Source organism: Scyliorhinus canicula, chromosome 15, assembly GCF_902713615.1.
Source record: "Scyliorhinus canicula chromosome 15, sScyCan1.1, whole genome shotgun sequence".
Lineage (NCBI taxonomy): Eukaryota > Metazoa > Chordata > Chondrichthyes > Carcharhiniformes > Scyliorhinidae > Scyliorhinus > Scyliorhinus canicula.
The window spans coordinates 8,108,499-8,180,587 of record NC_052160.1 but is presented as its reverse complement, the minus strand read 5'-3'; the positions used below and the strand labels follow the sequence as shown (position 1 = coordinate 8,180,587).

The window sequence follows — 72,089 nt, the reverse complement described above, 5'->3', positions numbered from 1 at the left end:
AGAGAAAAGAGCAAACGTTTCAAGTCCAGATGACCCTTTGACAAAATCTCTTTGAGATGTTCCAGCATTTTCCCTCTCAAATTTAATACCACCCCCCCCCCCCCACCCCCCCCCCCCCCCCCCCCCCCCCCCCCCCCCCCCCCCCGTGTCCCCCCCCGGAGCAGGTTTGGTTGTGGGACACCCCCCCCCCCCGGAGCAGGTTTGGTGGTGGGAGGGCCCCGGAGCAGGTTTGGTGGTGGGACCCCCCGGGGGCAGGTTTGGTGGTGGGACCCCACCCGGGGGCAGGTTTGGTGGTGGGAAGGTCCCGGAGCAGGTTTGGTGGTGGGAACCCCCGGGGGCAGGTTTGGTGGTGGGACCCCCCCCCCCCCCGGAGCAGGTTTGGTGGTGGGACCCCCCCCCCCCCCCCCCCCCGGAGCAGGTTTGGTGGTGGGAGGGCCCCGGGGGGCAGGTTTGGTGGTGGGAGGGCCCCGGGGGCAGGTTTGGTGGTGGGACCCCCCGGGGGCAGGTTTGGTGGTGGGAGGGCCCCGGGGGCAGGTTTGGTGGTGGGAGGGCCCCGGGGAGCAGGTTTGGTGGTGGGACCCCCCCCGGAGCAGGTTTGGTGGTGGGACCCCCCGGGGGCAGGTTTGGTGGTGGGACCCCCCGGGGGCAGGTTTGGTGGTGGGAGGGCCCCGGAGCAGGTTTGGTGGTGGGAGGGCCCCGGGGGCAGGTTTGGTGGTGGGACCCCCCCCGCCCCCCCCATGTGGTGGGAGGGCCCCGGGGGCAGGTTTGGTGGTGGGAGGGCCCCGGGGGCAGGTTTGGTGGTGGGACCCCCCCCCCCCGGAGCAGGTTTGGTGGTGGGACCCCCCCCGGGGGCACGTTTGGTGGTGGGACCCCCCGGGGGCACGTTTGGTGGTGGGACCCCCCCGGGGCAGGTTTGGTGGTGGGACCCCCCCCCCCCCCCATGTGGTGGGAATGCCCCGGGGGCAGGTTTGGTGGTGGGAGACCTCCCCAGTACAATTGACCCCCACACGCTCCTCAATCACCTTCCCTATCTTGTCACAAAAGCTCTAATCCGCCAACAACCCCACATCCATTCTCCACCCCGGCCTCTGCCCTGTCCCCTTCTCCAAAGCCCCATCCGTCCAATATGCAGTGTGATCCGAGATCACAATTGCCAATTACTCCCACCCCTTAACCCCACCACAAAAAAGTCAATTCTTGAAAACACCTTGTGCACTAGGGAGAAAAACAAATACATGCAGAATAAAGCGGAGGTACAGGCACTGTACTTAGTGATTCTGTGCTTCTCTATGGTGCATGGAAAGACAGTCAGAAATCAGTACAAAATGTTATGAATTAATGAGAACTTTATGCTGCCTTGTGATACCTTTCTATGGAGGAAGGACGCAAATGCCAGAACTTTCCAGCCCATGGCTCATACCAGAGGAATTTCCAGCCTTCAGCCAATCCAGCCAAGTCTCACTATCTTTAAATCAGGTACTAATACTCCTTCCTTGAACTGTCAAAGCTTCTTGGCATTTCTTAAAAAGAATTCTGGCCACCACAGATGCTGTGTCTCCAAGGGCAAAGATTGTCGTTTGTGACTCCTACTGTCTAATGTGGTGTTAATGTCCCGACCATTACCTGCTCCAAAACACAATGGGTTTCAGCAAAGGGCCTTTTGAAGCCACACTGTCACATGGACAAGACATGAGCTGTCTGAATTCCTTTCATGAATGAGCTGTTGAATCTTATCTTCAGTCACTGTTTGATCTCCGCAGAAAGGTCTACTATCTAATTATTGAATAGGGAGCAGCAGAAAAAGCGCTGCCCAGGTACAATTTCCTGGTCTTCATCTATGCTATGAACTACTGGAACATTGAAAGTTGTGCCCTCAAGACTAATTCAACTCTGTGAGTCTTCTCCCCTCTCGGACGTCTCACTTCTGGAAAGACGGATCACCCTGTGACAGTCAACCGACCAACCTACCCTCTGAAGAAGCACTCCATTGGGCTTTTGTATTCTGGATTCTAAACACATGTAAAATTCTAATGTATATTTTTGTTGTGGTCTGGCCCTGTACCCCTTCCGTTCCCCTTATCCCTCTTTTATTGTATGAGTCCAAAAATGGGCAGACGTTGTGAAACCTGTTTCCTGCGTTTTGTGTGGGCGTTAAATAAACCAATTCTTTAATTTTATCTTATCTGGACCTTGTTGTTCATTGAGGATCAGAACTCGCCAAGTTTAAAGGTTGGGGAAAATACGCCACCATCTATAAAGGGGGAAATCAAAAATAACATTTTAAAAACCTTTCTTTTCACAGACAGGTAGTGAGAGGAGTAATCAATGGTGTTTAAATAAACCCCCCTCCTGGCCATAACTGAAATCCGGAGCCCACATCTGAGAAATTGAATTTGAATTTGATCTAAATCCTGGCATTGGTAAAACAGCTGGATCCAGGTGAATGAGTCTGAACCCCCTCCGCTGGCCAATTGTGAGCTGGAGAAGCTGAAATTGCAGCTAGAATTTGAGAGAGGGAAAGAGAGCGGTAGAGAGAGAGAGAGAAGCTCAACAGGAGGAAAGAGAATTCCAACTCGCAAAATTGGAAATGGAGCTAGCAGCTAAAAGGGAGAGAGAGGTCAGATGGACGCAGCAAGGGAAAATATATCTCTGCCCAGTAGCATCCCTTATTCCCCCTAATCTAGAACCACTCCCGCAACCCCTCATGGACGCGAGATTCCTGCCCAAATTCGAAGAGAGTGATATGCAGTCATTCTTTACCCCCTCTCCCTCAATGCCAGCAAAACTAAAGAGCTGGTCATTGACTTCAGGAAGCAAAGTACTGTACACACCCCTGTCAGCATCAACGGGGCCGAGGTGGAGATGGTTAGCAGTTTCAAATTCATAGGGGTGCACATCTCCAAATATCTGTCCTGGTCCACCCACGTCGACGCTACCACCAAGGAAGCACAACAGCACCCATACATCCTCAGGAAACTAAGGAAATTTGGCATTTCCACATTAACCCTTACCAACTTTTACAGATACACCATAGAGAGCATCCTATCGGGCTGCATCACAGCCTGGTATGGCAACTGCTCAGCCCAGGACCGCAAGAAACTTCAGAGAGTCGTGAACACTGCCCAGTCCATCACACAAACCCACCTCCCATCCATTGACTCCATCTACACCTCCCGCTGCCTGGGGAAAGTGGGCAGCATAATCAAAGACCCCTCCCACCCGGCTTACTCGCTCTTCCAACTTCTTCCATTGGGCAGGAGATACAAAAGTCTGAGAACACGCACAAACTGACTTAAAAGCAGCTTCTTCCCCACTGTCACCAGACTCCTAAATGACCCTCTTATGGACTGACCTTATTAACGCTACACCCTGTATGCTTCATCCGATGCCGGTGCTTATGTAGTTACATTGTATATCTTGTGTTGCCCTACTATGTATTTTATTATATTCCCTTTTCTTCCCTTGTACTTAATGATCTGTTGAGCTGCTCGCATAAAAATACTTTTCACTGTATCTCGGTACACGTGACAATAAACAAATCCAATCCAATCGAATCCTTTGGGAAGAGAGCAGGACATCTGAAAGGGCCCTCAGAGCTCTGGACGTTTTTAATACAAGGGCAGCTGTGTGGGAGAGCCCCAGAGTCTACTCCATGCTGCCTTCTGAGGTGTCCCGAGATTACGAGCAGTCTGAATACCTGTGAGTTAGTCCTAGAGGCACATTGTCAGCAATTCAGGAATGTTGAATTCCTGATGCTGCAGCTGTACATAACTCTGGTGCGGCCACACCTGGAGTACTGCGTGCAGTTCTGGTCACCACATTATAGGAAGGATGTGGAAGCTTTGGAAAGGGTTCAGAGGAGATTTACTAGGATGTTGCCTGGTATGGAGGGAAGGTCTTACGAGGAAAGGCTCAGGGAATTGAGGTTGTTTTCGTTAGAGAGGAGAAGGCTGAGAGGTGACTTAATAGAGACATATAAGATAGTCAGAGGGTTAGATAGGGTGGACAGTGAGAGTCTTTTTCCTCGGATGGTGATGACCAACACGAGGGGACATAGCTTTAAATTGAGGGGTGAGAGATATAGGACAGATGTCAGAGGCAGTTTCTTTACTCAGAGAGTAGTAGGGGTGTGGAACGCCCTGCCTGCAACAGTAGTAGACTCGCCAACTTTAAGGGCATTTAAGTGGTCACTGGATAGACATATGGATGAAAATGGAATAGTGTAGGTCAGATAGGCTTCAGATGGTTTCACAGATCGGCGCAACATCGAGGGCCGAAGGGCCCGTACTGCGCTGTAGTGTTCTATGTTCTATGTTCTATGTTCTATGTTTGCAAGAAACTAACCCAAACGCGCATCGGGTTTGAATGGCTGAAACAAATTGCATTCCATGCGATGGAGATGATCCCTAAAAATCCCAAGCAGTATTGTAATAATAATAATAATCATTATTATTGTCACAAGCAGGCTTACATTAGTACTGCAATGAAGTTATTGTGGAAATCCCCGAGTCGCCACATTCCGGCGCCTGTTCGGGTACACGGAGAGAGAATTCAGAATGTTCAATTCACCTAACAAGCACGTCTTTTGGGACTTGTGGGAGGAAACCGGAGCACCCGGAGGAAACCCACCCAGACACGGGGAGAACGTGCAGACTCCCCACAGACAGTGACCCAAGCCCGGGAATTGAACCCAGGTCTCTGGCGCTGTGAAGCAACAGTGCTAACCACCGTTATACCGTGCCACCCAAGGGTGTTGGACTTTGGTCACGCACCATAGCTGATACAGGCTCTGGGGGGGGAACGGCATTTTTCATTGTTCTTTGTGCATACACTCTGGATGGGAGAGGGGTACCTTTGTTAGCTGTAAAGTGTGAGCTCGTGAACGGGAGTAAGGTGGGGGGGAGGGACTGCGGGCTTAGAGCTGCTTGAGCCAGATTCAGTGAGCCTGGCTTATTTGCCTGGTGGGGGAGAGGAGGGAGTAGTTTTTTGGGGGAAAGCTTTTTCCAGGGTTATGTGGGGCAGGGGGGATGCTGGGGGGGGGAGCGGGGGGGGACCCGACTAAGGGTTTTGTAAGTGTCTTGCCCTAGGCGGGGGTTGGTGTCTGTGTTAAGTGGGTCCTGGCCCTCGGCCAGCCGGAGGTGGAGAGCTTTGACTTTCATCTTTGGGAATTGGTCACAGCCAGTGGGTCAGTGGGGGGGGGGGGGGGGGGGGGGGGGGATTTGTGGTTTGTTTATTTAAGGGTAACGGTTTGTAAATGACATTTCGTTTGAAGGGGTTTGTTTATTTTGTGTTTTATAAAATTAAAAATTCAATAAAAATATTTTCCAAAAAAAAAATCCCCCACACCTATGAGGTTGTGTGAGCTGGTACTGGAATTCAAAAATTGCCTTACCTCCAACCTGGGATAACATTAGGAGGGGACAGAGAATCCACACAGACAGGGGTATAGCAATAGCCACACTCACAGGCCTGTAAACCCCGGCAAGACCTTTCCAAACTATCCTCATGAACATTAGAACACTAAGCCGGGCAGTCCGGATGGAAAGGGGCCGGCACCCAGGAAAGACAACGCAAGAGGGTCCAGGAATCTGTTCTTGAAAATACAGAAAAATGTGTCATTTGAAACATGGAAGTCTGGCAATATCTGGTTTGAGAGGGTACAGGGAAAGATCCCACAAAAGGTTAATAGCAGCTGCAAAGAGCAGGGTTGTAAAATGCAGACAAACAGGCTTAGCAAACACACAGGTTTCATGTGGTAAGCTAAAACAATGGCTCACACCTTCATGGAATGTAACTATCTCAGGAAGCATCTGAAAAAGCATGGATGAGAGTTTCAATTGCATTAAGTGATGAATGTTTAAAACAGGCAAGTCTTTCAAGTCATAACCAAGTTAAATTTTAGCATACAGCTAAAAGCAAAGTTTCACACCTTAATTGAAATAAACTCTCTTAGTAAACAGCTGGAAAGGATGGAAGATGCCCAGTCGAATTTGGTGTCAATTCTAAAGTGTAAAATTCTATGAACATCAAGTCAATTAAAAGAAAATTGGAGACGACCTGTCTACGAGAAACATCATTTAAGTCAAAATCAAAGGCAAAGTTATGAGCTGGGGACAATTGGAAAATTAAACGATTCGAAATCACAGAAATAAAAGTTAACTATTGAAACCAAAGCATTTTTTAATCAGATCTGAGAGGAGACGATATGCCCAAAATGAATAATTAGTTGTAGTAAGATGTTTACATCAAAGATACTTTTAAACTATCAAAGTGAAACAAGCCCATTTACAATAAAGTCGTTAAAACTTAATAACTCTCAGAAAGAGAATATAAACCCAGGGACAGAGGACAGGACAGCAACCAGCAACAGGAGAGAAGGGGAGGAGAACTCAGAGAGAGAGAGAGAGAGAGCTCGGTCATGGGAAAGACAAGGCAAGCAGCCGAGTTTAAACAGTTATACATCTAAGGAAGACTAGAATTTAAACAGGAGTTAGAGTCAGCTTAGAGATAGCTAGCAGAGCCAGCTCTCACAGCTCGGTGCATGGGAAGAACGGGACACAGCAACCGAGTTCACCAGCGAATACAACTCAAGAAGACCAGATTTTAAGAAGATCGATTGCCAAGGTGGGCCTGAAGCAACCAGCAGCCAGAAGCAAGATCTTTTTACCTTTCTGTAAAGAAAGTGTTTGCAGCTTTTAAAAGAAAAAATAATAATAATAAAATAACTTAACTTAACCTGAAAAAGTGGTTATTAGCTTACTTCACTTCCTTAATAACGCAGGACCCAGGACATCGATGCTATTAAGGGGTAAGTAGGTAAAATTCTTCGGTGAAGGTATGGGTTATACCGGGGGATAACTTGAAAAGATAGTTTGACCTGAATAGCACCCACAGAAGCCTGCATTCACCATTTAGAATATCAACCTTTTTTTTGGTATAGGGGGAATTCTAAGAATAGTGGTGAGTTTTAACTCCTGCAGGCTGGAGTGTTCTCATTGCAGTAGAATAGGCCATTCCAGACCTGAATGCTGGAGATTGCCAGGCAAGCCAGTTGGCCTGGTAGTAATCGCCCAAAGAACGGCCCAGAGGGTAGTACAGCAAGCTTTTCAAAACCTACCCGTTGGAGAGCATGGGAGAGTGTGTGCCTGAGTCGGACAAACTCTCGAAGGGCTCCAGGAGTTTGGTCGGGTCAGGAACCTTGTCCCTCTACTGAAATGTGAGCAAGTCTGTGGTACTGCTCCGGGACACAGGGGCACCCAGTCCTTAATGTAACAGGGAAACCAGGGCAGCACGGTGGCGCAGTGGGTTAGCCCTGCAGCCTCATGGCGCCGAGGTCCCAGGTTCGATCCCGGCTCTGGGTCACTGTCCGTGTGGAGTTTGCACATTCTCCCCGTGTCTGCGTGGGTTTCGCCCCCACAACCCAAAGATGTGCAGGCTAGGTGGATTGGCCACACTAAATTGCCCCTTAATTGGAAAAAATGAATTGGATACACTAAATTTTTTTTAAAAATGTAACAGGGAAACCTAAACCTACTCATTCCCCATTCCTGCAAACACCCTCCCCACAACCCCCCTTCGTCTCCACAACCCCCAACCCACCCGCAATCACCCACCCACAGGTCCCCCCTGAAGGCTGAAACCCCGATCAGTGGAGTGGGAGGAGGATTTGTGTTTGCAGGAGATGGCCCATGTAGAATATGATCTTGTTCTAGTTCCCGTCACAGCAGGTATTGTTCGTGAGCTGCCAGTAGCAGGGACCATTTCCTCCTTGGAAACAGTTTGGCTGGTAGCCAGATATTAGCCAGCAAAAGACTCAAGGCCAAGACCAAGCAGAAGAAATCTGTGGAAGGGCAGAAAGCTGGAGAAGGTCAAGGTGTCCAAAAGGATGGGACAGACCTCAGGTGAGAGCTGCTGAAAGATAGTGATGATGTGGAGATGCCGGCGTTGGACTGGGGTGAGCACAGTAAGAAGTCACACAAAACCAGGTTAAAGCCCAACAGGTTTGTTTCGAATCACTAGCTTTCGGAGCACTGCTCCTTCCTCAGGTGAATGAAGAGGTATGTTCCAGAAACATATATATATAGACAAAGTCAAAGATGCAAGACAATGCGAGCATTTGCAGGTAATTAAGTCTTTACAGATCCAGAGATAGGGGTAACCCCAGGTTAAAGAGGTGGGCAGCACGGTAGCATTGTGGATAGCACAATCGCTTCACAGCTCCAGGGCCCCAGGTTCGATTCCGGCTTGGGTCACTGTCTGTGCGGAGTCTGCACATCCTCCCCGTGTGTGCGTGGGTTGCCTCCGGGTGCTCCGGTTTCCTCCCACAGTCACAAAGATGTGCAGGTTAGGTGGATTGGCCATGATAAATTGCCCTTAGTGTCCAAAATTGCCCTTAGTGTTGGGTGGGGTTACTGGGTTATGGGGTTATGGGGATAGGGTGGAGGTGTTGACTTTGGGTAGGGTGCTCTTTACAAGAGCCGGTGCAGACTCGATGGGCCGAATGGCCTCCTTCTGCACTGTGAATTCTATGAATTGTCTAAAGCCAGGACAGTTGGTAGGATCTCACAAGCCCAGGCCACATGGTGGGGGATGAATGTAATGCAACATGAATCCCAGGTCCCGGTTGAGGCCACACTCATGTGTGCGGAACTTGGCTATAAGTTTCTGCTCGGCGATTCTGCGTTGTCGTGCGTCCTGAAGGCCGCCTTGGAGAATGCTTACCCGGAGATCAGAGGCTGAATGCCCTTGACTGCTGAATGTTCCCCAACTGGAAGGGAACATTCCTGCCTGGTGATTGTCGCGCGAAGTCCGTTCATCCGCTGTTGCAGCGTCTGCATGATCTCGCCAATGTACCACGCTTAGTAAGGCAAGATAGTAAGGCCAAAGCGAGGCCAGGAAAAAAAAAATTCTCTTTTAAATTTAGAGTACCCAATTATTTTTTTCGAATGAAGGGGCAATTTAGCGTGGCCAATCCACCTACCCTGCACCTTTGGGTTGTGGGGGTGAAACCTACGCAGACACGGGGAGAATGTGCAAACTCCACACGGACAGTGACCCAGGGCCGGGATCAAACTCAGGTCCTCAGAGCCGAGAGGTTTATAAGATGATTAGGGGAATAGACAGAGTAGACAGTCAGAGACTTTTTCCCCGGGTGGAACACACCATTACAAGGGGACATAAATTTAAGGTGAATGGTGGAAGATATAGGGGGATGTCAGAGGTAGGTTCTTTACCCAGAGAGTAGTGGGGGCATGGAATGTACTGCCTGTGGAAGTAGTTGAGTCGGAAACATTAGGGACCTTGAAGCGGCTATTGGATAGGTACATGGATTATGGTAGAATGATGGGGTGTAGATTAATCTGTTCTTAATCTAGGACAAAAGTTCGGCACAACATCGTGGGCCGAAGGGCCTGTTCTGTGCTGTATTTTCTATGTTCTATAGGCAGCTGTGCAGAGAAAATGAAGTCTGAATTTTAGCACTGAATAGACTTCCTCAGGCAGGTGAATTTCAAATCCTCCGAATTCACCCGAAACCATCCCAAATCCCAGGACCAGGCCAGGTGTTGCTGATACCTAATCCATAGTTTAAACCTAAATAAAGAGAAAATGAGCAGGAAACCATTTCTCATGCTAACTGCGTGTTTGATTGGCCAGCACAAATGAAACAATGATTGTAGACTTCCACACTTCCTATCCTTCCTTCCCAAGGCCAAATCAGAATAAAAATTTAATGAAATGGACTTAATATCATTTTCTCTGATGGGGGAGGCCTTTACTGATTGAGAAGCAGAGGAAAACATAAATACATATCTATGTCAATCGGGCTACTCTGTAAAATTATTATTTTTAGTTTTACAAAATGGATCAGGCTAGCCAAGACTCATATCAGAGGAATTTCTAACCTTCAGACAAACCAGCAGAGTCTCGATACCTTTAAACCAGGTGCTAATGCACATTCTTGGAGCTGCACAAAGCTTCTTTGCATCTCTAAAGAAGAATTCTGGTCGCTAGAGATGTTCTGTCTTCAAGGACAAAAGCAGCTATTTGTGACTTCTAATAATCAATGTGATTTTAATGGCCGGACCGTTACCTGCTCCAAAACACAATGGGTTTCAAGTCAACCTGAAACCACTGTCACATGACTGAGACTTTGATTTCTTTCAACTAATAAGTGGTTGTGTCTCCTCTTCAGTCACCGTTTGACCTCCAAAGTGAACAGGACTCCAGTCAGCAATCTGTGCCTGTCTACCATCTTACCATCGACTGGGTAGCAGCAACAGGAGCTCTGTCCAGTTACAATCACCTGGTCCTCACCTGCACTGTGAACTACTGGCACACTGAAATTGGTGCTTTCAAGACTAATGCAACTCTACGAGCCTTCTCCCCTTGTGAAAGCCACAAACCCACCACCTGAGGAAACTTGATTCTGGACTAGTGTAAAACCATAACTTATATTGGTATTGTGGTCTGAAACTGTACCTCTTTCCTTAACGCTCTTTTATTGCAAAAGGGGCAGATATTGCAAAACCCCTTTCCCTTGTTTATTGTGTATGTGAAATCTTTGATCTGATCTCACGTTTGCTGTGCGAGTTATTCACAGAGGACTGGAACACTCAAATTGAAGCATTGGAGAAAATACACCAGCACTTATAAAGGGGCAATCAAAAAAAATTAAAAAGCATCTGTTTACAGGTGCATGGTTAAAAGAGAAAAATCAAGGTTGTTTATATTAATCCCCCTCCTCTCCACAACAGCTGGATAGCCAACATGGATTAAATTGGAGGTTACAATAGTTAAACTTGGAGGCCAACAGCACAGGGTTCAATCCCCATATGGCTTGGGTAGATTTGGGACCTTCCGCCTTGTCCTACCTGTGGGTTGGACCTGCTCTCAGCCAGAGAACTGAAGAATATACTCTGGTTTAGCTGAAACCTGGTTCATGGGTGGCAATTCCTTGCTCCTGACAGATTCACACCCTGGTCGTTCCCCTTATTCCTCTTCAATTATTCTATGTTGTTTACAACTTACAATGTTCAGACTTCCGGTTGCGGCTATGCGGAGCTAAGCCGCACGTTCGGCAGCTCCCGCTATTTAAGGACTTTTGGGCCAATTTGAGGGCCCCAAACGGCGCTGTTTCGACGAATCCCGGTGGGGGAAAGTGTCTAGAGGAGCATTCCCCATAATTTATGGTGCTCACCAGGAGTGGGGCAAAGGAAAAAGCTGCAGCAGCTCCCCAAGAAAAGACACAATGGCGGCCTGCGGAACACCCGAGGACTGGTGGAAGTGGGCGCAGGAGCAGCAGGCCTCTCTTCTGCGCTGTTTTGCGGTGCTGAAGGCTGAGCTGCTGGACTCCATGAATGCGACTACCAACAAGCTGCTTGGGACCCAGGCGGCCCAGGAGGCGTCCAATCGGGAGTTGCAGCAGCAGGCCGCTGAGAGGGAGGAGGAGGCCGTGGTCCTCGTGGGGAAAGTGGAGTTGCACGAGGCACTTCACAAAAAGTGGCAAGACCACTTGGAGGAGCTGGACGGTCGCACGAGGCGAAGGAATTTGAGGATCCTGGGTTGGCGGAGGGGCTGGAGGGGTCGGATCTCCCGGCGTATGTGACCACGATGTTGAGCTCGTTGATGGGGGCGGGGTCCTTCCATTTGCCCCTGGAGCTTGAGGGAGCTCACAGAGTGCTGGCCAGGAGGCCTAAGGCAAATGAGCCCCCGAGGGCGGTGCTGGTGCGGTTCCATCGATTCAGCGACCGGGAGTGTGTGCTGCACTGGGCCAAGAAAGAGAGGAGCAGCAAGTGGGAGAATTCGGTAGTGCGAATCTACCAGGACTGGATTGCGGAGGTGGCTAAGCGGCGGGCCGGGTTCAACCGGACGAAGGCGGTGCTGCATGCCAAGCAGGTCAGATTTGGAATGCTGCAGCCTGCGCGTCTGTGGGTGACATATAAGGACCGGCACCACTACTTCGAGTCCCCGGAGGAGGCGTGGGCCTTTGTACAGGCGGAGAAGCTGGACTCGAACTAGGGTCTGGGGACACAATATGGCCGTTGCTGTTTTCGCTGTTGCTGTTCTTTAACTTTGACATGTGTGTTTTTTATGCTGGTTTTCTTTTTGCTCTGTTTCCGGGTGGGTCTGTTTGTTGGGTATGGGTGTGGGGTATGTGGGGAATGTTGGGGGTTTGTATTTTATATGTTCTCTTCTGTACGGGGCTGGGGGTTGGGGTGAAACTGGATTTTGGGGAGCTGCGTCAGAAGGGTGGGGTGTGGCAGTGTGAAAGCGCGGGCTTTCCTCTGGTTTCCCGCGCCACGGGGCTGGGGGGGCGGGGCTGGCGGTGGGGGCGTGGCCTCTACTGGTTTTCTTTCCCGCGCTGAAGCGGTGCCAAGGAGCTGTGGCAAGAGGGGGATGACTCCCATGCCGGGAGGGGATGGGTTTTGGCAGGAGCAGCCGGGTCAGCAGAAGTCAGCTGACTCACGGAAGTCCCATGGAGGGTGCGTCGCGGCTAGGAGTGGTCCTAGCCTGGGGGGGGGGGGGGGGGGGGGGGGGGGATACCGGGTTGCTGCTGGAATGGCCAGGAAGGAGCTGGTGTGGGCCGGGGGGGTAGGGGAGAGGCGTTATCGCCATGGGGGACGGGTTGGGCGGGGTGAGCAGGCCTGGGGCGAGCAGTCGATAAGCTATGGCTAGCCGGCGGGGGAGGGGGGCGGGTTGCCCTCTGATCCGGCTGATTACCTGGAACGTGAGGGGGCTGAATGGGCCGGTTAAGAGAACCAGGGTATTTTCTCATCTGAAGGGGTTGAAGGCGGACGTGGCTATGCTCCAGAAGACCCACTTGAAGGTGGCGGACCAGGTTCGTCTGAGGAAGGGGTGGGTGGGGCAGGTTTTTCACTCAGGATTGGACGCGAAGAACCGGGGGATGCGATTCTGGTGGGGAAGAGGGTGGCGTTCGAGGCGGCTGAGGTGGTGTCGGACAAGGAGGGCAGATATATTATCGTGAAGGGTAGGCTGCAGGGAGAGAAGGTGGTGCTGGTTAATGTATATGCCCCGAATTGGGATGATGCTGGCTTTATGAGGCGCTTGTTGGGCCGCATTCCGGACCTGGAGGCAGGAGGCCTGATCATGGGGGGAGACTTTAACACAGTGCTGGATCCCCCACTGGACCGGTCCAGTTCAAGGACGGGTAGGAGACCGGCGGCGGCCAGAGTGCTGAGGGGATTCATGGACCAGATGGGAGGGGTGGATCCCTGGAGGTTTGGGAAACCAAGAGCGCGGGAGTATTCCTTTTTCTCCCATGTCCATAGGGTCTATTCCCGAATAGATTTTTTCGTCCTGAGCAGGGGATTGACCCCAAGGGTGCAGGATGCCGAGTATTCGGCCATAGCGATTTCAGACCATGCTCCGCACTGGGTTGATCTGGAGATGGGGGAGGCGCGGGACCAGCGCCCGCTCTGGCGCCTGGATGTGGGGATGCTGGCTGATGAGGAGATGTGTAGGAGGGCCCGGAGAAGTATTGAGGGGTACCTTGATACCAATGACACGGGAGGTTCGGATGGGGATGGTCTGGGAGGCTCTGAAAGCAGTGATCAGGGGGGAGCTCTTTGCACTGGCGATTGAACCTCTGGCTATGGCGTTGAGGGAGTCAGGGAGATGGAGGGGTCTGGTGCGGGGTGGGGTGGAACATCGGGTATCGCTGTATGCGGACGACCTGCTGTTGTATGTGGCGGATCCAGAAGGGGGAATGCCGGGGGTGATGGAGCTGTTAGCAGAATTTGGGGGCTTCTCGGGCTATAAGTTAAATTTAGGTAAGAGCGAGATATTTGTAGTACACCCGGGAGATCAGAAGGGAATTGGGAGGCTCCCGTTTAAGAGGGCAGTGAAGAGTTTCAGATATCTGGAGGTGCAGGTGGCCAGGAGTTGGGGGACTCTCCATAAGCTTAATTTTACCAGGCTGGTGGAGCAGATGGAGGAGGAATTTAAAAGGTGGGACATGGTGCCGCTATCGCTGGTGGGTAAAGTGCAGTCCGTCAAAATGACGGCTCTCCCGAGGTTCTTGTTCCTCTTCCAGTGTTTGCCCATCTTTATCCCTAGGGCCTTTTTTAGAAGGGTGACCAGCAGCATCATGATCTTTGTTTGGGCGCATGGGACCCCAAGGGTGAAGAGGGTCTTCTTGGAGCGGGGTAGAGATGGGGGGGGGGGGGGGGCTGGCGTTACCCAATCTCTCGGGGTACTACTGGGCAGCCAATGTGTCGATGGTGTGCAAGTGGGTGATGGAGGGGGAGGGGGCAGCATGAAAACGGATGGAGAGGGCGTCCTGTGGAGATACAAGCCTGGGGGCCCTGGTAATGGCGCCGTGGCCGCTCCCTCCTACGAGGTATACCACGAGTCCGGTGGGGGGGAACATTGATGGGGGATTTCAGGGTTGGCACAGAGCGGGCATCAGACAGCTGAGGGACCTGTTTATTGATGGGAGGTTTGCGAGCCTGGGGGAGTTGGAGGAGAAATTTGGGCCCCCCCGGGAAACATGTTCAGGTCTCTGCAGGTAAAGGCATTTGCTAGACGGCAGGTGGAGAGATTCCCTTCGCTTCCCACGAGGGGGATGAATGACAGGGTGCTTTCGGGGGTCTGGGTCGGAGAGGGGAAGATATCTGATATCTACAAGGCTATGCAGGAGGTGGAGGAGGCGTCAGTAGAGGAGCTGAAAACTAAGTGGGAGGGGGAACTGGGGGAACAGATCGAAGACGGGACATGGGCTGATGCCCTGGAGAGGGTTAATTCTTCCTCCTCGTGTGCGCGGCTTAGCCTCATCCAATTCAAGGTGCTGCACCGGGCCCACATGACCGGGGCGAGGATGAGTAGGTTCTTTGGGGGTGAAGACAGGTGTGTCAGGTGCTCGGGGAGTCCAGCGAACAATGCCCATATGTTCTGGGCATGCTCGGCACTGGAGGAGTTCTGGAAGGGGGTGGCGAGGGTGGTGGGGTCCAGGGTCAAGCCAGGCTGGGGACTCGCGATTTTTGGGGTTGGGATGGAGCCGGGAGTGCAGGAGGCGAAAGAGGCCGGTGTGCTGGCCTTTGCGTCCCTAGCAGCCGGGTGAAGGATTTTGCTACAATGGAAGGATGCGAGGCCCCCAAGCGTGGAGACCTGGATCAATGACATGGCTGGTTTTATTAAGCTAGAGAAGGTCAAATTCGCCCTGAGGGGGTCGGTACAAGGGTTCTTTAGGCGGTGGCAACCTTTTCTCGACTTTCTGGCTCAACGATAGGGTACAGGGACAGCAGCAGCAGCAACCCGGGGGGGGGGGGGGGGGGGGGGGGGGAACGATGATGACTATGTTTGTTTAATTTTAATTTATTTTTAAGTTCTTTTGTTGGGGTTGGGGGGGATATGATACATGCGTTGAGGCGGTCTGGGGGGTGTTACAGTTGTTATGGGTTATTTTGTTGCATTTCATTGTTTGTTGTTATATTTTATATTTTCTGTAAAAAATCCCAATAAAAATTATTTTTTAAAAAACTTACAATGTTCATTCCCCATCACTGTCTTTCCTCTGTATTATTGACTCATCATCATCTCCAATTTCAGTCTTCATGTTTCTTAATCCTCACTCAATTCACTGACCTCACTCCAACTCTCCTATCCATATAATTTGACTTCCATTGTCCCATGATCTTGGTGATTGACAAAGTGTTGGTTTGGAAGATCTGGGAGAGTGGGTGGTGGTGCAAACACGAACACTTCCTTCAACATCCACTTCCAAGAATTAACTTATCCCAAGTTGCTTACAGCTGAGTGTTCGTCAGTAAGCCTTTTCCCACACCATAGAACATAGAACAGTACAGCACAGAACAGGCCCTTCGGCCCTCGATGTTGTGCCGAGCAATGATCACCCTACTCAAACCCACGTATCCATCCTATACCCATAACCCAACAACCCCCCCTTAACCTTACTTTTTTAGGACACTACGGGCAATTTAGCATGGCCAATCCACCTAACCCGCACATCTTTGGACTGTGGGAGGAAACCGGAGCACCCGGAGGAAACCCACGCACACACGGGGAGGACGTGCAGACTCCACACAGACAGTGACCCAGCCAGGAACCGAACCTCGGACCCTGGAGCTGTGAAGCATTTATGCTAACCACCATGCTACCCTGCTGTCCTAAGGCATGTTCTCATTTATTATACCACTGCATTGCGAATGTGCTCAACTGTCTTTCTCAATCATATCTGCCTTCTTTTCCTCAAATTCAGTTTCCTCCAATTAAACATTGGGAAGACCAAAGCCAAACTTCAAGTCTTCTACCCAACTCTACCCTTCCCAGACTCCATCCCTCTCTGCCACTAGACTAAACAACAGTTTACAACCGCAGTCCCCGTTTCAACCCCCCCCCAAATGGGCTTCCAACCCAAAGTCCACCTCTCTGTCGCAAAGACCAGCCAATACCACTTCCCAAACATTACCTTCTACCTCATCTCCAGGTTTAACGATCGTAATGTTCTCCAACCAGCCTCATGTTTGCCTTCTGGCCATGTGTCAATGTATTTTGTAATCCCAAGAGCAATGCAGGGGGCAATGAAGACTTTTGTGGCGTGGGGAGAAAGATGCTTTAAATCTCAAAATGGCACCTGTACACTCAGAAAAGAAAAGTTTGTGAGAATCTTACTCCAGCTCATTGAAACACATTGGCAACAAATTTGATTAGCACAATGCCATTCGAAATGCCAGCAACATTTCAGACATCTGCCACATCTGTTCCATCGATACTTCCTTTGCAAGTTTGTTCTCGCGTCTTAACTTGAATTAAGGTCCTACTTATGAGATCTCAAGGCTGTCTCAAGCACTGGCTGTCTCAAGTGCTTCAAATGAGCAAGAAATGGTTATTTGTTACAACTGCCCGTCTATCCCTGCAGATCCCGACCACTTATTTACATAGGATTACATGAACAGTTCAGCCCAGTCACTGCCGGTGTGTATGCCCCACTGGAACCTTCTCTCATCTCAATCCATCATTGCAACCCTTTATTCCCTTCTCCTTCAATAACTACTCACTTCAGCCACCTGCTGTGGTAGCAAATTCAATTCTCACCACTCTTTGGGTGAAGGTTTCTTTGGAATTCTTAGTGGCTATCTTATATCAACAGCTGCCAGTTGAGCCCTTCCCCATAAGTGGAAATATCTTCGCTCTGCATCCACTCTTATCAAAGTCTTTCATAAATTTAAATACATTCCGTATTGCCTTTGTGGAGTTTGCACATGCACCCAGTGTCATCCCCACAACCCAAAAGATGTGCAGGTTTTAAAAAAATTATATAAAAATAAAATAAATTTAAAGACCTCTATTAGGTCACCCCTCGACCTTTTCCCCCCAAAAGCAATGAGACCTAGCCTGTCAATTTTGCATTTCTCTTGGAAACCTTCTAAGCACCATCTCCAAGTTCTTTGTATATTTTTTTAATAACAGCCAGAACTCAGTGTGGTCTAACCAAGGTTCAATACGGGTTTGGCACGACTGCTCTCTTTTTTCATTTCTATGCCTCTCAAAATAAAGCCTAGCGCTTGGTTTTCTTTCTTAAGACCTTGCTAACCTGCAGTGCAGTGCTTGATTGCTTATTTGCCAATGTTTGATAGCTTGAGCAGAAGAGCAAATGAAAAACCTCATTTTTTATGGTGCCTTTCAGATCAAGATCTTCAAAAGCACACAGTCAATGAGCTGTTTCTGAAGTTCAAACACTCCTGTAGGCGAATGTAACAACCAAGTTGTACAGAAGATAGTATTTTCATCATCTTACCGTAATTCAGGATTTTTCTTCAACCTTTCTTCAAGGGGATGATTTTGGGATTGCTTAACATGCTACATTTTTCAAGCAAAGTAAATTTACACGTCTTAAAGAAAAATAGTCACGGGCTACAGGCATCGAAGAAGGCAGATGAGCGGATTTATTTCAAAGCCGATACAAGTATCTGATCCCAATTTCATTAGGCAGGATCACCAGGAACATTAAGCAATTCTTTATCTCAAAACACACAGCCTACAATCGCCATATCCCCAAGTTTCTTTAAGTGTGCACCATGTCTAGTTCCATAGGTGCCAGACCATCAGGAACGACCTGTGGTGTCCTTTTCATATCTTCCCTAACCTCTAACTGCTTATGGAAACAGACAGTACTACTGCGCTCAAGTGAATATCCAAGGCAGACATGAAGCTTTTAACACTGGGGTTTTTCCCCCCCAGATGTTTTATTACATTAAAGACATGGTTGCATACATTAACAATGACACATTGCCCAAAAGCAAAATCTGAACTGGTATTGGACTTTTGTTTTATTACACAACTTTCATACCAAGAAAAACTTTACAAACTATCCTTGCCAATATTGGAAGGGTCTCATATCAATTATTAGCAGACAATGCAGCAACTGAAGTCAGGTTTGTTCAGCGTAGGTTTCTTCTTCTGCAGAAGTGTGTAGTTCAGTACTTGGATTTAGGCCTCTGCAGCCCCCCCACCCTCCCACCCCAGTCCCCATTTAGACTATAGAAGCTATAGGTCTCACCCCCAAAATGCTTTCATTCAGGATTGCTCAAATTACAGCCTGTGAGTCACATGCAATTGTTCATCCTTGGCAAAGGCGGAGATACCGCATTTTCCATGTATAATTCCTATTTGCTGATTTGTACTACTGTAGTAAGCTTTGAAGGTTCAGGATTCAGAACAGGCCATTTTAAGCCATATTGCCTCCAAATCAAAATCAGCTAATATCAATATTGTAATGACGTACACAATAGCACTGATTTAAACTCTGCTCCTTAACTGTCATAGCTTTTACTCATGAATACAGAATGCACAATATGGGCCATACAATTAGCCTCAGTACCATTAACCGCCGAAGACAGCCGTATGTGTGCACAGCAAGGACAGGATCAGGAAGATAGTATAGTCCAACAATGCACAATGTTTACTGTATGGTACTAGAGGCTAACCAGTGACAATTGCAATTGCATTAAGGGTTCATTGCAATGTAAAATCAGTAGTTTACTTCATTTCTTTCAGTAATATAACCCGAAACACACATAACCAAACACTGTACATACAAGATCAACTTTATTGGGATTAATCCAAAATACAAAGAAAATTCCCTGTATCCAGAAAGTAAACAATGCAAAAAAAAAAGAAGCAATTTATTGCAGAGATGTCACAGAGCTCGTTACCCCTCCCTCTAACATTTTTATAACAGCGATCGCTCCAAATGTTGCAGATTGTTCAAAATAGAGTAAAATACAGCGTGTTGCAAGAACATGTACATTGTGTGGAACGTTATTTACATTAAATTACTGTCATGAGGTTAGCAAGATCCTCCCGTCTGCTGCTGGAATACATCAATGGTGTCTTCGTCTTCCATTTCCAACTGCAGAATGGTTGGGGAGGAGATTAGAAAATATAAAGATTATTTTCTTATCCAAACGGCTCAATAGAACAAATAAATCAACATTTAAGTGGCTCTTAACATTGTAGGTGCTCAAAATAACCCATCTTCTACATCCACCCACATCCCATAACCAGTCACTTTATTACGACAATTTTCTGCCCCACTCTGACCTGTTTACCTTGAATTTGCAACAATGAAACTCCCATGCCAGCTCAAAGATTCCAACATATCTCTCTATCATGCATCGTACTGCACACTGGCTTCATTTTTTGTTTTAAAAAATATAATTTTTATTGGAATTTTTTACAGAAAATATAAAACATAACGACAAACAATGAAATGCAACAAAATAACCCATAATAACTGTAACACCCCCAGACCGTATCGACGCATGTATCACATCCCCCCAACCCCAATGAACAACAAAAGAACTTAAAAATAAATTAAAATTAAATAAACAAACATAGTCATCTGACACACCTGACTTCACCCTCAAAGAACCTACTCATCCTCGTCCCAGTCATGTGGGCCCGGTGCAGCACCTTGAATTGGATGAGGCTAAGCCGCGCACACGAGGAGGAAGAATTAACCCTCTCCAGGGCATCAGCCCATGTCCCGTCTTCGATCTGTTCCCCCAGTTCCCCCTCCCACTTAGCTTTCAGCTCCTCTACTGACGCCTCCTCCGCCTCCTGCATAGCCTTGTAGATATCAGATATCTTCCCCTCTCCGACCCAGACCCCCGAAAGCACCGTCACTCACCCCCTCGCGGGAAGCGAAGGGAATCCCTCCACCTGCCGCCTATCAAATGCCTTTACCTGCAGATACCTGAACATGTTCCCCGGGGGGAGCCCAAATTTCTCCTCCCAACTCCCCCAGGCTCTCAAACCTCCCATCAATAAACAGGTCCCTCAGCTGTCTGATGCCCGCTCTATGCCAACCCTGAAATCCCCCATCAATGTTCCCCGGGACGAACCTATGGTTCCCCCTTAACGGAGCCTCCATCGAGTCCCCCACCTCTCCCCTATGTCGCCTCCGCTGCCCCCAAATCTTGAGGGTAGCCACCACCACCGGACTCGTGGTATACCTCGTAGGAGGGAGCGGCCACGGCGCCGTTACCAGGGCCCCCAGGCTTATACCTCCACAGGACGCCCTCTCCATCCGTTTCCATGCTGCCCCCTCCATTACCCACTTGCGCACCATCGACACATTGGCCGCCCAATAATACCCCGAGAGATTGGGTAACGCCAGCCCCCCCCCCCCCCCCCCCCCATCTCTACCCCGCTCCAAGAAGACCCTCTTCACCCTCGGGGTCCCATGCGCCCAAACAAAGCTCATGATGCTGCTAGTCACCCTTCTAAAAAAGGCCCTGGGGATAAAGATGGGCAAACACTGAAAAGGAACAAGAACCTTGGGAGAACCGTCATTTTGACGGACTGCACTCTACCCGCCAACGATAGCGGCACCATGTCCCACCTTTTAAATTCCTCCTCCATCTGCTCCACCAGCCTGGTAAAATTAAGCTTATGGAGAGTACCCCAACTCCTGGCCACCTGCACCCCAGGTATCTGAAACTCTTCACTGCCCTCTTAAATGGGAGTCTCCCAATTCCCTCCTCCTGATCACCCGGGTGTACTACAAATACCTCACTCTTTGCCTGAATTTAACTTAGGCCCGAGAAGCCCCCAAATTCGCTAACAGCTCCATCACGTCCGGCATTCCCCTTCTGGATCCGCCACATACAACAGCAGGTCGTCTGCATGCAGCGACACACGATGTTCCTCCCCACCCCGCACCAGACCCCTCCCATCTCCCTGACTCTCTCCACGCCATAGCCAAAGGTTCAATCGCCAGTGCAAAGAGCAGGGGGACAGGGGCACCCCTGCCTGGTCCCACGGTAGAGCCTAAAGTACTCCGATCTCCTTCCATTGGTAACTACACTTGCCATCGGAGCCGCGTAGAGCAGCCTCACCCATTTGATGAATCCCTCCCCGAATCCGAACAGCTCCAGCACCTCCCACAGGTACCCCCACTCAACTCTATCAAACGCTTTCTCCGCATCCAGCGCCACTACTATCTCCGCCTTCCCCTCCACTGCCGGCATCATAATAACATTTAGCAGTCTCCGCACATTCGTGTTGAGCTGCCGTCCCTTGACAAATCCTGTCTGATCCTCGTGTATTACCCCTGGCACACAGTCCTCTATCCTGGTGGCCAGGATCTTCGCCAGCAACTTAGCATCAACATTGAGGAGCGAGATAGGCCTGTATGATCCACACTGCAAGGGGTCCTTATCCCGCTTCAGGATCAGAGAGATCAGTGCCCCCTCCCATGCCTCATTGAAGGCTCGCACCAACAGGGGGCCCACCAGATCCGCATACGTTTTATAAAATTCCACCGGGAAACCTGTCCGGCCCCGGCGCCTTACCTGACTGCATTTGTCCAATCCCCTGACTAGCTCCTCCAACTCTATCGGCGCCCCCAGCCCCTCTTACCAGCTCCTCTTGAACCCTTGGGAAACATAGCCTGCTCATGAAGCTCTCCATCCCCCCTCTCCCCATCGGAGGTTCTGACCGGTACAGTTCCTCGCAGAAGTCCCTAAAGACCCCATTTACTTCTGTCCCCTTCTGCACTACATTCCCACCCCCATCCGTCACTCCACCAATTTCCCTAGCCGCATCTCGCCTGCGGAGCTGATGCGCCAACATCCTGCTCGCCTTCTCCCCATACTCATGTACCGCGCCCTGCGACCTCCTCCACTGTGTCTCCGCCTTTCTGGTGGTCAACAAGTCAAATTTGGCCTGCAAACTACGCCGTTCCCCCAGCAACCCCTCCTCCGGTGCCTCCGCGTATCTCCTGTCCACATCCAGGAGCTCCCCCACCAGTCTCTCCCTCTCTTTCCTCTCCCGCCTTTCCCTATGGGCCCGGATGGAGATCAGCTCCCACCGGATCACTGCTTTCAGAGCCTCCCAAACCATCCCCACCTGGACCTCCCCCGTGTCGTTGGTATCAAGATACCCCTCAATACTTCCCCGGACCCTCCTACACACCTCCTCATCAGCCAGCATCCCCACATCCAGGCGCCAGAGCGGGCGCTGGTCCCACGCCTCCCCCATCTCCAGATCAACCCAGTGCGGAGTATGGTCTGAAATCGCTATGGCCGAATACTCTGCATCCTGCACCTTCGGGGTCAATCCCCTGCTCAGGACGAAAAAAATCTATTCGGGAATAGACCCTATGGACATGGGAGAAAAAGGAATACTCCGCGCTCTCGGCCTCCCAAACCTCCAGGGATCCACCCCTCCCATCTGGTTCATAAACCCCCTCAGCACTTTGGCCACCGCCGGTCTCCTACCCGTCCTTGAACTGGACCGGTCCAGTGGGGGATCCAGCACTGTGTTAAAGTCTCCCCCATGATCAGGCCCCCCGCCTCCAGGTCCGGAATGCGGCCCAACAAGCGCCTCATGAAGCCGGCATCATCCCAATTCGGGGCATATACATTAACCAGCACCACCTTCTCTCCCTGCAGCCTACCCTTCACCATAATATATCTGCCCTCCTTGTCCGACACCACCTCAGCCGCCTCGAACGCCACCCTCTTCCCCACCAGAATCGCCACCCCCCCCGGTTCTTCGCGTCCAATCCTGAGTGAAAAACCTGCCCCACCCACCCTTTCCTCAGACGAACCTGGTCCGCCACCTTCAAATGGGTCTCCTGGAGCATAGCCACGTCCGCCTTCAGCCCCTTCAGATGAGAAAATACCCTAGTTCTCTTAACCGGCCCATTCAGCCCCCTCACGTTCCAGGTAATCAGCCGGATCAGAGGCAACCCGCCCCCCTCCCCCACCGGCTAGCCATAGCTTATTGACCACACTGGCTTCATTAATGGCATCACAAACCTCAACGGCAGCTGCCACATTATCTATGGCTGGCAATCTGGAAGTAGTGTGCCAGTTTTCCCAGGAAATTGATACATTCAAGGCTGACACACATGTCTTAACTACAGGAGAGTCAAGACGTACGGGAACAGACAAGAAAAGGGAGTCGAGGCCATGATCATGAGCAGCTATGATCCGGCTGAATGGTGAAGCAGACTCGAGCGACCATATTCTCTTCTCATTCTCTTATGAATATTTAGGTGGGTGGGAATCGATCAAAACACACGTTGGTGAGCGAGACAGGAGAGTTTAGACTGTCAGCATTTCACTAAAGACAGGAGTTACAAGTTTATTACTGACGTTCGAGAATTAAATCTGAATGACCCTCCATCACCTGGTGCACTGCTGTTTCCAATCCGCGGAGAGTTACTCACCATAGCCGGTGTATCAGTTTCATTAATTGGCTGCCCATCGAAACGAAACCTTATCTGTCTGATCTGCAACCCCTGCAGGCAGAAAGATATTCAGGATGAGAAATTACAATAGGCAGGCATTTCTGTCATTGTAAATTGGCAACAAGGTATTGTCCTTTCATTTTATAACCTGGGTCTGAGCCACCTCAGATCGATGGCATGAAACTTTCCCCTCTATGAAAGCAGTAGAGGTCTGTGTGGAGTTTGCACATCCCCCCCATATCTGTGTGGGTCTCACCCCCACAACCTAAAGATGTGCAGGGTAGGTGGATTGGCCATGCTAAATTGCCCCTTCATTGGAAAATAGAATTGGATATTTAATTTTTTTTTTTAAACCTTTCTCTTGAGCTAGGTCAAAACAATTAGTAACTGGGCATCTTGTGTCAGATCCTAAAAGGAGGCGCATGCGAGAGAGACGGGCAGCATGTGTGTGCGGGAGAGTGAGAGAGAGAAAAGAGAGGGAGGGTGCGAGCCAGCTGGAGGTGGGCATGCACGTGCGAGAGAGAGACGGGCACGCACCAGGGAGAGAGTAACAGGCATGTTAATGTGAGTTGAGAATCCAGCTCTCCCGCTATTTCTTACTTCTTTTACAAACGATAAAGTATTTTGTATTCGCAGCCTTCACTCTTCCAATTTTCTCTTTTCCTCCAAGTACTTTTGGTGTTATAATACTGATAAATGTCATATAACTATGCTCACCTTCAGAACCATTTTGCACCTCAAGGTATATATATATATGGAGTGCCATGTACATTCCTAATGTTCAGCCTTTTGCCTCTTCCTATGATTCATCCGAATTTCAATTTTCTTTCATCCACTGCTTGGGTGTTTAGTTCAATAGTGTCTTAGATGTATATTCATCCAAGATTCAATATATTTTAAACCATTTAATCGCTCTTAAACTGAAGGAATAGTTGCATTTAATACTTTGTCCATTCCTTTGTCATTTGTTTACTGATTTATTATCTCGAGACTGAATCAACTTTGGTGACTAATTCCCATCTACCCAATCATTAAATTCTGTTATGAATCAGATGAAGGTGCGTTTGCAAAGACACCATGCGTGATCAGAATAGCAATCACATATTGCATTGGCTAACTGCTTTTAAGTATCACAGTTTATGTTACGACCTTAAGAAATAAGAACAGGAGTAGTCTGTTCAGCCCCTCGATCCTGCCCCACCATTCAATAGGATCATGGTTAATCCGACATTCTTCGTGTTCACTTTCCTGCCCTTTCCTCGTAACCCTCGATTTCTTTACTGAGCAAGAATCTGTCTCAACCGTAACAAGGTCTCTGCCCCAACAGCTCTCGGTGACAAGGAGTTCTAAAGATTCGCAACTCTCAATGAAGAAATTCCTCCTCATCTCAGTCTTAAACTGGCACCCCTTTATTCTGAGATTATGCCCTCTGGTCCTAGACTCCCCCACGAGGGGAAACATCCTCTCAGCATTTACCCTGTGAAGCCCCTGAAGAATCCTGTTTGTTTCAATGAGATCACCTTATTCTTCCAAATTCCAATGAGTAGAGTCCCAACCTGTTTACCTTTGCTCATAAAACAATCGCTCCATATCGGTGATCATCCTAGTGAACTTTCTCTGAACCGCCTCCAATTAAATAATATCTTTCCTTAAATAAGGGGACCAAAACTGCTCACAATGCAGTGTGTACGGTTGCAGCAAGACTTCCCGACCCTTATACACCAACCCCATTGAAATAAGGACCAATATTTCATTAGCCTTCCTCATTACCTGCTGCACCTGTGTGCTAGCTTTCTGTGTTTCGTGCACAAGTCCCAAGTCCCTTTCTGTTTCAGCTTTTCTCCATTTCAATAACATTGTTATTTTGTTCTCCCTTCCAAAATCAACATAACACTTTCCCACATTATACTCCATCCACCAACTTTCTGCCCACTTAACCTCTCAATATCTCTTGCAAACTGTTTGTATCCGTTTCGCAACTTGCCATTCCACCTTTTTATGTCTTCTGCAAATTTGGCTACAATATATTTGCTTCCTTCCTCCAAGTTATTAAAATATATTGTAAACAGTTGCAGTCCCAGCACTGGTCCCCATGGAGCCTGACTGGTCGCAAGTCACCAACGCAAAAAAGAATCCCTTCTCCCCACTCGTTTCCTGCCCATTAGCCAATTCTCTATCCATGCCAATATACTACCTCCAACACCATAGGCTCTTATCTTATGGCTTAAGCTTTTGGGAGGTACCTTGTCAAACACCTTCTGGAAATCCAAATACAATACATCTACTAGTTCCTCTATCCAATCTGGTTGAGGCTGCCTCGAAAAACTCTAATAAATTAGTCAGACACGATTTCCCTTCCATGAAGCCATTCTGACTACTTGACTAATTATGATTTTCCAAATGTGCTGCTATTACTTCCTTAATAATTGATTCCAACATTTTTCCAACAATAGATATTAGGCTAATTAGCCTATAGTTGTCTGATTTTTGACTCCCTCCCTTTTTGAAAAGAGGTGGCACATTGGCAGTTTTCCACTCCTTTAGTACTTCGAGAATCCATGGATGTTTGTAAAATTACAACCAACGACGGCACGGTGACACAGTGGTTAGCACTGCTACTTCGCAGCTCCAGGGTCCCGGGTTCAATTCCGGCCTCGGGTGACTGTGTATGGAGTTTCCACTTTCTTTTTTTAAAATTAGTTTTTATTAAAGCTTTCTCAAACAGAATTTTTACATAACAGAAAAATAAACGAAAAATATTTAACAAAACTAGGTGTCTGTTATCATTATACAAAAGAAAATATACATTAAATAGTCAGTTCCCCCACCCGAGCCCCCCCCCCCCCCCCCCCCCCCCCCCCCCCCCCCCCCCCCATTGCTGCTGCTGCTGGCATTTTACCGCACACCTAGAAAGTCAAGGAATGGTTGCCACGGCCGGGAGAACCCCAGCAAGGACCCTCTCAAGGCAAACTTTATTCGCCCCATGCTGAGGAACCCAGCCACATCACAAACCCAGGTCTCCACACTCGGGGGTTTCGAGTCTCTCCACATTAAGTTAGGATGGCCGAGTGGTCTAAGGCGCCAGACTCAAGGAGTGTGTTTCTTTGCCTCGTTTAAGCCTGGGGATTTCTGGTCCCTTTCTAGGGGCATGGGTTCAAATCCCACTCTTGACATTGCCCTTTTAGGTTTAGCACAGTGGGCTTATAATGCAGAATAAGACCTGCAGCGCGGGTTCAATTCACATAACGGCCCCCACGAACAGGCGCTGGAATGTGGCGACTAGGGGCTTTTCACAGTAACTTCATTGAAGCCTTCTTGTGACAATACGTGATTATTATTATCCATCTTCGGGCTACCAGGGAGGCAAACGCCAACACCTCGGCCTTTTTCGTTTCCTGCACTCCCGGATCCATTGACATCCCAAAGATCGCTATTGTTGGACTCGACTTCACCTGCGTGTCCAAAATCCTGGACATAGCCCTCGCAAAGCCCTGCCAGAATTCTTTAAGCGCCGGGCATACCCAGAACATACGGACATGGTTCGTCGGACTCCTTGAACACCTCGCACAGCTGTCCTCCACCCCAAAGAACTTGCTTATTCTCGCCGTCGTCATGTGAGCCTGGTGTACCACCTTAAACTGAATTCAGCTGAGCCTGGCACATGATGAGAAGAATTCACCTTGCCCAGGGCATCCGTCCACAGGCCCTTATCTAGCTCCTCCGCCCACTTGCCCTTCAGCTCCTCCACTGAGGCTTCCTCCGCCTCCTGCAGCTCTTGGTAGATGTCTGACACCTTCCCCTCTCCTACCCAGATGCCAGACACCAACCTGTCCTTCATCCTTCAAGAGGGTAGCAACGGAAATGTCCCGATCTGTATTTTGAGCAAGTCACGGACTTGGAGGTATCTGAAGGCATTTCCCGGGGGCAGGACGAACTTCTCCTCTAGAGCCTTCAAGCTAGGGAAAGTCCCATCTATAAACAGGTCTCCCATCCTTCTAATGCCTGCCCTATGCCAGCCTTGAAAACCACCGTCTATCCTGCCCGGGGCAAATCTATGGTTGTTCTGTATCGGGGTCCAAACGGAGGCACCCTCCTCCTTCCTGTGCCTTCTCCAGTGACCCCAGACCCTCAGTGGCGCCGTCACCACCGGAAACGAACAGGAATCTGGGGAGGATCGTCATTTTCACGGTTTGCACCCTTCCCGCCAGGGAAAGCGGGAGCATGTCCCACCTTTTAAAGTCTCCCTCCATCTGCTCTACAAGCCAAGACAGATTGAGCCTGTGTAGGGCATCCCAGTTCCTAGCCACCTGTATACCTAGGTAACAAAAACTTCTCTCCACCATTTTGAGTGGGAGCTCCCCCAGTCTCGCCTCCTGGCCCCTAGCGTGGATTACAAACAGCTCACTTTTCCCCACGTTCAACTTGCATCTCGAGAAGCTCCCAAAGTCCCTTCGGATCCGCATGACCCCCCCCCATCCCCTCTATCGGTTCCGCAATATACAATAGCAGGTCGTCTGCGAAGAGGGAAACCCGGTGCTCTCCCCCCCCCCCCCCCCCCCGACCAACCCCCTCCAGTTCCTTGAAGTCCTCAGTGCTATGGCCAACGACTCAATGCCAGGGCAAATAGTAGCAGGGATAGAGGGCACCCCTGCCTCATCTCTCGATACAGTCCAAAATACTCTGACCTCAGCCGGTTCGTGGATACACATGCTATGGGGGCCTGATACAGTAGTTTGACCCACCTTATGAATCCCTCACCAAATCCAAACCTACCTAACACTTCCCACAGGTACTCCCATTCCACCTGGTCAAAGCCTTTCTCTGCATCCATTGCAGCCACTACTTCTGCGTCCCCTCCTTCTGAGGGCATCATGATAATATTCAGGAGCCTCCTCACATTTGTGTTCAATTGCCTGCCCTTGACAAAACCCGTCTGGTCTTCCTCAATCACTCCCGGGGCGCAGTCCTCTATTCTGGTAGCCAAAATTTTTTTATTTAAAAGAAATTTTTTTTTAGAGTACCCAATTCATTTTTTCCAATTATGGGGCAATTTAGCGTGGCCAATCCACATAGCTGGCACATTTTTGGGTTGTGGGGGCGAAACCCACGCAAACACGGGGAGAACGTGCAAACTCCACACGGACAGGTAGCCAAAATTTTAGCCAGCAGTTTGGCATCCACGTTCAGGAGCGATATTGGCCTGTAGGATCCACAGTGAAGCGGACCCTCTGCCCTCTTCAAAATCAGTGAGATCAATGCCTGTGACATCGTTGGGGGGAGGGTTCCTCTCTCCTTTGCCTCGTTAAAGATTCTTACCAGGAGTGGGCTCAGTAGCTCCGAGAACTTCTTATAAAATTCTACAGGGAAGCCGTCCGGACCCGGGGCCTTGCCCGACTGTATACTTGCTAGGCCCTTAACTATCTCCTCCTACTCAATCGGGGCCCCCAGTCCCTCCACCAGATCTTCATCCACCCTTGGGAACCGCAGTTGATCCATAAATTGCTTCATCCCTTCCCCTCCCCTCGGGGGCTCTGACTCGTACAGTTTACAATAAAACTCCTTGAAGACTTTATTGATCCTCTCTGGGCCCAAGACCGTGTTACCTGCCTTATCCCTCACTCACGCAATCTCCCTGGCTGCCTCTCTCCTTTTCATGTTTAATAAATGTCCACGCCTGGTCCGGCGTATCAAAAGTAGTGGCGCCTGTCCTGGTACGTTACCCAGAGCCTCGCCAGATGCAGGAGCCCGAATTTCACCCCTTAGCAGTGGAGGACCGCCTTTGCCCGGTTGAATCCCGCACGTCTCTTCGCCAGTTCAGCTCCCAAGTACTGGTATATGCGAATCTTGCTGTTCTCCCACTTACTGCTCCGCTCCTTCTTTGCCCAATGCTAGACATGCTCCCTGTCTGTGAAGCGGTGGAACCTTATCACCATCGCCCTCGGTGGTTTGTTCGCCCTAGGCTTCCTCGCGAGGACTCTGTGCGCCCCGTCCAGCTCCAACGGCCGCGGGAGGGCCCCGCGCCCATCAGTGTCCCCAGCATTGTAGTCACAGACGTGCTCGTGTCCATCCCTCCCGCACCTTCAGGGAGGCCCAGAATCCGCAGGTTGCGACTCCTGGACCTATACTCAAGGTCATCCAGTCTCTCCTGCCATCTCTTGTGTAGGGCCTCGTGCGCCTCCACTCTGACCGCCAGGCCGAGGATCTCATCCTCATTATCAGATACCTTCCTCTCCACCTCTTTAATCTCCTTCTCCTGGACCGTCTGAGTCCCATCATCTTTTCCATGGAGGCCTTCATAGGGGCCAGCATCTCCATCTTCAGCTCTGCGAAGCTGCTTCTCAAAAACTCTTGCTGCTCTCTCAACCACTGGGCTCACGCTGCTGGGTCCGCATCGGCCGCCATTTTGTCCTCCCGGACCCGCTCCGCTCTCTTCCCCGCAATCGCTCTTTTAACGGCCCCACTCCTGGCTCCCTCCATGCATAAGTGGGGCAACCGCTCCTGCGTCCTTTGCCACGCCGGGAATCACCGCCGAAGTGCCGTTGCCACTCAGTTTAAAGGCCCGCAACTCCGATCCCGGAGGGAGCAGCCGTGTGCGCAACCTATTTGGACATGGCCGCTCCCCGAAGTCCCGAGTTTCCACTTTCTCATCGTGTCTGTGTGGGTTTCCTCCGGGTGCTCCGGTTTCTCCCACAGTCCAAAGATGTGGTTAGGTGGATTGGCCATGATAAATTGCCCCTTAGTGTCCAAAAGGTTTAATGTGGTTACTGGGTTACAGGAATAGAATGGAGGTGTGGGATACTCTTAAGTAGGGTGTTCTCTCCAAGGGCCAATAGGGCTTGATGGGCTGAATGGCCTCCTTCTGCACTGTAGGGATTCTATTCCATCTCTGTAGCTATTTTTTTTTAAAAACAAGAATGTTGGGAGTTGATTGAAGCCACCCAGGATTATTTCACCACTATTAACATTACCCCTCTTATTTAATTAAACCTTTATTAAATCTTGTTGGCCTGTAATTGATCACCAGGGTAAACCCAATTCTATGCATGCTCTATAGTGCAATTTTAGATCCCAGGATATCAATCCAGGTCTCCTTGCTTCTAAGATATTAACATTTTTATATTTTCTAGTATCCTGCATTATACTTGTTATATTCATATTTGAAGTCAACTAAACTCTAGTGACATGAGCAGTATTCAGACTCAAGCACCCATTTTGAATGCTTCAAGCATTCAGGCACAGATGTCAGCTTGGCCCTACTGGTAACTTCAGCCTCTAGCGGTTTTAGGTGCTAAGCTTTGCCAGGAGTTGAGCATATAACTTAGGCCCATATAGAAGCAGTGCTACACAAGAGGTCCTGCTTTTCAAATGTGATATGAACCAAGTTAACAATATACTCGTGTCATGTGAGAGTGCCTTTAAGAATTGGATGTTTAAGAAATGTACCTTTAAGAAATTACGCTGATCATATCACTGAAGTGATGTCACGGGGGGTGGGGGGGGGGGAGCTGAGCTCACTTCTGCTTTTTGGGAGTTTTAGTTTCAGTTTGAAGAAAGCTTGGGTGTGGCTGTGAGCTGCATTGCTGGTGATCTCTGCCATGAAGGACTATCTCTTAATCCTTTGGTGAAATCGGAATTGTAAAAAGGTCTCAGTATTGAATATAAATCTAACGTGTTTCTGTTTAATGGATTTGTTAAGTCTTTTGGATGTGTAAAGGAACAGTTTGCAGGATTGGGAGTGTTGTATTATTTTCGGGGTTATCTTTGAAGTAAGGGGTGTTAAGAGATCCAATGTTTATTTAGAAGGTTAATTTGAGTTCATGGAATAAACATTGTTTTGTTTTAAAAACCACGTGTCCATAATTGTAATACTACACCTGGGGAACAAGCCGTGTGCTTCAAAAGCAACAGTCCATTAAAGGTGGGGGTTGGTTGAACTCCATGATATATTTTAGGGTTCTGAAAACACCTCTCCCATAACACTCGTTCAATGGCCATTAAAGATCCTCTAAGAGAGGGTTTTCCCAGAACTCGTCAACCAAAAAAAACCCAATTACATGGATATTTAACTTGTTCAGAGTTTAAATCAGTGTTTTTCAAACTTTTTTCCAGGGACCCATTTTAACCAACCAGCCAACCTTCGAGACCCACGCCGGCTGACCTTCGCGACCCACGCCGGCCGACCTGCGCGACCCACCATTTTCTTTTACTTTGTTTGTTACTGACAAAAATGGAGGAAATGGTTTGGGGTCCCTTTGGCCCCAATGGTCCCTTTGGCCCCCTGAACTTGAAAAAAAAGGCTGCGACCATATAAAAACAAATGCGGCCGCACTGCGCACGTACCCGATCATCAGTGCGGATTTGCGCGATCGGGAGCGCCACGACAGATGGCTCCACAACCCTCCCGACACCCGCCCGCGAACCACCTGCATGTCGCGCCCCGTGTTTGATGGTGCAGTGATTAGCACTGCTGCCTCACGGCGCCGAGGTCCCAGGTTCGATCCCGGCTCTGGGTCACTGTCCGTGTGGAGTTTGCACATTCTCCCCATGTTTGCGTGGGTTTCACCCCCACAACCCAAAGATGTGCAGGCTAGGTGGATTGGCCAAGCTAAATTGCCCCTTAATTGGAAAATATGAATTAGATACTCTTAATTTATTTTTAAAACAAGATTTCTCTTGGGGAGAGTCCTTTGGTCTGGTACATTCAACGCGGAGTGATACTACAGATGGAAAATCAGTTTGGGTCACTATGTGGCTATAGGCACAGACTAATGTCTCAACCTTACCATATAGACCAACACAGCATGCTCTTCACTGCTGGCCTGCACTCTTAGCATTGTCCAAGATGGCATCAGACTGGCAGAGATAGGAGCTTTTTGAAAAAACCCAGAGCACAAAAAAATATATGACGGCATTTGGTAACACACCAGAATTTCAATAGGTAAATATACCATTCAGTATGGTCCAGAGCCTTACAGGAACACAATCAACCCAAAAGTTAACTTACTGATGCATACATTTATCAGACCTCAGCTTGGACCATGCCTATTCATAGTTAGTACAACAGTCACATTTAAGTCAGATGTATGAGGAGAGATTGAGTCGATTAGGTTTATATTCGCTGAAGTTTAAAAGAATGAGGTGGAATCTAATAGAAACCTACAAATTTCTAACAGGACGAGTCAGGATAGATGCAGGAAGGATGTTCCAGGTGGTGGGGGAGTCCAGAACCAGGGGTCACAGTCTGAGGATTCAGGGTAGGCCATTTAGAACGGAGATGAGGAGAAATTTCTTCACTTAGAAAGCAGTGAGCCTGTGGAATTCATTACCACAGAAAGCAGTTGAGACCAAAACGTATGTTTTCAAGGAGTTAGATATGGCTCTTGGGGCTTATGGGATCAAAGGATATGGGAGGGGGGGGGGGGGGGGGGGGGGGGGGGGAAGAGAGAGAGAGAGAGAGAGAGAGAGAGAGAGAGAGAGAAAGCAGCAGGGACAGGTTACTGAGTTGGGCATAATGAGTGGTTGAGCACCCTCAAAAGGTCCAAATTGCATACTCCTGCTCCCAATTTCTATCTTTTTTTTACCACTTGCAAAGCCATCTAAGATTAAAAGCTATTGTGTAAATATTCAGTTACTGCTATTTACCTTATCTAATGCCATTTAAATTTGTTTGGCAGTTGAAACCCAAGTCATAGTGCTATTCTGCCACCATAAATTTTCTTATTCAGGCAAGTGAGAACATTCTGGAACATGGAATTAGAACATGCCAACAATATGTTGAAACCAAAACACATCTGGATTTTAAAAAACCATACAGTTTCCATCATGCCAAAGTCAACTCTAAAACAATCCTATGTTTTGAAGCTGCCCGTAAAAGCAGAACTAGGGGGCATAGCCTCAAAATAAGGGGAAGTAGATTTAGGACTGAGTTTAGGAGGAACTTCTTCACCCAAAGGGTTGTGAATCTATGGAATTCCTTGCCCAGTGAAGCAGTTGAGGCTCCTTCATTAAATGCTTTTAAGATAGAGATAGATAGTTTTTTGAAGAATAAAGGGATTAAGGGTTATGGTGTTTGGGCCGGAAAGTGGAGCTGAGTCCACAACAGCCATGATCTCATTGAATGGTGGAGCAGGCTCGAGGGGCCAGATGGCCTACTCCCGCTCCTAGTTCTTATATATTTGAATGGAAAATTGATTTGCATTGGAGTCCAAAATGTAAACAGACAGACAGTCCCCTCCCCCTCCAAAGGGAAGCACACAATTTATGTTGAACACTTATATTGCCGACTTCTTGCAGGCTGCGAGCAAACTTAATGAATAGAAAAATGACCTCAAATCACTACTTTTAACAATATGGTTTAAATGAACTCATGCCTTGGATGACTGTCATTGTGAGCGCTGAAGCTGATAAGCACCCACTCTCAGGGGAGTAGGGCAGAAAGAAAGAGGAAACACGTTACTTTAGCCTTAAATGAAAACAGAAAAGGCTGGAAATATTCAGCATTGAATGGAGGGATGAATTAATGGTTCAGGGTTGATGATCTTTCGTGTTTGAATTGTTCAGCAGTTTGGATGAAAGGTCAGTGGCCTCAAACAAATTCTGTTTCCATCTCAAAAAAGCGCTGCTGGACTTCCGGTTGGTGATGCAGGGGAAGATCACGACGCGTTTCTCCTGACAATCCTTTTTACAAGTTCTTTCTTATTTATCCCGTATATTATTTGCCACCGCAAAAATTATTTTAAACACTCAAGAACAAGCTTTTTAAAAAAATGTGCGCCCAAGAATTTAAAACATACAGGCTGCAAAATATTAAATGATAAAAAGATGTCCCTTTCGAGACAGCTACAGCTAAGGTGGCGACCGACTTCCCCACGCTTCTAACAACCGAAACTCAGCAACATTCTGGTCACTGAGCTCAACAATCGTTGAGCACAGAAGCACTGCGTACCATGGCCACTCATGAATCAGGATCTATCGAGACATGGGTGCAGACCTGACAAGGATGCATGCAGCATTCAACAACATCAGGTTCATGCTGTACAAGACGTCTCCGTATCACATTTAACGGACAGGATCAGTTCTTTGACACATCAGACACGGTAGATCCTTTCCTTCTTGGAACAAGCAACTTTCCACTGGCACATTATATAACATAGCCCATATGTGGGGAGTATACTCCATTAACAAGGCTGGTTAGTCAACGGATTTCATACAAGACGCAATAGCTGCTGCTCGTTCTTGATTATAATGGCAAACTTAGGATTTGAGTCACGGTTTTACTGAATTGAAGGTTTATCACTGTTTGGTTTTTGTTCCTAGTGGTCTGGGAGTGTGATGATTGTTCTGGGGATGTGGGAGAGATTTCCTGCATTGACAATATTAAAAGACCGTTTTGTATTTGGCCGTTTTCATCATGTAATGGACCCTCTTGGCTTTCCTTTATGTTGTATAGTGTTTTCACATCTCAAGGGCTTAACTCTGATGTTGCATTCCTTCAAGAAACACATCTTGGTGTTGGAGATTATCTAAAGCATGGGTTGGCCCTGCAACATTAATGGCAGAGCTAGGGGGATGGCAATTTTGAATAACAAAAGGGATATACTTCCCCCTCTTAAATCCTGGTGAACGTTATACAATAGTTAGTGGCATACTTTTGCAAACCCTTTGGTGAATATCTATGCTTCTACTTGATACGGTGCACAATTTATCACATCGCTTCTATCTTCCCTTCCTAACAGACACCCACCATCTTATCTTCAGAGGGGATCTAAACTATGTTTTTGGATCGCTCAGGTCCAAACACTGTTGTCCTCTCCGACGTTTCCAAGGCACTTTCTACATTTATGACTAAATTGGGTTGTTTGGACCCTTGCCGTTTCCTCCACCTGGTCATAAGGGGCTTTTCCTACTTCGCTCATGTCCACCCCGTTTACTCATACATTGACTATTTTTTTTGGACAGAGCTCTTCTCCCCCCCCCCCCCCCCCCCCCCCCTGTTAAAACTGCCGAGTATTCTGTCATCGTTGTATCACTCTATGTAACCCACTGCACTGACCTGACTAATGTTCAAAGCTAATGGTCAGCCTCCATGGAGATTTGACACAAGCCTAATATCTGGCAAGGATTTATGTAAATCTATATCTAAAAGTATAGATGTTTTTATTAAAACAAACAAATCTGAATCCATCACCCGATCAGTATTATGGGAGACCCTCAAAATGGTTCTCCAGAGAAATGTAATTTCTTACAATTTTCAAAGACAATTGAAACAAGAATTGGCGGTTCAATTTTAGATGTAGACGGTCAATATTCCATTTTTACTACCCGAGTTATATTCACAGGTTAAAGCTCCAGACTCAACTTGACCAACTTTCCACAAATAAAGCTGTGCACAGTACAACATTACAATGTTCAAGGGGGACTTTAGAACATAGAACAGTACAGCACAGAACAGGCCCTTCGGCTCTCGATGTTGTGCCGAGCCATGATCACCCTACCCCCCTTAACCTTACTTTTTAGGACACTACGGGCAATTTAGCATGGCCAATCCACCTAGCCCGCACATCTTTGGACTGTGGGAGGAAACCGGAGCACCCGGAGGAAACCCACGCACACACGGGGAGGAAGTGCAGACTCCACACAGACAGTGACCCAGCCGGGAATCGAACCTGGGACCCTGGAGCTGTGAAGCATTTATGCTAACCACCATGCTACCGTGCTGCCATTTATATGAATATGGGGACAAATCTGGCCTCCTACTTGCCCACCAGCTCAAGCGCTAGTCTGCTTCTGTTTACCTACCAGATCTACAACTCCTCCCATAATCTTACTACTGACCCCTCTGATGTTAATTTGACCTTCGCTTCCTTTTATCGTAACCTCTATAAATCTGATCTCCTGACTGAGAGCATGGCAACTGCTGACTTCCTAAATAATTTGAACATCCCATCTGTAGATGTAGACAGGAACAGAGACTTAGATGACCCTTTGTGCCTGGAAGAAATAACAAACTGCATTATGCTGATGCAGTGGTAAGGTCCCAGGCCCTGACGGTTTCCCTATTGACTTTTACAAAAGGTTCTCCACTCAACTTGCACCCTTATTGCTAGATATGATGTGGAGATGCCGGTGTTGGACTGGGGTGGGCACAAACACAGGTACCCTGAAGAATGTGGCTCATATCGGCCTATCTCTCTTTTAAACCCAGACGTAAAGCTGTTAGCTAAGGTGCAGCTTGGAGCCACGTCTCCTGATAAAACATCTGATGATCAAACTGGCTTTGTAAAGGGACGCTAACTATCCTCAAACGTACATAGACTTCTTGACATTATACTTTCCCCAACTGCCTACTGTCCCTGAAGTTGTTGTATCGCTGGATGCGGAAAAGACTTTTGACTGGATGGAGTGGAATTATCTGTTTGCAATTTTGGGTAAATTTGGTTTTGGTCCAAAATTTACTTCATGAATTTGTCTTCTTTATACCTCCCCTACCACAGGTGAACACGCTAACTCCCCGCCTTCAGAGTACTTCCCCATGCCCAGTGGAACCTGCCCTCTGTCCCAGTTGCTCTTTGCCCGAGTGATAAAATTGTCAATAGCTGGCCACACTATTAAAGGGTATCTTTCCAGCTGCTGTGGAGCACTGTGACCGTATATGCTGCTGAACATTCTGCCCAGTTTCTTTTCCGGTCTCCCTATTTTGTTATGGTAATTATTTTTTTGTTATGGTCAACAAGCAGAAAACAACATTTATCTGGGCAGGCAGGCCTCCTTGAGTTCATAGAGTGATAATTCAAACAGGGAGATAGGTTGGTGGGCTGGCACTCCCAGTAACCATCCAAGCTTAAACTGGTGTTTTATGGAAGCCCACTCCCGTTGCTTATCCTCTCTTCCTGCCTTAATGTGTGCCCCAGTACTCTCTCCCCTTCTAAATACACGTCAAATTCTGTTATGCTTTCGACTTTAGAAAATGTGGAAACAATTTTGTCAGCATTTTAAACTTTCCACTCTGTTGCTATTTGGTCTTACTTGTTATAACCACTTATTCTTGCCCTCCATGCTTGACACAGCATTTGCCTTGTGAAGGGGAAGGGACTCAAATGCTTTACTGACCTGTTTGCGGAAGGTAATGTTGTCAGCTTTAGCGAGCATGTAGTCAAACCTATTTTACCCGAATCTAGTTTTTACCGCTACTTTCAAGCCCGTGTTTTATTTTAGCTCGCACTGTCCATCCTTCCCTCAACGTTCACTGTTGGAAGAGATTTTGGCATTGCCTCAAACCATAGTGGTTCTTTTTTTTAAAATTAGAACAGTACAGCACAGAACAGGCCCTTCGGCCCTCAATGTTGTGCCGAGCAATGATCACCCTACTCAAGCCCACGTATCCACCCTATACCAGTAACCCAACAACCCCCATTAACATTATTTTTTTTTTTAGGACACTAAGGGCAATTTAGCCTGGCCAATCCACCTAACCCGCACATCTTTGGACTGTGGGAGGAAACCGGAGCACCCGGAGGAAACCCAGGCACACACGGGGAGGACGTGCAGACTCCGCACAGACAGTGACCCAGCCGGGAATCGAACCTGGGACCCTGGAGCTGTGAAGCATTGATGCTAACCACCATGCTACCGTGCTGCCCATGGTTCTGTTTCAAGGTTGTACAATCTCATGATATCCTCTGGACCCTCCCCTTTCCATAAGGTAAGAAATGGTTGGGAAGCAGAACTTGGGCTCGACTGGTGGGAGAAGGCCCTTTTTAGGATCAACTCCACATCCTCCTGTGATCGGTTAAGATTAATTCAGTTTAAAGTTCTGCACAGAATTCACTTTACCAAGGCCAGAATTAGTACAATTTTCTCCAACTCAAGCAACATATGTGACAGGGGCTCACTCACCCCTGCAGACCAGGGGTCCTGCCTGAAGCATATTCTGGTCCTGCCTGAAGCTGGCCAGTTTTTGGTCATCCTTCTTTGACACTCTTTCCAATGTTCTAGATATTGACCCACAGCCTTGTCCTTTGATAGCCATAATCGAAGCATCATCTGCACTGGTCAGTTTCACCAAGATTAAGGCAGATGTAATTTCACCTGCTTCATTAATAGCCTGCAGGCAGATTTTTATTAACCTGCAAGTACCCAAGTGCCTCACCCTGGTTGGTAGACTTCATGTCTTTAATATATTTGGAGGAAGATCAGACTATGCCAAAAGAGGATCCACTGAGAAATTATTTTGTAGATGGCAACCATTTGTCTCTTTCGTTAAAGAGCTAATTCCTGTCGACTGTAAATGTTTCTGTATTTTTGTTTGTTTGTTGGTTTATTGGGGCGAGGGTTGTTTGGGGGGGGGGGGGGGGAGAGAGAGAAAAATTGCTTTGTGGTGCTGTATTGTATTTTGTTTACCTGGAGCTTTCCTCTTTTGGAAATCAAGAAAAAGACTTGGCAATAACAGATGTTGGTTGACATGATTTCCAGGATTTTCTATTTTTATTTATTTCTTTAATTTAGTGTACCAATTCATTTTTTATCCAATTAAGGGGCAATTTAGCGTGGGAAATCCATCTATCCTGCACATCTTTGGATTGTGGTGCGAAACCTGCGCAAACATGGGGAGAATGTGCAAACTCCACACGGACAGTGACCCAGAGCCGGGATCGAACCTGGGACCTCGGCAACGTGAGGCAGCAGTGCTAACCACTGCACAACTGTGCTGCCCAGATTTTCTATTTTTATGTCAAATTTTCAGCATCTCCAACGTCACTTTGGTCTTTGTTTCAAAACAGCCAATCCATATTTCTGTACAATACTTGAAGTTACTATTTTGGATAAATATTGACAAGCTATAAGTACTAGCTGAGATGCTGCAGCAACCGTAGATTATTCCAAATATATACCGACTTACTTTCACTTATTTCAATATATCAACACTAACCTGTCGCTCACAGTATGCTTTCATCAGTTTGCTGAGCGGTGTTTGCTTCTTTATCTTGAACTGTACGACTGAACCATCTTGTCCAGCCACTTTCAGGTTAATGTGGTCATTCCTGTGGTCATTCCCTTCACTTTTAACGTTTTCCTAAAATCAGGATAAAGAACACATTAAAGTCAGTACCCAGGACTACAAAAGACAAGCCACTCGACAAACTGCTCAAATACTAGCCATATATCAATATGTGGGAAAAGTCAAGTTTTCAAAAAGAAACATGGAACTATACGCTGGCCTTTGGACAAGTTCCTGTTCAATTTAAGTTTGATGCATTGCTTTAAATGTAATCTACCAATTGCCAGGTAGCTACTATCCAATTTCAGCAAAGCTGAAAAATAAAATTGGATCCTACATCACACCAGTTCCATACAGCAACTCAAAAGTCCAGAAAGGAACTCAGGCACATGGTGCACTTTTCCTAATGCACTTTGACCATTCACAATATCCAGACCTCAACAGAAAGAGTAGATTTAATTTCCAAAGTAATTAAGTGGGCAATTGATCCAATTTCATAAGTCATTGTTCTGGTTAAGAAAACGCATGCTATGTCTAGTCGCCTTTAACGATTCTGAAGGCTTGAACTGCTTGCACTCACAATACTTGTATCATGCAGCAGCTTTAGTGCAGCAAAACATGCCAAAGTGTTTCATAGGAGTATGGATCATACAATATTTGACCCGGAGCCACATAAGGGGATATTGGGACAGAAGACCAAAAACTTGGGTCAAAGAGGTAGATCTCAAGGAGCATCTTAAAGCAAGGTTAAGTAAAGCAGATGTTTAGGGAGGAGATTGCAGAGTTTAGGGCAGGCACAGTCACCAATAGTGGAAAGATTAAAATTGGGCTACACAAGAGACAAATTAGAGAAGTGCAGATAGGTCAGATGCTGTATGGCTGGAAGAGGTCACAAAGATTCAGAATTAGGCCATAGAGGGGCCTGAAAAACCAAGGTTCATGATTTTAAAATTTGCTGAATTGCTCAACCAAGAGCCACCGGAGGGCAGCGACCACAAAGGTGATGGATGAAAAAGATGATGCTAGCTAGGAAATGGGAGTTTGGGATGAGCTTAATTTTATACAGGGAGTAAGATGAGAGGCTGATAGGGAGTGTGCTGGATTAGTCATGACCAGAGGTAACATGGACGAGGGTTTTAGCAGATGAGCTGAGGCAGGAGTGGCGTTGGGCAATGTCACAACAATAGAAACTGGCAGTCTTAATGATGGGATAACTAAGTAGTCGGAATCTCATCTTGGACTCAAATACATTTGCAAACAGTATGGTTCAGCCTCGGATAGTTAGCAGGGAGAGATACGGCAATTAGACACAGTGAGTGAGGGGTCGAGAAGTGTTGGTGAGGTAGAGCTGGCTTGATGTCATTGACTGCCAGTGTGCAGATGAGAAACTGGGAGGTGGAGTCAAGAATAGACACTTGGCAGAAACCAGATGTAATGGTGCAGGACTGCTGTAGAAGACCCCATATAACAAGATTAAAATTACTGAGACCTCTGGAACCATATTGCTCCAAAAGTGCACATCGATAAACAAAGATGCAGATCTTCAATATCCTTTCTTTCCTTCTGAAGATCCACATGGAAAGATCCACACGGGATGCGCAGAAGTGTCAATAATGGATAAAAGTTTCAACCTGCAGAATCTGGGTGGAGAACAAAGTACACAATTCCATTTCTCATAAAACGAAAATACTGCAGATGCCCGGCTTTCTGAGTACTTCCAGCATTTTGAGTTTTAGTTTAATTTCTCATTACTAGCCTTCTGTTCCTTTTCATTGTTAGTTCCAGGGATATATCTTGTATATCACAGAAGCTCAAGCCTCAGTTTGGTAGCATTGCCAGTTTGTGCCCCCACCTTACCCCAACACTTATTTTCACCAGATTCGGGGGTCACTTATTCCAATTCGCTGCACCTCCAAAGCTCCACTGCCCACTTCTAGTCTCAAGTCCCCACAGTCATTATCTGCTACTGCTCTGGTTGTGTTGGCAACACGGACACATCTGTATTCTGCCAACATTCTTACAAGTGAAACCACAGACCAGCGAATCTGTTTTTCTGATGTTGATTGAGGGGTAGGTATTGGCCAGGACACTGCGTTTAACATCCCTGCTCTTCTTCAAAAACAATGCCGCGGGCTCTTTTACATCATCCACCCAAGCAGGCCGATGGGACCTCAGCTGAAAGTCTCAACTGACGGTCAGTACCTCCAACAGTACAGTGCTCCCCCCCCACTGTTGATTTGGTTAGGCGTGGCCTTGATGTCGAATAATAAATTTTCAACATGTTCAAAGCTCCAGACTTGTCCCATGCTATCTCTACAACCTCCTCAGGCCCCAGATCTGCAAATGGATTTTTTTACATTCCTCGTCCACTCCCCCACCGCCAACACTCCACTACTGGTTGCAGAGCCTTCAGACCTTCCACTTGGAAGTTTCTCCTCAAATGTCATCATGATATCCAAGACCAACCGTTATACTAAAATCTTTTCTGCTCAGTGGCCTTGGATTATTATTTTCTCTATACTGTAGGCACCATATAAATGCAAGTTCTGTTTTTGACAGGGTTTGGAATATTACCCAATTTAACTGCTCCCCTTTTGGCAATTGTCAAGTACATATGAAAGGCGATCTTAGCTGCTGTTGCTGCCAAGCAGCTTTGATTTGGAATCTCAGCAGAATCAGTACCTTTTCCTCCATTTGCCTGCATACAGAAACAAAGTCTGACACCATTACTCATGCAAGTGAAAACATTTCCATTCCCCAATGGAACACAAAATGGTTTTACTTTTGCTTTCTTAGAGGGGGAAATAAAAGTACAGAGGTCTATTTTAAATAGAACTTTGAAGGAATGCACTCAGGCCCAGTGCCACAAAACAAAAAAACAGCACAAGTGCCCCTTTAAGATCATAACACCATAAGACATAGGAGCAGAATTAGGCCATTCAACCCATTGAGTCTGCTCCACCATTCAATCATGGCTGATATGTTTCACATCCCCATTCTCCTGCATTCTCACCATAATTCCTGATCCCCTATTAATCAAGAACCTATCTATCTCTGTCTTAAAGACACTCAGTGATTTGACCTCCACATCCTTCTGCAGCAATGAATTCCACAGATTCACCATCCTCGGTCTGAAGAAATTCCTCCTCATCTCTGTTTTAAATGATCGGCCCTTCAGTCTGAGGCTGTGTCCTCGGCTTCTAGCTTCTCCTACTGGTGGAAACATCCTCTCCACGTCCACTATCAAGGCCTCTCAGTATATGTTTCAATAAGATCCCTCATTATCCTTCTAAACTTCATTGAGTAAAGACCCAGAGTCCTCAACCGCTCCTTATATTACAAGTCCTTCATTCCAGGGATCATTCTCCTCTAGACTCTTTCCAAGGCCAGCACATCTTTCCTTAGATACAGGGCCCAAAACTGCTCACAATATACTAAATAGGAATTGACCAGAGCCTGATACAGCCTCTCAACAGTACATCCTTGCTCTTGTATTCTAGCCCTCTTGAAAAGAATGCTAACATTGCATGTGCCTTCCTAACTGCCAACTAAACCTCCATGTTAACCTTAAAAGAACCCTGGAGAGAATCCTGAACTAGGACTTTTTGGACGAGAGAAAATTCTTACCAACAGCTGAAGTCAGGCTAACTGGCCTATAAATCCCAGTCTTCTCTGCCTTCCTTTCTTAAACAGGGATGTGATATTAGCCATTTCCAGTCCTCTGGTATGCTCCCTGACTCCGGTGGTTCCTGAAAGATCACCACCAATGCCTCCATAATCTCCTCAGCTATCTCCTTCAGAACCCTGGGGTGTAGTCCATCCGGTCTGGGCGATTAATCTACTTAAGACCTTTCAGTTTCCCCAGCACCTCCTCCTTAGTGATGGCCACTACAGTCACCAGTCACCTCTAATCCCTGACTCTCTTGAAGTTCTGGTGTGCCACTGGTGTCTTCCACCATGAAGACTGATGCAAATAACCATTCAGTTCCTCTGCCATTTCTTTGTTACCTATTACTACGTCTGCAGCCTCATTTTCCAGTGATCAATTATCCATGCTTGCCCCTCTCACTTTTATATATTGAAAAAATCTTTTGCAATCTTCTTTTAAATTACGAGTTAGCTTTCATTGATATTTCATCTTCGACCCCCTATTTGCTTTTTTAGTTGTCCTCTGCTTGCTTTTAAAGGCTTCCCAACAATCCTCACCACACTGTATGCCTTTTCTTTTGCTTTATGCTGTCCTTGACTTCCCTCGTCAGCCATGGTTGCTTTGTCTTCCCCACAGCATGTTTCCTCCTCCTTGGGATAAATTTCTGTTGTGCCTCCCAAATAACCTCAAAACCCTCCCATCATTGCTGTTCCATTGTCTTCCCTGCTAGGCTCCCCTTCCAATCAACTCAGTCAGCTCCTCGCTCATATCTTTGTAGTAACTTTTATTCAATTGTAAAACCGTTACATCGGATTCCAGCTTCTCCCTCTCAAACAGCAGGGTGAATTCTATCATATTGTGGTCACTGTTCCCTAAGGGTTCCTTCACCTTAAGTCTCCTATCAGATCTGCCTCATTACACATCAAATCCAGAATTGCCTGTTCCTTAGTGGACTCTACCACCACAAGCTGCTCCAATAAAACTATTGCATAGACATTTCACACATTATTTCCGTAGAATTTACGGTGGAGGCCATTCGGCCCATTGAATTTGCACCGGCCCTTGGAAAGAGCACCCGCCTAATCCCACACCTCCACCCTATCCCTGTAACCCCATCTATCCTTTTGGGACACTAAGGATAATTTAGCATGGCCAATCTACCTAACCTGCACATCTTAGGACTGTGGGAGGAAACCGGAGCACCCGGAGAAACCCACGCAGACATGGGGAGAATGTGCAGACTCAGTAGTGACCCAAGCCGGGAATCAAACTTGGGACCCTGGAGCTGTGAAGCAACTGTGCTAACCACTGGGCGACCATGCTCCCAACCTGATTTTCCCAGTCCACCTGAATAGTGAAGACCCCCATGATTACTGTTATATAACCAAACTAATAAAGCAACAAGAACACAGAGGTAACGTGGTCAATTAAATGGCAGGTGCCTGGATGACAATGTCATGCTATAGAAGGATTATTTTATAAAACAGGGCTTTAAATCTAGTTGAAACAATGTAATGGCATCTGTAAGAATTACCATTCAGGCCAACAATCTCAAAAAGGTAGAAATATCCACAAGTGCATGATGATTGAGGGAATTAAAATTCACATTTGGAGTCCACTGTAAAATGCTTCAATAACCATGTTGATGAAGATTATGAGCAGCTCACTAAAAGAGCTTCAGTATAATGCAATAGATTAAGCACCAGGCCTATACTTTTGGCAGCAATTTATGATAATTTATGCTGAAATCATATGCTTTGAGGCAAAATAAGGAATCTAGGCTGCAGTATTTGTACAACAACCCCCTGCTGCATGATACAATTCACACCGTCCAGCATAAACTATGCTGAAGTTTTATGCTTTGAGGCAAAAAAAAATAGGAATCTAGACTGTTGAATTTGTACAATTCTATCCAACCACCCCCTCCGGCCAACGGTAACACTAGACACTGTTGGCCTGTATTATGGACAAGCAGAACTTAAACGTTGGAACAAACAACAGTGTTGTATTTTGGATGGTTTAAGAGATGCAGAATCAAGGCCAGATATATTGAAAATATGAATGGTGGCAACACTGTGGTGCAGTGATTAGCACTGCTGCCTCACGGCATCGACACCCCAGGTTTAATCCCAGCTCTGGATCACTGTCTGTGTGGAGTTTTCACATTCTCTCCGTGTTTGCGTGGGTTTCGCTCCCACAACCCAAAGATGTGCAGGGTGGATTGGCACACTAAATTGCCCCTTAATTGGAAAAAATGAATTGGGTACTCTAAATTTTAAAAAACGAAAATACGAACAGGTGTTTCAAAAGCAATATTGCAGAGGTAAAACAATGAGTTTTAAAAAAATATAATCTTTATCTTTACATCAATACTGCAATGAAGCTACTGTGAAATGCCTCTAGTCACTACATTCCGGCGCCTGTTCGGGGACACTGAGGGAGAATTCAGAATGTCCAAATGACCTCATAGCATGCCTTTTTGGTACTTGTGGGAGGAAACCAGAGCACCTGGAGGAAACCCACGCAGACACAAACTTCACACACACGCAACAAAGTCCGGAATTGAACCCATTTCCCTGGTACTGTTCTATTCAAGAATGTTTTGGGAGATCTATATTTGACACACATGCAGGACAAGTGATCCTAGATTTCTTAAATTCAAAAAGATTGAATGCTGGATATCCAATGTAACAAAATGCTGGCAGAACGTAGCAGGCCAGGTGGCATGTGAAGAACAAAACAATATTTCAGGTCAATGCGCCCTTTTCTGGATAATCACTGTCCACCAGAACTCTGTTGCTTGCTCCACAGATGCTCCTAGACCTACTGAGTGCTTCCAGCAAGTTTATGTTTATCCTAAGTGCTCTTCAAACACTTGTTCTGTCATTAAGTCTGGAACTTTTAGTGCAGCATAGTGGTTAACACCATGGCTTCACAGCACCAGGATCCTGGGTTCGATTCTCAGCGTGCTTCACCATCTGTGCGGAGTCTGCACGGTCTGCGTGGGTTTCCTCCAGGTGCTCTGGTTTCCTCCCACAAGTACCAAAAGGCGTGCTATGAGGTCATTTGGACATTCTGAATTCTCCGTGTCCCCGAACAGGCGCCAGAATGTAGTGACTAGGGGCTTTTCACAGTAGCTTCATTGCAGTGTTAATGTAAAGATAAAGATTATATTGGTGCTGCAGTTTCCTTCCACAGTCCAAAGATATGCAGATTAGGTGGACTGGCCATGATCAATGTGTGCAGGGTTGAGGGGATAGGGTGGTGGTGGGGCTTAGGTAATAATAATCACTTATTGTCACAAGTAAGCTTCAATGAAATTACTGCGAAAAGCTCCTAGTCGCCACATTCCGGCACCTGTTCAGGGAGGCTCTTTTGGAGGGTTGGCACAGAATTGACAGGCCGAAAGACCCTTCTGTATTGCAGGGATTCTATGAAAGTAATTTCAAAAACCAGCTAACTACAGTATCAGACTAATTCGAACATTATCCACCATGCACAATTTTTAAAATCATCACCGGAATGCAGGAAAGGATGTGTTGATGGTGAAGAATGTGAAAACATTACAAATGTGGGCTGTGACAGGAGAGGCATAAAGTTACACTCAAATCATTTAAAATCCATAAAAGGGCATTTAATCCAGGTGAAAAAATCCCATTTAAAAAAAACTACCTTCTGCATAACAAAGCTGTTCTTAAAAAAATAAGGAATCATGTATGCACGCCTCCCCACAAACAATACGTTGGACTGTCTAGATACAAGGATTTAAAGGTAGCTGCGATTTATTTAATGCAGATTTCACACAGTAAAACAGTTCGTTCTTCCAGGTGAGGATGAGCCTTGGACTATGACAAAAACATAGAGAATGGTGGACAGCGGGTCTGACAGCTTCTGAGGAGGGAGTCATCCAGGGTCTGGGTGACCCTTGGGCAGAGAAAGGACATGTTTATTGTGCATTGAGCAGCCGGCCTTCCATCGCCAACCTGGAGCAGGAATTAAATCTGCTCCCATTAGGCTCTTGTTCTGAGGGGGAAACAACTGCATCTTGGCGGCGAATAACAGCTTTCTCAATCGTAGTGAAATCCAGATCGCAAACCCAGACGGAAGCTAAAACCAGGCAGGAATGTGCGCAACAAAGATTAGACATTCCGCAGAGGTATTATCAGCGAGCGGGCAGCTTTACCCCCCAGCGGGGCAGCCCTCTCAGCGGGCGGGCCGCAACTCGAGGCCGGGGACTGAGCCGCGCTGCTCGGGCCTTGGCGGCGGATTTTACTGCAGCGACTTCAGGAGACCACCCCCGCCCCGGGCATTGCAGAGCAGTTAAGCCCCGCTCCTCCCCCCCCCTTCAACAACCCGGGGCCGGGCCGGGGGGGTGATCCGAGGCCTCAGGATGCGCCCGACCCCCGGGTGTAGGCCTCGGATTCCCCGAGCGGCTCTGGCCCGGGGGGGGGGGGGGAGGAGGGTGACCCGCGAGCTCTCCAACCCCCGCCGCCAGATACACCCCGCGGCCGGCGCTCACCCCCTTGGCTTTATCCTCGGCCATTTCGCGGCTGCGGTCGGACTCCGGGCTTTTCAATGGCGGCCTGGCCTCTTCGCTTCCGCTCCTTGTCTCGCGGCCTCCCCTCGTGTCCGCCGCGCGCGCGCGCGCTCCCGGCCGAGCTCGCCCATTGGCCCTCCGCCCCGTCACGTGCTTGACAACCCCACAAAGGATCACGTGGCCGGCGTGGCCGCGTTCGTCCCGCCCCCTGCGCGCCGAGGGGGGGGGGCGGGGCCACGTGCTCCCAGCCGCCCGCTCGCCCCGCCCCACAGCCTCCGATCACGTGCTCCGGTCCTCTTCTCTCTGTCCCCCCCGTAACCCAGGACCAGGTGATTCTCAGGTTGCCAACCCTCCAGGATTGCCCTGGAGTCTCCAGCAATTGGAGGTCAATCACAAATGGGGAATAAATGTTTTTTTTTACCTTTCACTAGATATAGAAATATTGAGAAATTAATTATAATAATCTTTATTATTGACACAAGTAGGCTTTACACTTTGATGTTTATTGTCACATGTACCGAAGTACAGTGAAAAGTATTTTTCTGCGGCCGAGGGAATATACAGTTTAATGAAGTCACACGATGACAACCCAAGGAATACATTTAACTGAAGTTGGCAACCTGCCCTGACTCCCATATCAGCTCCAGCCCGGGGTTACGTGTTTCCAGGCACCCTCATCACATGCCCATTCTTTGATGCTTCACGCTATCTTGGGACAGATTCCCCTGTTGGGGGGGGGGGGGGGGGGGGGGAGACTGAGTTTTCCCAGTCTCACCAGATGGGAGCAAAAAAAGCCCCATGGCAAGTTTCTGGGCCCACATGCTTAAAACAATAATAAAGAATAGTAACATTAATATAGTGATGTGGAGATGCCGGCGTTGGACTGGGGTGAGCACAGTAAGAAGTCTTACAACACCAGGTTAAAGTCCAACAGGTTTGTTTCGAACCACTTGCTTTCGGAGCACTGCTCCTTCCTCAGGTGAATGAAGAGGTGGGTTCCAGAAACAGGGCAGCACGGTAGTACAGTGGTTAGCATAGTTGCTTCACAGCTCCAGGGTCCCAGGTTCGATTCCCGGCTTGGGTCACTGTCTGTGTGGAGTCTGCACATTCTCCCCGTGTCTGCGTGGGTTTCCTCCGGGTGCTCCGGTTTCCTCCCACAAGTCCCGAAAGACATGCGGTTACATGAATTGGCTATGCTAAATTGCCCTTAGTGTCCAAAAAAGGTTCGGTGGGGTTACGGGGATAGGTTGGAGGTGTAGGGCTAGAGTGGGGATGTGGGCTTAGGTAGGGTGCTCTTTCCAAGGGCCGGTGCAGACTTGATGGGCTGAATGGCCTACTTCTGCACTGCAAATTCTATGATTATATATAGACAAAGTCAAAGATGCAATACAATACTTTGAATGCAAGCCTTTGCAGGTAATTAAGTCTACAGGTCCAGACGGAGCAACTGGAGAGAGGGATAATCATAGGTTAAAGAGGTGTGAATTGTCTCAAGCTAGGACAGTTGGTAGGATTTTGCCCGCCCATGCCAGATGGTGGGGGGTGAATGTAATGCGACATGAATCCAAGGTCCCAGTTGAGGCTGTACTCATGTGTGCGGAACTTGGCTATAAGGTTCTGGTCGGCAACAAACCTGTTGGACTTTAACCTGGTGTTGCAAGACTTCTTATTATGTATGGTGCACAGTGACATACTTACATAATAATTACATTGTTCTTGAATATTGCTAAAAAGAGACATGTTGCTCAAGCTTTTCTTTTTGCACTCATCAGAAAAAATCGAAGAATGTCAAATTTCAAACAACCACAATTTATACAGTAAGAAGTCTTACAACACCAGGTTAAAGTCCAACTGGTTTGTTTCAAATCACTAGCTTTCAGAGCGTAGCTCCTTCCTCAGTTGAGGAAGGCTGAGGAAGGAGCAGTGCTCCGAAAGCTTGTGTTTGAAACAAACCTGTTGGACTTTAACCTGGTGTTGTAAGACGTCTTACTGTGCTCACCCCAGTCCAACGGGAGCATCTCCACATCACAATTTATACTGCAAGACAAAAGGTTTTGGCAACAAGCCTCTTTTTTCAGCAATACATCATTTTTGTGCATTCTCCGAGGTGAAAGTGTCAATCAAGTGGTGTGTTTGGGACGGACAGGCTCCGGTGAGTATGTAGGTGATTACTAAGGCTGATCACAGCCAGAAGGTTTTGCTGTCAACAGGACAGGATGCCACAGACAATTGCGTCTTCCATGAGTCGCTGGCTTGGGATTTCCTCTTGCAATGTTCCCTCTGCCTCTTGACATGCACCTCCTTTCAAAGGAGAGCACATCATTTTTAATTTGGTTGCAGCAGCGATCGCAGATGAGCGTCTGCCTGGACTGAGGGTTGATATCAAAATCTCCAAACAACGCCTTCATAGTTTCCTTGTAGTGTTTCCTTTATCCACCGTGACAGCACAGCCCTTCTCAAACTCTCCCTGGAAGATCTACTTTGGTTAGTGAGCATCGGGTTCTGGCTACATGACTGGCTTAACTCAGCTGTGACTGTCTTAATATGGTCTGGATGCTTGGCATGCCTGCTCGAATGAGCACCTCAGTGTCTGGTATTTTGGCCTCCTATCTGATCTTCGGGAGCATCCAAAGGCAGTTCAAATTAAAGTGAAACCATTCTATGATTCTATGAATTTACTCATGGAATTAAATCAATATAAACAACTTTTGTTCTCCCAAGCCACTGATATGTAGGTTGGACCTGTCAGTAAATTTGAATCCTCCCACAAACATACAGCATATAAGTGGTTTAGGCGGTGCATATTTGTTTTGCCGATATAAATGTACACAATCAAGTCTCCTTTGTATCCCTGTCCTGCTTTTCCCAAGTCCAGTGGCTAATGTGCTGGACGGGGCCTGTACTTCATCTCTGGATTCAAGCATTGCTCCAGAAACATGACCTGAAATATACCAGCATTACGTGCGAGGGAATGGGGAGCGAGCATGGGGGAGGGGTGTCTTAGTGGGGGGAGAGGGAAGGGCACCTTTGCAATGGGGGAAGTGGAATAGATTACCAGTCTGGCTAAATTGTAACGGGTGGAGAATGGCAGGTTGAATTGACGAGAGATACAAAGTGAGTGTGAATTGGGAGGTTGGAAGGGAGTGTCTAAAACAGTGGGCTGTGGGTGTCGCTGACGAGGCCAACATTTGTTGCCCATCCCTATTTCCCCTTGAACTGAGTGGCTTGTGAGGCCATTTCAGGAGCCGTTTAGAGTCAACTGTAAATATGCTGCGTTGCAGATCACAGACCACAAGGACGGGAAAGGAGAGCAGTTTATCCTGCAGCTTGGCAGCTGCTTCAGTACTAGTGCTCTGTCCACACGCCCGGGGATAACTGACTCGCACGCTCCCAACACGTGACCTCTTATGTGGCTGCGTCATCACGTGACCACGTGGTCTACATCCAGTGGCGGACTGGCCAGGGTGTCAGCTTGCCCGATGGCAAGTGGGCCCCTGATGAAGTGGGACCCCTATATCAAATAAAAATGCAATAAAGAAACAAACACAGACAACTGTTTTAGTAATAAAAAGGAATAAGATAAAAAAGAGAACAGGACACAAATAAGCAGTGCATGAAAAGGAACGAAGCAGGGGAGGTAGTGGAAGGATGTGGAATAGGGGGGCCCGGTTCGAGCATAATTAAGGAAATTCCATGTTTTCAGCAAGAGTGTGTGAATTTAAAGATAAAGTTACAATTCGTGATTTGAGATGGTCGGCAACTTCAAAGGATATCAAGCAGTAGTCTTAGAACATAGAACATAGAACAGCACAGCACAGAACAGGCCCTTCGGCCCTCGATGTTGTGCCGAGCAATGATCACCCTACTTAACCCACGTAACCGGTATACCCGTAACCCAACAATCCCCCCATTAACCTTACACTACGGGCAATTTAGCACAGCCAATCCACCTAACCCGCACATCTTTGGACTGTGGGAGGAAACCGGAGCACCCGGAGGAAACCCACGCGCACACGGGGAGGACGTGCAGACTCCGCACAGACAGTGACCCAGCCGGGAATCGAACCTGGGACCCTGGAGCTGTGAAGCATTGATGCTAACCACCATGCTACCGTGAGGCCCCAATTAAAGTTCAGCCGGTACATCGGTCCAGGGCCCGGGGAGCCAAGAAGGGGCCCGTGAATCTCTGAAGGGCCCTTAAAAATTATAATTAATCAGATAAATAAATCTCCAACTTTGTATTCTAAGTTAATAAAATATAATTGTTTTTAAAAAGAGCAATACCAAATAAAAATGCAATAAAGAAACAAACAAATAATCACTCAGTGTATGAAGGAACGAAGCAGTGTTAAACGGATGTGAAAAGGAGTGGAGTGGGGGGGGGGAGCTGGTTCACCCGGGTCGGACATAGTTGGAAATCCACATTTTCAGCAAGAGTGTGTGAATTTAAAGATAAAGTTACAGTTCGTGATTTGAGATGGTCGGCAACTTGAAAGGATATCAAGCAGTACATAGGGTCGTGAGGTCACCGAAAAGGAGAAGCGGTACCTTTGACCGTGAATTATGAGGTCAAAGATATTGAAATGATAAGCCATGATCGGTAAACTCAAAGGGTTGCGACTTGTAACACTACACTGGTATCAAATTGGACATGTTAACTTTGGTCGTGGGACCATTCTTAGTGTCTTACTATAGTCAGACCAAACTTCTAAGTTTCAATAGTTGTCTCAGTTGCTTGCTGGTGTGAACACTGGACAGTGGATTGTCTCCTCTTCTGAAGCTGCATAGGCCACAGTAGTATTGACTAATGAACATAGCCTATTGAAGTGTAAGTAAGTTATTTTATATTTTTTATCAAGTAGGGGTTTATCTGGCATTCCTTCAAGTTATTCTTGCAATCATCAATATTCATTTTTCCCAATGTGGGCTATTTTTAATTAAGTTTTTATTTCAGGAATATTACCCCTACCAGCATGGAAAAGAAAAAGCATAAATCTGGGTCACTAAAACGCAAAGAACAAAAAGAAGCAAAACGGAAGGAATCAGCCAAGCGATGCAGGCATATTACAGAGTTTATAATACCACAAGCACAATCCACATCAATATCCAGTTCTGCAACAAATAATCAAGAAGCAAGAAACAATGCTCATGGTGATGATGCAATGACATGCGAGTTACAAGAACAGAGAAGAGCTACTTTGAATGTAGAGACAAATACAAGTGCATCCATTACTAATCAACCCAGGCCCAATATTTCTCCTGGCTTCCTTGTTCCGGTATCTGTACTGCCTGTAGTTGCAACATCTGAACACATAGCTTCAACTAGTGACAGGGAATCAGATATTCCTTCAAGCATAGAATTTGTCATAGAATTTACAGTGCAGAAGGAGGCCATTCGGCCCATCGAGTCTGCACCGGCTCTTGGAAAGAGCACCCTACCCAAGGTCAACACCTCCACCCTATCCCCATAACCCAGTAACCCCACCCAACACTAAGGGCAATTTTGGACTCTAAGGACAATTTAGCTGGCCAATCCACCTAACCTGCACATCTTTGGACTGTGGGAGGAAACCGGAGCACCCGGAGGAAACCCACGCAGATACGGGGAGGATGTGCAGACTCCGCACAGACAGTGACCCAAGTCAGAATCGAACCTGGGACCCTGGAGCTGTGAAGCATTTGTGCTATCCACAATGCTACCATGCTGCCCCCAAGCATAAATGACTTGGTTTCTGAAGCACATCCTGTAAATGAACCTACGCAAGAAAATGAAAGATTAATTACTGGAATCTTCCAATATCCATCACGAGCAAAGCTAAAACAGTTTTTTGCTGAACATCCACTTCAGCCACTTGATGATCTGCCATTTGATGCTTGTTTGTATGAGAGGAAAATTATGAATGACTCAGTCCCAAGAAAATGGCTAACATATAACAAAGAAAATAGATGCTTATATTGTTCATACTGCTTAGCCTTTGAGTTTCCCAACACTTGTAATCTATCACCCTTTGTACGTGGCTTTAGTGACTACAGGCGTATTAGCCAGAGCTTGACATTACATGAATCGACAACAACACATGTCAGAAATGCTCAGCAATATATCAGTGTGGTTAATGATGGTACCTTAGATAATTTTTTTGCAGCATCACTAATTAAAAGGAAAGAAGTATTGAAGCAGAGAAGTATTGTCATGAGGATTATAGACATCATAAAGATGTTAGGCAAGCAAGCACTTCCTTTTCGAGGTCACAGAAATGAATCGGCCTACACCCTAGATAATGAGGTTCTGAATCATGGCAATTTTTAGCTACAGTGCAGTTGATGGCAAAATATGACCCCATTATGGCAGCTCACGTTTCGGCAGTGCAAAACAAGTCTAAACAAAGAATCAAACGATTAGAGCAACAAGGAAAGGCTCAAAGTAAAGGCCGTGGTGGACTTGTTACATACCTGAGTAAAACAACTATAAACATGTTAATCAAAATTATGAAGAATATGATACAAGAAAGAATTAGTCATGAAGTTTCTCAAGCAAAATATTATTCTATTCAGGTTGATTCAACACAAGATAATTCATCCATCGATCAGTTTAGCATTATTATTCGGTATGTGCTTAAAGGTATTATCTGTGAGCGACTACTTTCAGTTGTGCCAAGTAATGATGGTACAGGACAGGGACTTTTTGATCTATTGATTGAAACATTACAGCATCTTAAAATTGACCCCCAAAAATGTTTATCTGGGGGCAGCACGGTGGCCTAGTGGTTAGCACAACCGCCTCACGGCGCTGAGGTCACAGGTTCAATCCCGGTTCTGGGTCACTGTCCGTGTGGAGTTTTCACATTCTCCCCGTGTCTGCGTGGGTCTCGCCCCCACAACCCAAAAAATGTGCAGAGTAGGTGGATTGGTCACGCTAAATTGCCCCTTAATTGGAAACAATAATTGGGTAATCTAAATTTTTTTTTTTTTTTTAATGTTTATCTGATAGGACAGATGGCGCTGCAAGCTACCATGGCCAGTATAATGGTTTACAAAGTAAAATTGCTGATGTGGCTGATCAACATGTTCATATATGGTGCTATGCCCATGTCTTGAATTTGGTGATAACTGAAACAACAAAATGTTGTGTGCCTGCAGTTTCTTTTTTCAATTTGCTCCAGAATATAGCAACTTTTGTGAAAGCATCATACAAGAGAATGGCTGTATGGATAGAAGTTGTTGGAAAACATCTAGGACAAGAAAAAATGAAACGATTAAAGCTAATTGGTGAGACCTGATGGTCAGGAAAATCCAATGCAGCAACAACTATATTTGGACTTTTTGATGATGCCGCTGCCAGTACTTTCGTAAATCTAATGACATGCTTATCAATGATACAAGATTCAGAAAAGTTTGATGTAAAAACAAAACATGAAGCAAATGTTTTACTTCAAAGTCTTCTAAAGTTTGAAACCATATTGACAGCATTTACTTACTTGTATATATTTGAAACTACAACCCCGTTATCAAGTTATCTACAGACAAGTGGTTTAGATATGTTTACTGCATGGAGTTTGGTAGATTCAGCTACAACAAAGTTGAAGGAACAGACAAGAACATTTGATAACGTTCACAGCAAGGCTTTGGAATTTGTAAATAAATGTAATGACAGGATTTCACAGATGAATATGGATGAAAATCAAACATTGGAAATTGATGCGTTGGAAACAGCATTGCCAGTTAAGAGGCAGAGGAAGAAGAAAATAATGGCAGATGAGCTTATTGATGATGAAAGAAATTCCTCAGATTCTCTAGCTGATTTTCGAGTAAATGTGTTTAACCTGGGGCAGCACGGTGGCCTAGTGGTTAGCACAACCGCCTCACGGCGCTGAGGTCACAGGTTCGATCCCGGCTCTGGGTCACTGTCCGTGTGGAGTTTGCACATTCTCCCCGTGTCTGCGTGGGTTTCGCCCCCACAACCCAAAAATGTGCAGAGTAGGTGGATTGGCCAAGCTAAATTGCCCCCTTTATTGGAAAAAATAATTGGATAATCTAAACTTAAAAAAAAAAAATGTGTTTAACCTAATAATGGATCGCATTGTCCAGTCACTAGAATCACGCTTTGTACAACATAAACAGTTGTATAAAGATTTGTCCTGCTTGGACCCAGCAAAGTTTAAAACTATTGCAGAGAAGGGCCTTGAAGATGAAGCATTGGAAGGTATTATTAAGCTGTTTCCACAAATCAGCAAAGATCAAGTAATATTGGAATTGTTTTCTTTTGCTTCAAACTTTGATGTATTAAAGCTATTGCTTAATGGTGGTGAGAATATGGATTCCAGTTGCAACAATTGTAAAATTTGCAGAACTTGCCCATCGTGTGTACTAAAAATTCTGGCATCCAACAGACTTCATGACAAGGCATATGATAACCTTTATGAACTTTATAAAGTCATCTGCACACTATCAGTTACTCAAGTCCAATGTGAGAGGACATTTTCAAAGCTAAAGATCATAAAGACAAGGTTAAGAAATTTGCTGTCTGAGGAGAATTTGGAATCATACATGTTGCTATCCATTGAAAAGGAATTGTTAGATGAATTGGATGCAGAAGCAATTATTGGCAGATTCGCACAATCATCTAGCGAACACAAACGATTGCTCTTAATATAGTGGACTGCATGCAATGCTCTATTGTGCTTTTGAACTATCTGTTAATGTGTAAATTGTGCAGTAAACTATTTAAAAATATCAACCAATTACTTAAAATAAAAAAATAAAAATTCAATTATAACATTCTGTACTTACATTTGGTATCTACTGCCAGTAATATGTACAGTACATGTACACTGTAATTACTAAGAAATACACATTTTTTCCACAAAAATTTTAATTGTACCCTTTTTTCCATATGTATTTTTTGAAAATGTTATTGATTCGTTATGAAAATTAAATGATAGCATTGTAGTTGTGGGTGGGCCCCCTTTGTCTCCTGGCAACCAATAATTTTAGACCCAGTCCGCCACTGTCTACATCTGCCCCATTTAGTTGGTCCATATGGTGGCATGAGACCTAACAGTGTGCGCCACGGGAAACTACGTACAGATCGTTCTGCAACATACAAGTTGAACAAACCAGCAACACATAACTATTTACATATGCAGTGAGGCACGTATTACGCTGTTGCAACTGGTGAATAACTCATTGCATCTCCTTCCCTCACCCCAGCTTTTCATTTTAGAAATATGAGATTTGAAAGCCAGTTTCAGGCCAGATGAGTGGCCAGCGCCCTGAAGCCGCAGAGGATAAAAAAACAATAAAAATGGGGAAATAAGAATATTGGTCCGAACTGGTCTTGTGTACCTTAAAATGGAACACCAGTAAAAATTGGGAAGTAAGATACTGGTCTGAACTGTTTTTTTTCCTTTTGGGTTGTGTTCGGTTTGTTCAGGTGATTGAGTTACACCGGTTGGTGGTGTAATAGTCTTTCTCTCGCCGGTGTCCTTAGTGTGGATGACCCGGAACGTTCCGTCAGTGTGTTCTGTGGGTGCCAGGCTCACTGCGCTGGCCTGTGTAGGAGGCTGCATGTTCACTGGTGTTGAGGGCCTGTGCCATAGGCTGGACACCATCGTCTGTTGGCGCTGGTTCCAAGACTGGTAGGAGGTGACGGAGGTGGTGTGCATAGTGGGCACCATCTGAGGCAACCACGTAACTGTTTGGTTGCCGGTCATTATTGCGTACCATCGCCAACTCGTCATGGCCACCTGCGGCCTGAATCCTGACCCTTTGACCAGGTGTTAGAGGACTGAGGCTGTGGGCATCTCAACCTCAGCGTGTTTTGTTACTCAATCGGCGATTCATGAGGGCATCTTTCACGTTGGTCTTGAGTGGGCTGCAGCAGAGCCTCAGAAGTAGGAACAGTGGTTATACGCCTGGAAAAGAGTCATTGTGCTTACAAGGGCAGGCCCTGTCATGATAGATTTCACAGGCTGAGGAGTGCAGCATAAATCTGTGCGATACGGGCACATTTCTCTCAAAGATGCTCGATCACAGTCATCATCATTGTGATGATGTCTATGTCTTCCTCATGATCCGCCTGGTCTGTGGTGGGTAAGAAGGTAAGAGGGTATCAGCTAAGCACAGCTCCTAACCACGTTTGTAGATGACACTGCAATTGTAATGTTGCAGTTTTAACATCATGCGTCGCCACCATGCAGACACAGTGTGAAGAGTTCTTTTTAAGATACAGTTGCAGCACAATCACATATGAAGCCATTAAACTTTTGACAGGCGAAGACTAAAGTCAGGAATTTTCTCCCGATCCGTACATAACGAATCTCAGTGTCAGTGAGGGATCTTAAATCAATATTAGTCTTCCATTCCGGGTGTAGACTGTGCCAGGTCAGTGCTGGGAGATGTCTGCTGATATAAATAGTAGTGCTCGAACATCAAAGTACAGCAGCACTGGGGTTGTGAGGGCCTGTTTGAGTCCCTCGAAGACGCTGCATGGAGCTCTTGCCGGCACTATTTGATGTCCCGGTGGAGAAGTTGACAAACAGGTCCAGTGACCTCAGTGTAACACAGAATTAACTTTGAAAGATAATTTCCCAGACCAAGAAAAGGCTGTAACGTGTGCGTGTCCACAGTGACCCTGGGTCAGTGTGCAGTCAATTCCAGCCGCGTAGTCACGGTTGAAATTAACTACTGTTTTTTAAGTACCTGAGGTCTTCAGCTACCCAAACCTACAGTCACCGATGCGATTGGTTAACTACTATCTAATCTCTAACCCCTCCTTTTAACACGCCCCACCGTCTTCACACATACACACAGACAAACAAACACAGAGGGGAAAGAGGGGCGTAAAATAATGATAAAAGTCAAAGTAAGTCTTAGTTTCCGATGGACGTCTAGGCTTTCAGGCGGATGTGATCTTTTCTTTCAGCTTGTAATGGTTTTCATTGTAGACTCACAGAAATAGCAGGCAGCCAGAATTTGAGAGAGAGAGAAAGAGAGAGGGAGAGAGGTAGAGACAGCTTCTTTCAGGATCTAGAAGCTTCTGCCTTCAGGCAGTAAGCAGCAGAGAGAGAGAGAGATCTGCTTCCACCTTGAGTGTCCGGTGGCTTCTCCTGGGTTCTCTCCGGAAACCCCCGACAGACAGGAAACAATCGCTGTCAGTTGCCAGGCAGAATACTGTCCCTGGCCAATAAACTGACCACTAGCCAACTAATCGGAACAAACCCCTCAAATCTCTTGGGTGCCGGGCGACACATGGCACAGTGGTTAGCACTGAGACTATGGTGCTGAGGACCTGGGTTCGAATCCCGGCCCTGGGTCACTGTCCATGTGGAGTTTGCACATTTGGGGCCGGTTTAGCACAGTGTGCTAAACAGCTGGCTTGTAATGCAGCAGCGTGGCTTCAATTCCCATACCAGCCTCCCCAAACAGGCGACGGACTGTGGTGACTAGGGGCTTTTCACAGATCGAAGCCTACTTGTGACAATAAGCGATTATTATTATTACTACTATTATTATTCTCCCCGTATCTGCGTGGGTTTCACCCCTTCAACCCAAAGATGTGCAGGTTAGGTGGACTGGCCACGCTAAATTGCCCCTTTATTGGAAAAAGCAATAATTGGGTACTCAAAATTTAAAAAAAAAATCTCTTGGGCGCCATAAAGCCTTCTGTCCAAAATACAAAACTTTATAATGGAATTAACTATTTTGACACTTTGAGTTCCTTACTTCCGCTACTCGACGTAAAGGTGTGGCTCCATCAACAATCCATGGACCAGGGGCAGCAAGGTGGCACAGTGGGTTAGCCCTGCTGCCTCACGGCGCCAGGTTCGATCCCGGCTCTGGGTCACTGGGAGTTTGCACATTCTCCCCGTGTCTCTGTGGGTTTCGCCCCCACAAACCAAAAGATGTGCAGGATAGGTGGATTGGCCACTCTAAATTGCCCCTTAATTGGAAAAAAATGAATTGGGTACTCTAAATTAAAAAAATAAATTTAACAATCCATGGACCAAAAACGATAAAGTCAAAATAAAAGAAAGAGGAGCTAAGGAAATCAACAGGAAGGGTCTTTACAACAGGAATAGCCATCTGTCGTATAGCCATTGTCTTGCTAGGATCAGGCTTTACACCATCGGCTATGAGTAAATGGCCCACATAAGGAACCTGGTTGACCCTGATTCTCCATTGTGCTCCAGCTTCAGCTGTACGGTCCTGATACTGTCGAGGATGAGACAATGATGTGTATCATGTTCTTGTAGAGTATGGCCCCAGACCACGATGCCATCGCTGAGTAGGAAAGACGGCTAACATTGTGCCTTGAGGCATGATGGTAAAAGAGGCCAACAGGTTTGTGTGTGTGTGTGTGGGGGGAGAGGGGGGGGGGGGGGGGGGGGGAGTGCAGCTTAAGCAGAATGGAATTCATGAGAACAGACAGAACAGCCGCTTGCAACTGGACACCTCACTGATAATATTTTGTTTCGGAACATCAAGAACAAGGCTCTCTCAAAGCTTAATGATGCCCATCCACGACAGGATTGTTTATCTTAAACCTCATAAAAAGCAGCCACTTTGATATTTGAGCGGGCAATAATTCTGGGATCAACATTCGCAAGAGAGACCCGAGTATCAAAGCTCACAAGTGCAGAGCCTCCAGAGTGAGCCTGGCCAAGTTCTCTCTAGCAGGTAGTATTTGTGTTCACGTTGTGAGCCTTGAAATATATGTAACAGTTTCAATAAACACATAACTGAAGTCTTGAAATATTAAAAGTCTTATAAATCTAACTGGCTGTATTGTCAGTTGCTGCCAGGAAAGGGCAGCAACATCTTGGCACCCCAGATGGGACATGTCTAGCTTTAGAAGTATTTGGTCCGGTCCAGAGTTAAGCATCGCACTCGCCAAGCTTCAGTATGAATTAAGAGTGTAGTTGCCCCACGTGATGGCCAGGATTAAGGAAGGGAGTGAAGAGAGTATAAAACAAAGGACTAGGTAGCCGATTGGTGCTGAGGGTGTGTTCGAACTACTGATGTTGTAGACAAATTATTTGCGTAAAAGATCAGATTGACTAACAGTTAGTAGGAAAAGTTAGCTCCAGTGGAGAGTGTGGAGAGACAGGAAGGGAAGTTAGCAACAAAGATATCTGCGAAGGAGTTTAAAAGGATTAAGGCGAGACTCTCATCCTCTCCGCCAAGAATAGTGCCAGACCCCAAAAATCGTCAATTGTTATGTTGATTAACTGAATTCTGAGAAATGGCTGATTCGCGGCCAGAATAGGAAAGGGCGCTCTGGACAGCAAGCAGCATGGGGAAGTTCACTCTGGACAGCGAGCAGCATGGGAAACGGCGCTCTGGACAGCAAGCAGCATGGGAAAGGTCACTCTGGACAGCGAGCAGCATGGGAAAGGTCACTCTGGACAGCGAGCAGCATGGGAAAGAGTGCTCTGGACAGCAAGCAGCATGGGAAAGGTCACTCTGGACAGCGAGCAGCATGGGAAACGGCATGCTGGACAGCAAGCAGCATGGGAAAGGTCACTCTGGTCAGTGAGCAGCATGGGGAAGTTCACTCTTGACAGCGAGCAGCATGGGAAAGGTCACTCTGGACAGCGAGCAGCATGGAAAGAGCGCTCTGGACAGCAAGCAGCATGGGAAAGGTCACTCTGGACAGCGAGCAGCATGGGAAACGGCATGCTGGACAGCGAGCAGCATGGGAAAGGTCACTCTGGTCAGTGAGCAGCATGGGAAACGGCACGCTGGACAGCGACCAGCATGGGAAAGGACACTGGACAACGAGCAGATTGGGAAAGGGCGCTCTGAACAGCGGGCAGCATGGGAAAGGGCGCTCTGGACAGCAAGCAGCATGGGAAAGGGCGCTCTGGACAGCGAGCAGCTTGGGAAAGGGCGCTCTGGACAGCGAGCAGCAGAGGAAAGGGCGCTCTGGACAGCGAGCAGCTTGGGAAAGGGCACTCTGGACAGCAAGCAGCATGGGAAAGGTCACTCTGGACAGCGAGCAACATGGGAAAGCGTGTTCTGGAAAGCGAGCAGCATGGGAAAGGACACTCTGGACAGCGAGCAGCATGGGAAAGGGCACTCTGGACAGCGAGAAGCATGGGAAAGTGTGCTCTAGACAGCGAGCAGCATGGGAAAGGTCGCTCTGGACAGTTCATAGCACGGGAAAGGTCGCTCTGGACAGCGAGCAGCATGGGAAAGGGCACACTGAACAGCGAGCAGTATGGAAAAGGGCACTGGACAGCGGGCAGCATGGGAAAGGGCAATCTGGACAGTTCGCAGCATGGGAAAGGACACTCTGGACAGCGAGCAGCATAGGAAAGGGCGCTCTGGACAGCGAGCAGCATGGGAAAGGGCGCTCTGGACAGCGAGCAGCATGGGAAAGGGCACTCTGGACAGCGAGCAGCATGGGAAAGGGCGCACTGGACAGCGAGCAGCATGGGTAAGGGTGCTCTGGACAGCGAGCAGCATGGGAAAGATCACTCTGGACAGAAAGGACACTCTGGACAGCGAGCAGCATAGGAAAGGGCGCTCTGGACAGCGGGCAGCATGGGTAAGGGCGCTCTGGTCAGCGAGCAGCATGGGAAAGGTCACTCTGGACAGCGAGCAGCATGGGAAACGACACGCTGGACAGCGAGCAGCATGGGAAAGGGCGCTCTGGACAGCGAGAAGCATGGGAAAGGTCACTCTGGACAGCAAGCAGCATGGGAAAGGGCGCTCTGGACAGCGAGAAGCATGGGAAAGGTCGCTCTGGACAGCGAGCAGCACGGGAAAGGTCGCTCTGGGCAGCGAGCAGCATGGGAAAGGTCACTCCGGTCAGCGAGCAGCATGGGAAAGGGAGCTCTGGACAGCGAGCAGCATGGGAAAGGTCACTCTGGTCAGCGAGCAGCATGAGAAAGGGAGCTCTGGACAGCGAGCAGCATGGGAAAGGTCACTCTGGACAGCGAGCAGCATGGGAAAGGGCACTCTGGACAGCGAGCAGCATGGGAAAGATCACTCTGGTCAGTGAGCAGCACGGGAAAGGGCGCTCTGGTCAGTGAGCAGCACGGGAAAGGGCGCTCTGGACAGCGAGCAGCATGGGAAAGGGCGCTCTGGACAGCGAGCAGCATGGGAAAGGGTGCTCTGGACAGCGAGCAGCATGAGAAAGGGCGCTCTGGACAGCGAGCAGCATGGGAAAGGGCGCTCTGGACAGCGAGCAGTATGGGAAAGGGTGCTCTGGACAGCGAGCAGCATGAGAAAGGGCGCTCTGGACAGCGAGCAGCATGGGAAAGGTCACTCTGGACAGCGAGCAGCATGAGAAAGGGCGCTCTGGACAGCGAGCAGCATGGGAAAGGGCGCTCTGGACAGCGAGCAGCATGAGAAAGGGCGCTCTGGACAGCGGGCAGCATGGGAAAGGGTGCTCTGGACAGCGAGCAGCATGAGAAAGGGCGCTCTGGTCAGTGAGCAGCATGGGAAAGGTCACTCTGGTCAGCGAGCAGCATGGGAAAGGGAGCTCTGGACAGCGAGCAGCATGGGAATGGTCACTCTGGTCAGTGAGCAGCATGAGAAAGGTCGCTCTGGACAGCGAGCAGCATGGGAAAGGTCACTCTGGTCAGTGAGCAGCATGAGAAAGGGAGCTCTGGTCAGCGAACAGCATGAGAAAGGGAGCTCTGGACAGCGAGCAGCATGGGAAAGGACACTGGACAACGAGCAGATTGGGAAAGGGCGCTCTGAACAGCGGGCAGCATGGGAAAGGTCACTCTGGTCAGCGAGCAACATGAGAAAGGGAGCTCTGGACAGCGAGCAGCATGGGAAAGGGCGCTCTGGACAGCGAGCAGCATGGGAAAGGGCACTCTGGACAGCGAGCAGCATGGGAAAGGGCACTCTCGACAGCGAGCAGCATGGGAAAGGTCACTCTGGACAGCGAGCAGCATGGGAAACGACACGCTGGACAGCGAGCAGCATGGGAAAGGTCACTCTGGACAGCAAGCAGCATGGGAAAGGGCGCTCTGGACAGCGAGAAGCATGGGAAAGGTCGCTCTGGACAGCGAGCAGCACGGGAAAGGTCGCTCTGGACAGCGAGCAGCAAGGGAAAGGTCACTCCGGTCAGCGAGCAGCATGGGAAAGGGAGCTCTGGACAGCGAGCAGCATGGAAAAGGTCACTCTGGTCAGTGAGCAGCATGAGAAAGGGAGCTCTGGACAGCGAACAGCATGAGAAAGGGAGCTCTGGACAGCGAGCAGCATGGGAAAGGACACTGGACAACGAGCAGATTGGGAAAGGGCGCTCTGAACAGCGGGCGGCATGGGAAAGGTCACTCTGGTCAGCGGGCAGCATGGGAAAGGGCGCTCTGGACAGCGAGCAGCATGGGAAAGGGCGCTCTGGACAGCGAGCAGCATGGGAAAGGGCACTCTGGACAGCGAGCAGCATGGGAAAGGGCACTCTCGACAGCGAGCAGCATGGGAAAGGTCACTCAGGTCAGTGAGCAGTCCAGGGTCAAGCCAGGAATGGGACTCGCGATTTTTGGGGTGGGGGTGGAGCCGGGAGTGCAGGAGGCGAAAGAGGCGGTGTGCTGGCCTTTGCGTCCCTAGTAGCCCGGAGAAGGATCTTGCTACAATGGAAGGATGCGAGGCCCCCCAAGCGTGGAGACCTGGATCAATGACATGGCGGGTTTCATTAAGCTAGAGGTGGTCAAATTCACGCTGAGAGGATTGGTACAAGGGTTCTTTAGGCGGTGGCAACCTTTCCTCGACTTTCTGGCTCAACGATAGGGTACAGGGACAGTAGCAGCAGCAACCCGGGGGGAAGGGGGACGAAGACTATGTTTGTTTATTTAATTTTAATTTATTCTTAAGTTCTCTTGTTGTTTATTGGGGTTGGGGGGGGGGGGGGTGGGGGGATGTGATACATGCGTTGATACGTCTGGGGGGTGTTACAGTTATTATGGGTTATTTTGTTGCATTTCATTGTTTGTCGTTATATTTTATATTTTTTGTAAATAATTCCAATAAAAATTATTTTTTAAAAAACAGGACAGCGAGCAGCATGGGGAAGGTCACTCTGGACGGCGAGCAGCATGGGGAAGGTCACTCTGGACAGCGAGCAGCATGGGAAAGGGCACTCTGGGCAGCGAGCAGCATGGGAAAGAGCGATCTGGGCAGCGAGCAGCATGGGGAAGGTCACTCTGGACAGCGAGCAGCATGGGAAAGGTCGCTCTGGACAGCGAACAGCATGGGAAAGAGCGCTCTGGACAGCGAGCAGCATGGGAAAGGGCGCTCTGGGCAGCGAGCAGCATGGGGAAGGTCACTCTGGTCAGTGAGCAGCACGGGAAAGGTCACTCTGGTCAGTGAGCAGCACGGGAAAGGGCGCTCTGGTCAGTGAGCAGCACGGGAAAGGTCACTCTGGTCAGTGACCAGCATGGGAAAGGGCACTCTGGACAGCGAGCAGCATGGGGAAGGTCACTCTGGACAGCGAACAGCATGGGAAAGGGCACTCTGGTCAGTGAGCAGCTTGGGAAAGGGCGCTCTGGACAGCGAGCAGCATGGGAAAGGGCACTCTGGACAGCGAGCAGCATGGGAAAGGTCACTCTGGACAGCGAGCAGCAGGTAAAGGTCACTCTGGACAACGAGCAGCATGGGAAAGAGCACTCTGGACAACGAGCAGCATGGGAAAGGGCACTCTGGACAGTGAGCAGCATGGGTAAGGGTGTTCTGGACAGCAAACAGCATGGGAAAGGGCACTCTGGACAACGAGCAGCATGGGAAAGGGCACTCTGGACAGTGAGCAGCATGGGTAAGGGTGTTCTGGACAGCAAACAGCATGGGAAAGGGCACTCTGGACAGCGAGCAGCATAGGAAAGGGCGCTCTGGACAGCGAGAAGCACGGGAAAGAGCGCTCTGGACAGCGAGCAGCATGGGAAAGGGCACTCTGGACAGCGAGTAGCATGGGAAAGGGCACTCTGGACAGCGAGCAGCATGGGAAAGGGCACTCTGGACAGCGAGCAGCATGGGAAAGGGCACTCTGGACAGCGAGCAGCATGGGAAAGGTCACTCTGGTCAGTGAGCAGCACGGGAAAGGGCACTCTGGACAGCGAGCAGCATGGGAAAGGTTACTCTGGTCAGCGAGCAGCATGGGAAAGAGCACTCTGGACAGTGGGCAGCATGGGAAAGGGCACTCTGGACAGCGGGCAGCATGGGAAAGGTCGCTCTGGACAGCGAGCAGCATGGGAAAGGGCGCTCTGGACAGCGAGCAGCATGGGAAAGGGCACTCTGGACAGCAAGCAGCATGGGAAAGGGCACTCTGGACAGCGAGCAGCATGGGAAAGGGCACTCTGGATAGCGAGCAGCATGGGAAAGGGCGCTGTGGACAGCGAGCAGCATGGGAAAGGGCGCTCTGGACAGCGGGCAGCATGGGAAAGGGCACTCCGGACAGCGAGCATCATGGGAAAGGTCACTCTGGACAGCGAGCAGCATGGGAAAGGTCACTCTGGACAGCGAGCAGCACGGGGAAGGTCACTCTGGACAGCGAGCAGCATGGGAAAGGGCGCTCTGGACAACGAGCAGCATGGGAAAGGGCACTCTGGACAGCGGGCAGCATGGGTAAGGGTGCTCTGGACAGCGAGCAGCATGGGAAAGGGCGCTCTGGGCAGCGGGCAGCATGGGAAAGGGCGCTCTGGACAGCGGGCAGCATGGGTAAGGGTGCTCTGGACAGCGAGCAGCATGGGAAAGGGCGCTCCGGCAAGCGGGCAGCATGTAAACCAGTTGATAAAGTCCGTGCAATTTCAAAAATAAACTGCGCAGTCAGTGCGAGTGTCATTAGGAAAAGAAGAAGAGAGTACCATGAACTTGGATTGTGAAGCCGAGAGCTCCATGGTAAGGTTTATAGCAGAAAACACCCCAGGTCATGGAGTTGTAAAACTCAAGTGTAATTATTGCTTTGTCATATGTCTGAATGCAACTGATAGACAGTTTAACAGCAGAAACAAGAGCAAAGGGTGCTCTGGGAGCTGTAGAGGAATGTGACGGAGATTACAAGTGTATGCTTGATAGGTTTTTAAAAACATTTTGAGTGCCCAATTCTCTTTTTTTCCCTAATTACAGAATTTAGCATGACCAATTCACCTAACCTGCACATTTTTGGGTTGTGGGGGTGAAACCCACGCAGACACGGGGAGAACGTACAAACTCCACACGGACAGTGGCATGGGGACGGGATTGAACCTGGGACCTCGGCGCCGTGAGGCAACAGTGCTAACCACTGCACTACCCACTTGATAGGTTTTCTAAAGAGCTTCAGAAAGGAAAGAGTGAGTCGGAGAAAGTCCGGAATAAGTTAGTCTGCAGCGCACATCTGTGCCTTACAATTGAGTGAAATGTGCAAAGAGTTAAAGGAACTGGCAGATAAGGTGCAGAATGGAACGGATTGCTTGCAGGAGAGCACGCCTCCTGAACAGTCATTGGGAACAGGAGGCACATGATAGGCTGCGTGGTGCTGAAACAAAAACTACTGCTGTTAGACCAAAGATTGGAACAAGATATTGTTTTACTGCCAGAAGATGCCAGACCAAGTGAGGAGTTAGAAGTTGCAGGGGGGATTTTGAGGAAGTTAATCCAGCCACAAAATGCCACCTCGTGTGAAGCAGACCACTCCCCGTGTTTAGTTCAACTTAAACACCCTGAGTCACAAATCAGTCATCAGCAAGCAGTACTAGTCGTTATCTCCAAAACCAGGACAGTTGAAAGCACTCCACCCTCTTCTCCGCCTCTCCTAAGGGAATGCTGGCGTGTGAGGTTCGCCACAACTTCTGCACCGCTATGATCCATGACCCTTACTGATGATCTCTCAGCTTTTTGCGACAGCGACAACTTGCAATAGAGCATTGTTGGAGGTTCTATAATTTTGGCTAAGTTCCGGTTCATTCACCTGACGGACGCTCCGACCTGTGGAGGACCGACCAGCTGCCATGTTGCTGATGGCAGAGGAGGGTATCTGTGGTTTGGAATGCGCCACTCCTTTTCGTACTTTCTGCAATATTTTCATCAAAGATGAGTGGATCAATGTGGTGAAGTCCTTGTGCCACACTGCCAACTCCTGACACCATGTAAATAAGCTGGGTTCCAAATCATAGACCACAAAGATAATAATCGTTATTGTCACAAGTAGGCTTACATTAACACTGCAATGAAGTTACTGTGAAAATCCCCTAGTCGCCACACTCTGGCGCCTGTTCGGATACACAGAGGGAGAATTCAGAACGTCTACATTACCTAACAGCACGTCCTTTGGGACTTGTGGGAGGAAACCCAAGTAGACACGGGGAGAACGTGCAGACTCCACAGACAGTGACCCAAGCCGGGAAGCGAATCTGGAACTCTGGCGCTGTGAAGCTATAGTGCTAACCACTGTGCTGCTGTGTAACAAAGAGTCGTTGATTCTGTACCTTACCAGCTGCTTCAACACTTGTTCTGCACGCGCTCCCGGGGCTAACTGACTCCCACGCTCCTGACACATGACCTATGTAGCTGAGTCATCATGTAGTCATGTGACCACTTGATCTACATCTTTCCCGTTCAGTTGGAACACCCCAGTGGCAGAAGATGTAACAGGGAGCGCAACAGGAAACTATGCACAGACTATAATGTCATTTTCAAGTTGAACAAATTAGCTGCATGTAACTATTTCCATAGTTTTGTAGTTTGCAGATCATTCAACACACTAACTCCCTTTGTGGGGTTAGTGTGCTTGTAGATTCAATCCCTCCTCCACCCCTTTTTTCCTGTTAAATAATAATTTTTTAGATACAATTTAATGAAAGTTGGACATCTGTGACAGGGTAATTTTCTTTCTTTTTATTGTTATTATTCTCGATGTTGAATGAGCGAGCAGTGAACCTGAAATTAATTTCTCTCTAGCAAATAAAGTGAAACGGAATGAATTGAATTGAAATGGTTTTAATTAAAACCCCATTTATCTGTCAGCATAATGAAAGGCAACACACTTCCAGATTTTCTCTCATAGTTGGAACTGTCCTTTTTCTATTTTACCTCTGTATCTTTTCACCTGTTACAGGCTCACAATAAAATGAAAATCGCTTATTGTCACGAGTAGGCTTCAATGAAGTTACTGTGAAAAGCCCCTAGTCGCCACATTCCGGCGCCTGTTCGGGGAGGCTGGTACGGGAATCGAACCGTGCTGCTGGGCTGCCTTGGTCTGCTTTAAAAGCCAGTGATTTAGCCCAGTGTGCTAAACCAGCCCCAATCAGAGCTCTTGTACGTTGTCAACTTTATGTGGATCGTGGCCGTCTTTCTAAAGCCATTGCTCAGCTTTTGATGGTTCTATTAGGGGTGATTTGTGTGAATTATAAATTAATTTATAAAAATCCATGAATTGCTATTATCGTGCCTTGAATTGCTGCCTAAAACCTTTAAGGGTTCCGATTTCGAACTCTGTGCAAGTGAATGGGCTTGAGTGAATTAATAGAGTGGACATTCAGAGACTATTTCGTTTGAGCGGATGTAGCTGTTACAAGAGGACATAACTATAAGATTCAGGGTAGGAGATATAGGAGGGATGTCCGAGGTAGGTTCTTTACTCAGAGAGTGGTTAGGGTGTGGAATGGAGTGCCTGCTGTGATAGTGGAGTCGGACACTTTAGGAACTTTTAAGTGGTTATTGGATAGGCACATGGAGCACACCACAATGACAGGGGGGTGGGATAGCTTGATCTTCGTTTTGGATAATGCTCAGCCCAACATCGAGGGCCGAAGGGCCTGTTCTGTACTGTTCTATGTATTCAGTCCTCATATTTCTCCTCTTAATTCACTGAGTGTAACTCCCAGTTAGTGAATGAAATGCAACAACAGTGGATATAGGAGCAAGATCCACCATAAAAAACATTCCCCACTGACAAGGATTCTATTGGCGTATTATAGTTCCCTGGTGAATTCTCCATGGCAACACCATGACCAATTATGCAGACACATCGGGCAGCATGGTGGCACAGTGGTTAGCATTGCTGCCTACGGCACTGAGGACCCGGGTTCGAATCTCGGCTATGGGTCACTGTCCGTGTCTAGTTTGCACATTCTCCCCGTGTCTGCGTGGGTTTCACCCCCACAACCCAAAGATGTGCAGGTTAGGTGGATTGGCCACGTTAAAATTGCCCCTTAATTGGAAAAAAAATGAACTGGGTACACTAAATTTAAAAAAAAAAATTATGCAGATCCAGGGAGAAAGTGCAAACTCCACACAGACAGCCACCCAAGGCCGGAATTGAACCCGGGTCTTGGAGCTGTGAGGCAGCAGTGCCACAGAGCATGGCGACTCTCTGCGAGCTCTCTCAACCAAACCCTTTTCTTTTATGTCTTATCACCATTCAATGTATTCTGTCGATTATTCTTTTGTCTACTATGTATGCACTGTGTACGTCTTTTGGCTGCAGAAAAATAATTTTCACTGTACTTCAGTACGTGACAATAAATATCAATCAATCAATCAGCCACTGTGCCACCGTTCGATCACATACATTCAGTCATTTAATAAAAAGCGCCTGATATCCAGATGCACCTACGTTGTGTAAAGAAGTTTGGGAAGTGCCGTCCACGTCGAGCCTGAGCATACACAAGCTAAGGGAATATAAATCAGCTTTGGTGTCACCTTAGGTCATCTTAATTTGTTTGAGAATAGATCAGCACGCTGACACAACTCTGGAGCCCACTGAATTGTTCACAGAAGAATGGTGTGTAGAATCTCGGAGTCATTGAATCGTTATGGTGCAGAAGGCCATTCGGGCCATCGTGTCCGCACCAGCTCTTCAGATGAGCATTATGACTTAATGCCACCTGCTTCCTTCCCCCCGCATCCTTGCACATGGTTTCTATCCAAATAATCATCTAATAGCTTATTGAATGCAGTGATGGAACTGAAATGGTAAAGAACATTACATTTATTAATTAAAAAAATTAAATGTAATGTTTACAAGTTTACAATTCCATTTTTCATTATTCAAATGACACCGTATATATATAAAAATGTTCACGAACTAAAACTGCAAGATAATTTAATTGTAATTAATGCAATTGTAAAGATTCTCTTCTCCCCCCCCCCCCCCCCCCCCCCCCCCCCCCACACATCAGCTATGTGGGAAGATTGTGCGGAGTTTTGAAGCTAACCTTGCGGTACAATTGTTTCAGAATCAAACAAACTCTTGTACAGAAAGTGTTTGAAAACACTCTTAAAGTCTATTGTGTCCCTGACGCACAATCAATGGACACAAAACGTAGGTGAAGTCCAAAACGAAAGGCTTTAATCAGCAAGAAGTGAGCTCGGCAGCAGATGTACAGAAATGGTCTGGCTGCTGGGGAACATGGGTTCTTATACCCCGCCTCGCAGGCGGAGCTACCTCCCTCTTAGCCAATAGGAATACGGAGAACACAATATCTGGGCCAACGGGCAGCGAGCCCTCTGCACCAATGGCAGCTCACACTCCCAGGTACCGTAATACCCTGAGTCATACTACCACAGTCCCTATACCAAGCGAAAGAGATAAAGTTAAAGTCTTGTAACATTCCCAGGTATAGGACATTGACACGCCGGGGGGGGCATGAAATCACGTGACCACAGTCAGCTGATATTACCACAGAATGTAGCAAGTTAGTGACACAAGTGCGTATTCGCTGCTGGGAATAGCTGATTAATTTTTTGCAATATGACTCGGGGAGCAGAAAGAGACGAGAGTTGGAGAGGCAGCTTGGAAACACGGAGCACTTTTAAGGGTGTTCGCTTTTGTTGCTAATTTTAAAGATTGGGGAGAGGATGGGAACCGGCGTGGTTGGGGGGGGGGGGGAAGAGGGGGTGGGGCTGGTGTGTGGGAAAATACCAGCAAAGTTGGGTTGAATGAGTGTCATGACGTGGAGATGCCGGCGTTGGACTGGGGTGAGCACAGTGAGAAGTCTTACAACACCAGGTTAAAATCCAACAGGTTTGTTTCAAACACGAGCTTTCGGAACGCAGCTCCTTCACCTGAGGAAGGAGCAGTGCTCCGAAAGCTTGTGCTTGAAACAAAACTGTTGGGACTTTAACCTGGTGTTGTAAGACTTCTCACTTGAATTAGTGTGACTGTGGTCTACAGTCCGCACCCAAGTGCTCCTCCAATTTGTCTAAAGATAGAACTGGGATATGACTGGATTGAGACAAT

The 72,089-nt window shown here is 47.7% G+C and overlaps 1 protein-coding gene and 1 non-coding gene across 2 annotated transcripts; one reads left to right on the top strand and one right to left on the bottom strand.

Moving 5' to 3' along the window:
• Window positions 1-18,188: 18,188 nt before the first annotated feature.
• Window positions 18,189-48,061, bottom strand: LOC119978511 (small ubiquitin-related modifier 3-like). The gene is made up of 4 exons (XM_038820193.1): window positions 47,906-48,061; window positions 39,669-39,812; window positions 23,720-23,791; window positions 18,189-19,390 (listed from the first exon to the last, which is right to left on the bottom strand). Exons 1-4 carry the CDS (start codon window positions 47,927-47,929, stop codon window positions 19,328-19,330), a joined length of 303 nt encoding a protein of 100 aa, XP_038676121.1. The 5' UTR covers window positions 47,930-48,061; the 3' UTR covers window positions 18,189-19,327.
• On the top strand, window positions 26,795-26,913 carry trnal-caa. The gene is made up of 2 exons: window positions 26,795-26,832; window positions 26,868-26,913. It is a non-coding gene; the product is annotated as a tRNA-Leu (tRNA).
• Window positions 48,062-72,089: the final 24,028 nt, after the last annotated feature.

Bases quoted from the DNA above. Each gene is read 5' to 3' on its own strand.
- LOC119978511 (XM_038820193.1), bottom strand. From the start codon at position 47,929: ATGGCCGAGGATAAAGCCAAGGGG. The intron at 23,792-39,668 runs GTTAGTGTTGAT...TTCTGCCTGCAG, and splicing joins AAGCATACTGTGAGCGACAG to GGGTTGCAGATCAGACAGAT. The intron at 19,391-23,719 runs GTGAGTAACTCT...ACCATTCTGCAG, and splicing joins AAACTGATACACCGGCTATG to TTGGAAATGGAAGACGAAGA.